Here is a 72089-nt window from a genome sequence, read left to right as displayed (position 1 = left end):
CCCAAAGATGTCTATGTCCTAATCCTTAGAACCTGTGAATATGTTAGTTTAACATGCAAAAAAGGATTTTGCAGAAATGATTATGTTAAAGATATTTAGATGGGGATATTATACAGGATTATCCAGACAGGCCAAATACAATTGCAGCATCCTTAAAAGACTCAGAGAAGATGTGGCAATAAAAGTAGAGAATTACAGTGTGCAGTATAATACTCCACTGGCCATTGTTGGCTTTGAAGGTGGAGAGGTATGGCCATGAGCCAAGGAATGGGCTTGACATCTAGAAGCTGGGAACGGCTAGAAAACACATTGACCCTAGAGCCTCCACAATGAAGAGAATTCTACCATAACTTTGACTTTGAGCAAATGAGACACATTCTATAACTGATAATATATGTGTTCTTTTAAGTCACTTAAGTTTATTGTAGTTTGTTTACAGCAGCAATAGAAAACTAATAAAATATTGAAAAAAGTATACTGTATAAACACTTTAATTTGATCTTTATATTTTGATACAGATTGCCCTGCCTCCTTTTTTACATGTAATTTAATTAGTCTGTAATAAAAATTTATTATATGAAACGAAGACCTTGATTTGTCCTCCATTAAATAATGAGACAAATAATATTTTTGAAAAAAGGATTTCTTAAAGTTAAGTTTCCCAGTAAAGTTTTTTGACTACATGTTTTTCCTTATTCAGTTGATCAAAGGCATATGATATTGGTCCATTTTGCTACTAAATTATGGTACAGAGGACTCATTACTTTTCACATCTAACTATTTCACATTCAAGTTAACATGAGCAAAGTTGCATAGCCTGCAGAAAAAGCCAGCTGGGAAATAGTAGGAAAGATAGGCTAAAGTATCCTTTGTAAGTCAACTTTTTAAATTTGATAACTGCCAATTACTTTTCTATCTCTCAATTTTAGAACAAAACACCCCTACCTCACTTAGGGTAAACCTACATTGCTGTGGCATGATAGTTTGCTTATTTCTCATATTTGTGAAGCATCTTGGTGTTATTTAAAACGATAGTTAATAAATGTCCTTATTGTAATCTCATTATTTGCTCAATTTAAATCTTACGGAAAAAATCCAATCACACAAAAAAGCTAAATTATGTGACACAATAGTATCAGATCTGAAATGTTTCCAAATCTGTAGCTAAGACTTGACACTGTCCCTGTAGCAAAAATGAACAATATGAGAAAGATTAGAGATACTTATTCTAAAGATTTATCAACTATTCAAAACTTGTAGAGATAGCTAATTAATTCAGGCAATTTAAATTATAGATATATTCTATTTTTTACAGAATAATTATTTTTGTTCTTTGTCTTTGTATTTTATATTTTCAAATACTTGTTTGTTTCTACTGATAATGAATTCCCAGGTATCCTTCAATTTTAGCACATGAATCAATACATACTTAGCAATATGCATCCTGTTTAAGTCATATATTGAATTTTATTATGGATTGAAGGACAGACTTTACCTGTCTGCCATGTAAAGAGCTTGGAAGTCTTCACTCAGTCCAATAAGTAAAAAGATGAACAAACTGAAGACTCAATGACTCTCCTTAGATTCATAAGAGAAATGAGGTCACAGAGCAGCCCACTATTTCCAAAGATTGGAAATATTGGCAGATACAGAACACCACAACCTACTAGAACAGAAAACTATGAACAGAAATCTCCTCATGGACCAGGGCAGGAAAACCTGAACTGTAATTGACAAACTGCTAGAGAAGCAAGGTGGACAAGCCTGAAAGACAAAAATTCCAGAGAACCCAGTCATGAGGTGGGGCCCTCACATTTTTAGGCGTTTTACCTCTAGAAACTCTATCAGCCTCTGACAGCGATATCAAAAGAAACGATCTCATTGTGCTTCCAGCAGGTGGAGGGGGAAAGAAGCCATTTTGCAATAATCTGAAGCATTCTTTTTTCTTCCTTTCCTTTCCTTTCCTTTCCTTTCCTTTCCTTTCCTTTCCTTTCCTTTCCTTTCCTTTCCTTTCCTTTCCTTTCCTTTCCTTTCCTTCCCTTCCCTTCCCTTCCCTTCCCTTCCCTTCCCTTCCCTTCCCTTCCCTTCCCTTCCCTTCCCTTCCCTTCCCTTCCCTTCCCTTCCCTTCCCTTTCCCTTTCCCTTTCCCTTTCCCTTTCCCTTCCCTTCCCTTCCCTTCCCTTCCCTTCCCTTCCCTTCCCTTCCCTTCCTTTCCTTTCCTTTCCTTTCCTTTCCTTTCCTTTCCTTTCCTTTCCTTTCCTTTCCTTTTCTTTCCTTTCCTTTCCTTTCCCTTCCTTTTCTGCATATTATGGGGGTACACATGTTTAGGTTACGTGTGTTGCCTCCCCCTCCTCCCCCCTCCCACTCCCCCAGTCAGAGTTTCAAGTGTGTGCATCCCCTAGATGGTGCAGATTGCACTCATTATGTTTGTATGCACCCGTCCCCTCCTCCCCACTCCCATCTGCCCGATTCCCGATAAATGTTATTCCTATATGTCCACTTAGGTGTTGATCAGTGCCAATTTGCTGGTGAGTACATGTGATGTTTATTTTTCCATTCTTGGGATACTTCACTTAATGGATGGGTTCCAGCTCTATCCAGGAAAATACAAAAGGTGCTAGATCACCATTGTTTCTTATAGCTGAATAACACTCCATGGTATACATATACCACATTTAATTAATCCACTCATGTATTGATGGACACTTGGGTTATTTCAACAGATTTACAATTGTGAATTGTGCTGCTATAAACACGTATATACTTCACTGCATGCCTCTCTTTGGGGAGCAGCCATTTGCTCAGCCCAAGCCTTCCGTCACAGTAACAGCTGTTTCACGACCACTTACAAAGATCCAATACCTAGGCACAAACACCCTGTGCTGATTGCCCCATCATTTGTAGACTGCAGATACAGACACCATTTAAAAAAGAGTAATGGTTGTCTCCGGCAAAATTGTTGTTTCTTTGAGCTGTGACAATGAGACAAAGAGGGACAGTTTCTTTCTAATTGAGTATGGACTCTTTGGAAGAAAAAAACAAAATAAAACTTTCTTAATGTAATTACTTTTTTTTTTTTTTTTTTTGAGACAGAGTCTCACTTTGTTGTCCAGGCTAGAGTGAGTGCCGTGGCGTCAGCCTAGCTCACAGCAACCTCAAACTCCTGGGCTTGAGTGATCCTCCTGCCTCAGCCTCCCGAGTAGCTGGGACTACAGGCATGCGCCACCATGCCCGGCTAATTTTTTATATATATATCAGTTGGCCAATTAATTTCTTTCTATTTATAGTAGAGACGGGGTCTCGCTCTTGCTCAGGCTGGTTTTGAACTCCTGACCTTGAGCAATCCGCCCGCCTCGGCCTCCCAAGAGCTAGGATTACAGGCGTGAGCCACAGCGCCCGGCCTGTAATTACTTTTTGATTTACAAGTAAGTTTCTTGCAATTATTTCTCATACACATGCTGCTCTACTTACTGAATTTCAGTTCTTTGTGATTATTTTATTTCTTAATAAAAGAACATATGAATAATTCCTGACTTCATCTTCTTCAAACTTATTTTCTTTACAAATGATTAAGATTAACTTTCAAAAGCAACTGTGCTTCCTGGCTGAAAAGTTTTTCTTTGATGGCAGTCAGTTATTTGTCTTGAATGGGGCATTTATTCGGGTTGTTTTAAAATCGGAACTGTGGCCCCTTACACCAGATACCTCAGCTCAAAAAGGCGAGCTAATAGCTCTGAGACGGGCACTGGAATTGGCCCAGGGCAGGAGAGTAAACATACACAGTGACAGTAAGTATGCCTCCAAGATTCTCTGTGCGCATAGTTAAATTTGGAAGGAGAGAGAGCTGTTCTCAGCCAGAAACTCCCCAAGTAACATGGAGAGGAAGTTCAGAAACTTTTATAGGCAGTGTATTTACCAACAGGAATCTCAGTCATACAATGTAGTGGACACCAACAAGAGGGGCGTGTAGCACAATGAAACAACAAAGCCAACCAGGAAGCCAAAAGTGTGGCAAGAGAGAAGGAGTTTGCGTCTCCATGGTGCTGCTGGTTTTGCCCACTCCGTTGGAAGCACAAGATCTACTGGAAGAGGGAGAACTTCGCCAAGGACAAGGGATGGTGGGAGCAAGAGGGAAGGCCCTTCATCCCCTCCGATGTACGCTGGAAAGTGGTCTCCAGCTTCCATCATGTCCTCCATGCTGGGGGTAGGTCTTTAAAAATCTTGTTAGAAAATAATGGTAATTATCCAAGGATTAGACAAGTTGGTCAAACAAGTAACTGTGTCATGCTACCTGTGTATTCAAAACAAACACAAAAAACCTTCCAATATTGCAATAGTTAGAGTTAAAATAAAGAAAGATGAACTAGTAACTGAGGGCGAGAAATGCCCACTGAGGCAAGAGGAAAGTCAGATAAATGTGGACCCACAGAGTGAAGAGAAGAAGCGATTCATAAATAAGGAGGGGAAACTGTGATCAGTGATGCTAAGGGGCCAAATCAAATTAAGAATAAGGAGTAACTATTGGATAGAACAAGATGGAGACCACAGATAATCTGCATTTTCAATGGAACTGAGGAGACAGAACCTACATTGGAGTGGGTTGAAGAATGAATTTAACTGCTGTAGCCTGGACAGATGCAGGAATCCCAGACTCCCCTCCAAATATATCAAATTTATACTATTTATACTAAATAGTAATATATTATAGTATAGTATAAGTAGTATATACTAATAGTAATACTATATTATATATACTATATAATAAAATACTATATTATATATTATAATATATATTACTTTATATTATATATTATTATATATTATATATTACTTTATATTATAAAGTAATACTATATATACTACTACTATATACTAATATATATACTAATACTATATACTAATAGTAATAGTATAAATTTATACTATTTATACTAAATAAAATTATAAGAATAAAATCAATTAAGCAAGAATGGAATATTATTAAAAATAGACAGGTCATTTGTGAAAGGACAAAGTCTGATTTTAGGAGAGAAAAATTAGAATTTTTATAATACCTTGATAGTCAAGTTAAAGAGCAGTTTAGACACAGTTGAAGATAAAATTAGTAAATTTGAAGAGATGTATAAGAAAATCAAGCACAGTGTATTACAGAGAAATAAATGGATGAACATGACAAAACAAAATGTAAGACATATGCAAGAATAATCTGTTCATACATATAAAAATAGGAGTTAAGGAATTATAAATAGATATGAGAAAGGCAGTACTCGAAAATGACTGAGAATTCTATAGAATTGAAGAAGAGCTCAAATCCTTGTGCTGCAATGTGAGGGGTAAAAACAGGTATTTTAAAAGAAGAATGCTGGAAGAAAATGTCTTCAAGAGACTGCTAGAAACCAGCTAAGCAAAAGAAGTTAAACAACATACAGAAAAAGGGGTGAGATTATTGGGATCATAAATTCAGTATTCAAAGAATCTAAAGCAAAATACTGGGAGGTGAGAGATAGTAGAATACTGGGCTTTAGTAGAAAATGTACAGAACAGGATGCTGGTGAGAATCCAAGATAAGAAGGCTCACCTGATACCCTTGGGCTTTGGGAAGAAGCTCCTCACCCTCAGGGGTGTGAGACATGATAGGCTTTCAAAGGAAGTTGGGCAATTAGTAAAAGTTATATCTTAGTACAAACTTAATAAAATAAGGCATCTCTCCTTACCTTGCAATGAGAAGACATTTAGGAATGAAGTATCAAGATTATTTTTGCAGATGCACAAGGCAGATGACAGCCTCTGCAGAATGTTTTTTCAGGTGTATTTTGATGAAAATAAGAGCATCAAAGGGTATCAAGCAAAGTCTCTTCCATAAATTATCACGAGATGGTTTCTTGGGTGTAAGACAGTGAAATTTTATGGGATATCCCTTCAAGTGAATAGTACCTTGAAATCGATCTGTTCATCACCATGTCCTACTTTTAGCAGAAAAGTTCTCATTCACTTCAAATAAATTATATAACTTAAGAGCAAAGTAGTAGATGACCACATAGAAAGTTTAATTTTAAATATAGGCTATGATTATTAAAAATACCAATTTAGTTTTCTTCTCTTTTTTTAGCAGTGGCTTAGCTAGAAACCCATCTGAATATTATACCAAAGTAATTACTTTTTCAGACATTAAGCACCATGGGGAAGGGAGTTTAATAATCAGTTCATTGTTTACAAGCTGTATGACTCGGGTAGTAAAATGTCACTCAACTTCTGCCTTGTTGTTGTTTATGATGCAATTACCTTATTAAGATTTGTTTGGTTCATTTTAAAAATCAATAGTGTATGCTCATGAGAAAATTGCAATTAAAAAAAAAAGAGCTGGACTTCTTCCAACATAAGTCAAATGAAATCAATAATTTCACAATTTCAAAACCTTGATTTCATCAAATTATGATCTATTTTAATTGAACTTTTTCTCTAAAATGCTTAAATGTTAATTATCTTAAATTATAATAACTTTAAAATTGACTTTGGGCCGGGCGCGGTGGCTCACGCCTGTAATCCTAGCACTTTGGGAGGCCGAGGCGGGCGGATTGCTCAAGGTCAGGAGTTCGAAACCAGCCTGAGCGAGACCCCCGTCTCTACCAAAAATAGAAATAAATTAATTGACCAACTAAAAATATATATACAAAAAATTAGCCGGGCATGGTGGCGCATGCCTGTAGTCCCAGCTACTCGGGAGGCTGAGGCAGGAGGATCGCTGAGCCCCGGAGATTGAGGTTGCTGTGAGCCAGGCTGACGCCACGGCACTCACTCTAGCCTGGGCAACAAAGTGAGACTCTGTCTCAAAAAAAAAAAAAAATTGACTTTGAAATTGGAAATGAAAAATAATACAATTCATTTATACTCTCTGTATTTATGGTTTTCAGGAGAAACAGAATTAGTATGTAGAGATAGCCGTAGATAGATTGATATATAAAAATAGATTTAATATGAGGGATCGACTCATGTGATTAAGGGGGCTGGACAGTTTCACAATCCACCATCTGCAAGCCGGAGGCCCAGGAAAGCTGGTGATATTGTTCTAGTCCAAACCTGAAGGCCTGAGAACTAGGAAGCCAATGGTGTAAGCCCTAGTCTGAGTCTAAAGGCCTGAGAACCAACAGCACTGATATCCAAGGGCAGGAGAAGGTAGATTTCTCAGCTAAAGCACAGACGGTGAATTCACCCTTCCTCTGTCTTTTGGTACTATTTGGACCCTCAATGGAGAGGATTGGTGAAGGCAGATCATCCTTAGTCTACAGAGTCAAATGCTAATCTGTTCCTGAAACAGCCTCTCAGACACATCCATAAATAATGCTGTACCAGCTATCTGTGCATCCCTTAGATCAGCTGATAATAATTAATCATCATACTCTCTCATCCCTCTTTAGATGCATCAGTACCTGCTATTATGCAATGTTTTCCTTCCATTTTGCTTTTATGTTTGAACTTTGAATCCTTATGTAGGGGCACAATATCATTCATCATATTCAATGAATGAAAGTTAAAATGAAAGTACAAATTCTCATGATGTTTTCCCATGATTTTCCTAACCATGTATTTATCAGTAGGCTCCTGATTTGTATCCTTGTTAACAATTTCTTTCTACCATCATCATTAGCCTGGCCTCTTTTATACCTGAAATGATTGAAAATTATGACACTTGATAATTTTTCTTTTCCCATTTAGGGAATTGAGATTTAAGCTATCTCGATTCTCTGATAACATATAGTATACTATAGAAAGCATGCCGACATTATCTTGATACAGAAAATTACTTTAGAACATTCCATATTTTTGCTATTATACCTGTTATAGGGATTTGTAAATTTATACTAATCACTTCTTAGGTTGGACCATGGAAGCCTTGATGTATCATGCTCAGCTAGTAACAGGTTTTTAATACCATCTCTTCATGAGTGAAAAAGTGTTGCTTCCTGTTAATTGGTGATGATTAGCACCTGTTAGGCAGAATTGTCTAAGGGTCCCTCCTCACTGTCTCATAAAGTTTTTAATGGTGAAGTTTCAATGACTACTAACTGTAAAGTGATTAGCAGTTAATAAGGATCAGTAATCCTTACTTCTTTTGACTATAAAGCTTGCCTTGTGATCTCTACTTCAGGTATTCTTTTTCTTCTTCGGAGCTTGAATTGCATCTTGTTCTTCCTTTATGCCAACTTTTAAAGTCTAGTGTCTTAAGATTTTTAAATTATTGTATTATTTTTTCCTTGTAAGTTTCTAAATGTTGTTCTACTGATATATTTATGTTGGCATCATACTAAAGACTAGGTCAATATTAAAATAGGTGTTTTGGGAACACTTGTCTAAAGATACTTACAAAAGCATGAAGCATATTCATAATTGTATGTGATTACATTATCTACCTAATAACACTCATTAAAAGGTAAGTTATAAAGTCACACATGTCTTATTTATAAAATATCTCCTAAATCTGTTTCCCTTCTTTAGCCCATTTTTACTGTCTAATATCAAATCCTAATCATCAATTTATAAATGGTTTTTCAGTCTTTTCTCCAAACAAGGCATATATTTCTTTGCAGAATTAAGATGTTAAAGTATTAATCTTATCATTGATTCCAATGTTAAACAAACAAAAAATTATTAGGATATTCTAACATGTGCTCCAATCTGTCTGCAACTTCCCATTCTACCTTTATCTCTCAAAATTTTATACCTTATACTTAGCCACACCAAATGGTGAACTCATTTCTAGTCACATAAATAATTTTCATACTACAGTGACAGCATGTGGAGTTTCCAGTTCATGGAATGCCTTTACCTGAACTGCTACACCAGGCGTATTTGCTTCATTCTTAAAGCTCCTCATCAGCTGTCTCTCTTTTCAACGGATTGGTCACCTCCCCCATCCACATACACAATCTCCTCAGAAAAGCCTTCTGTTAATCACATATGATTATTTTTCAATTCCCTATTCCCTTACCCACCCTTATCTACCTTTACAGTAGTGATCACTACCTCAAATCATATAATTATTCATCTTTTAAAAATTGTTTTCCTCATGAAATTATAAGCTCTAAATAGTAGGGACTTTGTGTTTATTATTGATTTATTCTCAAATTTATTTCTCTTAAAATGATGTGTGGTAGAATACAGCATAAGCTTTGACCAATTGCACTCAATGTTAAGGCAAATATCTATGTACAGTTATATTTTTAGATTGATTACTGGAATACTATAGTATATTAGTAGTCATAATCCTTTGTTAGATTTTATGAACACTGATGTAGGAAAAAAATGTAAGTATCATAAGTGTTTTGTTCTAGTAGTAAATATTGAGTTTCTATTAATTTTAAAATCATAATTAGTAGCATATTACAAAATAATATATCATGTTATTTAAACATTACTATTTCCATTGATCATTTTTATTCTCTATTTGGTACTCATTGTTCATTTACTTCTCTCATAATAACATCAAATATTAAAAACAAATTATTTTCAATAAAATATATTATATTTCCTGCTTTGAAAGAAAAAATAATGAATATACTCTCAAATATGAATGACCACATTATAATCTGAATGAAACATATCTTAATATTGCTTTAGGGAAGCTAAAATTGCTATACTAGACTTTATTATACTTCATTTCTGAATATTATTTGAAAGGAATCTTATACGTAAGACCCAAAGGCAATCATAACAACAATAAAAATAAATAAATGGGACCTGATGAAACTAAAAAGCTTCTGCACAGCCAAAGAAACTGTCACGGAAGCAAACAGACAACCTACAGAATGGGAGAAAATTTTTGCATACTACACATCCGATAAAGGGCTGATAACCACAATATATTTAGAACTCAGGAAAATCAGCAAGAAAAAAATCAAACAACCCTATCAAGAACTGGGCTAAGGACACAAATGGAAACTTTTCTAAAGAAGACAGAAGAATGGCCAACAAACACATGGAAAAATGCTCAACATCTCTAATCATCAGGGAAATGCAAATCAAAACCACAATGAGATATCACTTATCTCCAGTGAGAATGGCCTTTATCAAAAAGTCCTCAAACAATAAATGTTGGCGTGGATGTGGAGAGAGAGGAACACTCCTACACTGCTGGTGGGACTGCAAACTAGTGCAGCCTCTGGGGAAAGCAATATGGAGACACCTCAAAGCGATACGAGTAGATCCACCATTTGATCCAGCAATCCCATTACTGGGCATCTACACAAAAGAACAAAAGACATTCTATTATAAAACTGAATTAATGCTTAGAATGTTGCCGTGTTGGAAATTTAATGAATACTTATGTCACATATACATTAAATACACTTTATACATACTTTAAATAAAGTACGTTTGTACATTTTGGAGTTTTTATCCAGAATTTTCTGCCCAGTATGTGAGGTCACAGGCTTTGGATAAAAACCTTGTAACCTGGGGAGAGTGTGGCCTGTAATGCACACGCACGCATTGATATAAGGAGATTAACTCATGTTCTCATATCTGAACAGTTTGTTCTTACCTCCTTCCAGGAGTCTCAGCACATAGGCAAGAAATCTTTTTGATTTCTTAATCGTGAATAAAACTTACATCAATTTCTTTCAAGCGTGCTGTGTGGTGGGCCAGCATTTCCTCCTTGTGAAGCATGTTAAGCAGGGGGCCTTATCTCACAGTTGATATACATTTTCAATTGCCTGACTTGCTTGCAGCTATTGACTGAGACATACACTCGATCAGATACAAAAAATTATAGTGAAGCAACACTGTAAAAACTAGCTTCATTGCCTTCTCCTGCAATTACTATGTTCATTCTTTGCAACTACTGAGATTTAACTGTATTTGAACTTGCTTTGTAGTAAATGTTTTCAATGAGATGAGGCAGCAAAATCCATTATATGTTTCTCCATAGACTCATAATAACTCCATTGCAGTTTTCAAGTCTTATGTTAAAAGATGTCTGTAACATCAGCAGCACATAGACTGCATGGATTTAACAGAAATAAAATATCAATCAAATAACAAAAATTAGTGCTGAATTATGTTTGGTTAACACATTATTTTATGCAACATTTCAGGTATGTCTAAGAAAAGAGGAAAGAAATTTTTCACAAGTAAAACAAAACACAAAAAAGTATAATTATTTTAGCAATTATATTTATTTAATCCAATGTCCATAATATGGTTTTGTGTGACACCACTGAAATAAACAAAGAATTTTGTCTATCACATTTGTAGATACATTTTAAAATCTGCTAGATCTACTCAATAAAATTCCATGCTTAAAATTATTTTTCCTAAGGTTTTCCATGTCATAAAGATTACTGTTCTCTATGTGATTATATATAACATAAATCAAAATTATAGACATTTAATTTTTTCCTAAGTAGTTTTTTCATTTCCTTTTTTTCTATAAAAGCTTTATTTGTTCTGCCTTTCTTATTATTACATGTTATATTATTTTAACAATCTTTAAATAGTGTTCAGCAATTTCTGGTCTTTATATTCTAACCTTGAAAGTAGAGAAAACCTTTCTGCTAAAATTTTCTGAATTTTTTTAATCTAATGCTTACATAGTTTTAAAGGCCAGGACTATTGTGACTATTATATGCATAAATATGAGTGTATAAACTTCAAAACTATGAGAACTCTGGTGTCAGTAAGATAAGTGGTTTTGTTGAATTTCATGAAGGATTTCTCTAAAATGTTCACATTAGTTCAACAACAATAGTAAAAATAAACTTTTACTCATTTTTCTATTAGTGAACATTGGCATTTCATTTTATCATAGCATGTTATCATTTATTTAATATTTACAAAAAATATCTGATATTTCACTTAAATATTCATCACTAACTCAGATCTCTCACCCTTAAGTTTTGTGTTACCACTTTACCATTTGTACTGAAATGATCAAACCTCACTGAAAATGTAATACAAATAAACCAGCCATTATAGTTTGGCAACCATGAAAGCAAAAATCATAGGCCTCATTTTCTAATATTTATATCACTCTTCCAAGAGACAACTACTTTAACTGTTTTTGAGTTTCATTGTTACGTAGTTTTCTCCAAACTCTAAATGAATACATTTCATTATTTTTTAGTTTGATGAAAAAGTAATTTATCTTATTTTCTCTACCATAGAATAAGAAAATTAACCTATTTTTTCCTCACTGGGCTTCTCCTACTTTCTTCCTGTATCTAATTAATAGTTTTATTAATATTTTTGGTTTTTATATTATTATATTTATAATTGTAGTAATACACACTAATCCTTATGTCTTACTCTTTTAAGTTTGATCAATATTTTTTGATTGTACAAAATTAGGACATTACTACATCCGTGTCTATTCGTTTATCTCTCCTATTGGCATAAATTACAGTGTCTAGTATAAGAGTAGCTAGCTAACTGATTTGAGGTCAGTTTGATCATGTTCTGGAAGTAATTCATGTATGTGCCACTAGAATCCACTCTCCAGTTATCAAAATATTTCATTAAGTATCTGTGTTAAATTCATTGTGGCTTAAAATATCTAGAGTAGATTCTGTTCTGTACACTGAATATAGGATAATATTGTTATTATATAAGCTCTATAAGTTTATCATGTAATTTCCAAAAAAGAAACAAGTATTATGTATATAAATTATATGCATAATAAAGTAGTGACATTTCAATCATCATTCATTTGCCTCTAAATGGAGAATGTTCCAAAAGTCACAACCAAAAATATTCTCCCTGTTTTCTGTCTCTCTCTAGCTCCCTCTATTGATCATTCTCTCTCTCTCTCTCTCTCTCTCTCTCTCTCTCTCTTTCTCCCTATTCTCTGCTCATACAAATTTTGTGATGTAGAAATATTCTCTTGAAAATTTTAATTAAATGATTGCCCCTCTATTCTCTCTTATTCTTTACCCTTGCTGATTGTGAATACAGAGAATTGTCTCAGGCTATATTCTTGTATCCTTGCTATTATGAGGGTTTGGTGTTTTTTTTTTCCTTTTCTAGTTAGTGTTACCATAATTCCAATTATATTTGAGGAAAGAAGGCACTGAAACGTGATACTAATTACACTGTTAGTTATTATTAACTACTATATTATTAACTACTGTAGTTATTATTTTTATATTCCCATAAATATAAAAACAAATGCATCTTACAAATACTAGCTCTCCTCTATGTTAACCATTTATTTTAACATTTAAATATTTATACAGCATCTACTATATGACTAAAAACATTCTATTCATTGCATGATGAAAAACTCAGATGAGTCTTCAAGTTCAGAATTTATGGCAAAAGACACACGACAAACAAATATTGAATACATATCATTAAAAAGAGTGTTTTTTTTAAGTGTCATTAGAAAGTAATTTACAATAAGAGGACTCAGGACACGTCTATTAAGAAAACAACTTTTAAACTAAAACTCAGAGTTTACCAGCTTTGTTTGTTATTCTAGTATTTTATTATTGCTTTTCTAAGATCAACTTACATCAAATTTGTAAGCTCATGATTTTACCTTGATGTAAAGCATTACTTTATTTTTTAATACTTTTTATCAAATTCCTGACACAATTCTTCTTCTAAGCATATTCTTTATTAATATTTGCAAAGCTATATTTGCAAAGAATATGTAAACAATTCTCTTACTGGATTGATGTTTATTTTTTCAATGTTCCAACATCCATTGATTTAGCATTTTTTTCTGATCAGGAATAGCAGTATCTAAAGCTGCATATTTGTTGAAGAGTAATGTGAATGATATTTCTCTATCGCATAGATTAAGAACTATTTGTATTATCCAACAACGTTTTGAACCTTCATTGACATCTGGGGACCTCAAGTTCATCCTTGATATTAACTATTTTTATTTAACTTGCATTTCTGAGCCTGCTATTGATGATTCATTTTCCTTATTCTCAAGAAAGTAAAGCAAGTTGCAGCTGGCCATATGCTGTTTGAGCGTTGCAGTTATATTCCACCGTCTGTGCAAACAGCTATAACAAAAATAACATAGACTAGGTGGTTCACAAATGAGAAAAAATTATTTCTTACAGTTCTGGAGGCTAGAAAGCCCAAGATCAAGGTGCCAGCAGATTTGGTTTCTGGTAAGGGCTGGCTTCCTGGTTCATGGATGGCCAGCTTGTTTTCTGTGACTTCACATAGAGGAAGGGTCAAGGCAGCTCTCTGGGGTCTCTTTTATAAGGGCACTAATACTATTCACAAGAGCTCTGTTCCCAGGCTGAATTATCTCTCAAAAGCCCCACCTGTAAATATCATCACCTTAGGGAGAAGGTTTCAACATACGGATTTTGGGAGAACTCACTCTACATCACATTCTATATACATTTTCCTTCTCTATTCATTTTGTCAGATTCCAGTTCATGGTCTCCTTCAGGAAGTTTGAGCTGCTTATGCAAGAAACAGGTATAAAAGGAAGCCCCACAATTTAGTAAATTGGTTAACATTAATAACTATTTTTCCTTATTTAGTCAACATTCGTCTGAAGATGTAAATTTTGTCACCACAGTTTTGGTACATGTCATATTCCACTTTAGCCTTTTATATTTTGCTCCATTGAGTGGGCTGAAACACTAATGCTATGTCGATGCAGTTTCTTTTACCTTTCTTGCTTTGCCATTCCCTGATGGGCGAAAGGTCTCCCAGTGTGTTTTCTGGTGCTTACACGGCCCTCCTACCTCTAGGTCCCAGGTCCAAACCACAGACTGTTGTTAAAAGTTTCACAGTCCATCAGACCACGATTGTGGATAATTATTATTTTGGTTCGAATTATATACCTCTAGCAAATAATATTCCTAGCATATGTTATTTGTCATTTTCTAGTTTCAGAAAATGGGTTGTGTTCAACCCCCCAGCTCATATTCTTTCTTTATGCCATTCCACTTTGAGTTATGCAGCATGTATTCACTACAAGGACAACATTAAACCATAAAAGACAGAATAAGAGAATATAGTATGCTTATGTCATTTGAAAATCAGCACTTCATTCATTGCTAATTGAACAATAGTGTGTGTCTATCGTATGTGTGTATGTGTACACAAAACTTTTAAGTTTGCCATTACTTGCTAGTGAAAAACTAACTCTAGAAAAGGGAAGAATAGAGGAGAATAACAATCTGTAACCCTTGGAGAATCAATTTGAAGAAATATTTGCTCCATATTAAATATAACCTCAAATTCAAAACAGCACTTAGTAGCCATTCAGTTAAGCTACTATTTTTACTTGTCCTTTTTTTTTTTTTTGTTATTTGTTCACTGGGTTTTTTTATTTATTTATTTATTTTTTTTATTTTGGCATATTATGGGGATACTTGTCCTTTTTCTTATCTTTGTGAAATAGTCCTGTAAACTGTCTGCAAACTCTCCAAGAATTAAAAATGCTCTAGCATTACAAGCATTTATTCAGCATCTCTCAATTATTTATGTTGTATTTAATATTTTACTGGCCCATTGAGGATAAAAAAAAGTAAACAAAGGATGGTTGATTAACACTTAATAAAGAGGGGTCTGTAAATAATGAATAGTATTGAGCTGATGAGGGAAAAAAGACAGGAAAAACAACATATTGAACAGTGGATCCTAGGATATAAGTGTTATGAGACAACTTGGGAGTTAGGGAGAAATTAAAAATAAGGTTATAAAGGGAAGCAACTGTGAGAACATGGAAGGGATTTTATTCCTGACAAAGTACTTTGGACTTCATCCAATATGCAATATAGTGATAAAAAAATTAAGCATCACATTTACACAAACAGTTCTTTATTTTAATATAGATCATGCTAGCAGATTTTCCAAATTTGAAGGGGTTGAAAAAAGGAAACAAAGACACCAGTTATTTCTGTGGAAAGTGACAAAGATTTGAAACGGGCAGAGGATGTGAAAAATCATCCATGTACCTCAATCCCATCTGCTCATCCAGCATGGAGGCTGGTCCATCAGATATGGTGAAAGGACAGGAACGTAAGGGAACTGAGATTGCAGGCAGGGACAGAATAGTTTTTCCTTCCGTAGTATTCCCCAATCACCATATATTGTGCACATAGAATGTATGTGAAACTCATCATTTCCAAGACAAACTATAGAATTTCAACTCAGGATACTGCTACTAATGTGGTTCCCTCTGCAGAGAATGTTTGTTTTGTATCACACATTTTTTAGCTATACCTTCATACACTTCAGTCTTACCTTTGGTCTTAAACACTTGCCTCTATGGAAGGCCCGTTGTGCAGCCCAACAGAATTAATTCCTGTTTCCTCCATTGTCCTGCAGTAATAAATTCATTTGACCCAATACATGAAACTGTGGAGGTAACCAACAACTGTTGCTTAAGAATTGTGTAATCAAATTTCTAAAAATGTGTTAATTACATATGATCAAAAATATGGATGGATAAGGAAACTTGGTTATGCCTTTTATCATTTTATCTTAGCCGTTCTAGGCTATGCTTGATAATTTACAAAAAATTATATATATAAAAGAAGACTCATGCTTCTGTTTTATAAGGGGAAAGAAATGTTGAGAAGCTTCATCATTTGACAAGATTGGCCTCAAGGAAGCATTTACTACATCTGCGGAAACAGCAACGTCACCAAAATAATGCTAAAAGTAACTAGGAGCACTCCAATTAGGCAAAAAAAGCACCTCAGCATTTTAACTATCCTCTTTATCATTTAATCTATTTTAATGAAGCTCAATAAGAAGCCTATATATATGCAAAGTGTTATTATGGCCTACTTTATATAAAGTAAGAAGTCTGGTGTGGCAAACATTTTTTTACTTGTTCATGAATATTTCTTCTATTGGTCTTCCTTTAATATCAATAATCTTGATTTTCAGCTGAGTATTGTTTTCCCAACCTATCTTGTAGGTAGATACAACCAAATGAAGAAATTCTGGCCAGTGTGATGTAAACAGATGTGAGCTCTGTAATCCAGCTATGCCTTTCAAATGTACACATTTTGAGTGTTCTTGATGTTTCCTTTCCCTGTTGACTGGGGAAGTGAGAAGTAGATAAACCACTGTGGATTCCCAGATTGAAATCCACATTCTGAGAATGACAGAGTCATTTTACAGGTCCTGGGATGTTTCCCTCTGCACTGCTACATGAAAGAGAAATATGAATCTATCTTGTTTAAACTACTATGTGTATAGATCTCAGTGTTACAAGAGCTTTTGTAGATCAACACTAACAGAACAGAGAAAACTGCTGTAAAGTAACATTCTCTTTGAATATGCAATCCTGTTAGAGAGTAAAGTCACATTATCGGAAATTTTCACCATCAGTCTAGCACTTAGGCTGCTAATAATAGTGTTTCTACATTGAGATTATATTTAAAATAATGTATTTTTAATGAGATCTCATTAAATAATTATTATGGACTATTTACTGTGCCATTCAAGTAATTTTAGGAAGTACTACACTTCTATTTTGGCAAGTTAAGTTAGCCTGGAGTCATCTTGTAAAAGTTGATTTTGAGGAGAAAATTGCTTTTGGTTAAAAAAATCAATGGCTATTATCTTCTGGGCCTAGTATTTGAGAGGCAGAATTATGTGAAAATATGTCACTGAGAAGGACCTGTCTCATTCATCCTTTTATATCATATCTTCTTGCTTCTTCTAAGTAGTAGGCCATTTTGTACATTTAGAGGAGGTAGTTAATACATGTTATTGAAAGAATAGTACTCACAGGAGATTGAGAACACGGAGTGGGTTAAGGGAGTTAGAAGTGGATAAAAGGTTAACAGAGGTTAACAGGCATGACTCATAGACTGGTAGACATATTGTCACTCCTAGCTGCACTCTATTTGAAGTTGTCAACACTGATTGAATTTGTCAGCATCTCCTGAAGGTAAATGATGGTCAAAATAGATGACATCAAATAAAAATCTTCAGAACTTGGGAGTCTTTTCATTGAACAAAATTAGCCTTCTTGTTAAAATTAATAAAACTTTACATCAAAAAGTGATTATAGTACATCAGTTCAAAAAGAATAGATAGAATTTAACAACCTACTACATTCCTAATATAATATAAATGGCTACTTATATTGTTGCCAGTTTAATGTCCAAAACCATAGCTTTATGGAAGCAATTTTACATATCTATTTACATTTAATAAACGTATATTGAGCTACATGCAAGCACTACAGCAGAAAGAAAGACGGGAGAGGATACCCCTGCTCTGCCGTGGATCACAATTTACTGAAAGAAATTAACAGGTGTACAAACAAGATAAACTGATAAGTGCTATTGTTTAATTGAAATTCCATCATTCCTCTTACATGTAAGCACCACATTCTCAGAGGAAAATATGAATTTACTTAGCATAGAAATTAAAAACTAACATCTATACTACATTTGTCTAAAATGGAACAAAGCTCCGAACAATGTGTCAGAGTAAATTATAGAGCAATAAATTTAACAATGAAATATGCAGTCTAGAACATGGGGGTCAGCCTAGGTAAAATTTAATTTTTTTAATGGATTAAATATTTAAAGTTAGAGGTAGGCAAAATAATTCTTTTAGAGCAAGTTTGAGAAAATTTTTAGAATACATCATTTCACAAGTAGGTTGATCATAAAATATCCCATTCTTTAACATGCTCAGATGCACCTTACCTTAAAATAACTCAGTGAGTTGTAGAACCTAATGCATTTTCTCCCCAATTATTTTTGAAGGGTTCCTGACAAATGTTTTCTTAGGAAAGAATGACAGACTGTCTTCTTTATTTTGTTTTTATGAGATTCTTATTTTTATCCTGTCATAAGAGGCAAATGGCAGAGCTATGATTTGGATAAGCTATGTAACAGAGGCTCAATTTGCACAATTTATGATATAGCTTTTTCTAATCCATCAAGGGATGCAGGTGATATGGTCTTTCAGTAAAAGGTGTATAGCATTGGTTATATATACCCATGGAGTCTATCTTGACAATCTTAAAAAGGTGCCAAAAATTATCGGAGCAGAAACTCTGTATGTTACCGAAAGCCTTATAAAATTGTCCCAAATATTGTTAAAATTTTCCCCCTAAATATCTTTCTCACATAATATTAAAAAATTAACTATAGATGAATATTAATTAGAAAACAAGCTAGATCAAATATGACAATTCTGTGTAAGTAGACAGATGATATTAGAACACCTTAACATTTGAAATGTAAAAGTCATTCTTTACTATTAATAAAAACATTATTATTCAAATAGTAATATCAAATATTATTTTTCAGTTTTGAAAACAGTTACTAAAAATTTGGAAAATAGGTTATATTTTCAATAGAAGTCTCACTGCCCTGGTCACAGACTATGTACTTTCCTGTGAATGTTTACATTAACATGTGTCTATCTAAATTATACAAGGCAAATATTAACTTGCCTAAATTGCACAATGGACATTTCACATTGTTCAATTCTTTTAAACTTCTTTCAGTAGTAATCTAAAACACAAAATGTTCTTTTTTGAAAAGTGTACTTATTTTCTAGTAAACTTCATTTTTCTGAACTCTGCTTTCTATTTAGTCTGATGAAAAACCTTGCTCAAAGGCCCCTTCACTGCCTGGGCTACTAAGCATTTCCACTTCTGACAAATCATTTCAATATTCTCCAAAGGCTGACTTGGATATCAGAAAATTTTTAAAAATCTGTGAGAGAGAAGCTCTTTCAACATAGAACTTAACTCTGATAGTCATTATACCACTTGTTCATCCACTATACCGACAAGCCAACCAACCAACCAACAATGGTCATCTCAGTTTAGATAGATTTTGAAATCTTGCCAGATTTCTTGGTTAAACTAAAATGCCTTCTCCTTGTAATTTCTAAGTACATATGTTCTTCCAGTATCTACCTAAAATAAATCTTTCCCAAGAAAGAATGTCATTGCATATCTCTTTGAAAATATGTGGCTAATTTTCAATCATTGCAACTAACTCTCTCCATCAATACCAAGGAAATATTATTAAAGGCAATGATCGTTAAATGATAACTATATTGATTTGATAGTCCTCAAGGGTGAGTAAATTCCATTAGGTCATTCTTCAGTCTTCAGTACAAGTACCCTGTTTCTCTGACTGAGCTTCATCCAACTGAATATTCCTTCTTGCAGTAGCTAGAGGGGAAGAGTCAGAAATTAATGATATCTGTGCTTATGTAATACTTTCTGGCTGAAGATTAACATGTAACTATAGGGATATTGATGCATTTGGCTATGATGATAAAGATTAAATTATCACAGATATATCATGTAAGCACACAAAATAGCATCATAAACCAAACTTTTAATAGTTTAAGTATTTACAACTAATTTTCTAATCGTTTTAAACTTTATAAAAATAGAAACCTGGTTGCAAGTAGCAAAAGCCTTCAAGGACTTGAGTCTAAGCCATTAGGTGTCCAGTTACTTTTACTGTCTACAATAAGGTTTTATTTTAATTCATAAAAATATAAATATTTTTATAAATCTAATGCAGAATTTCAAAATTAAATTTCTAAGTTTTAAGTTCTTTTCAAATAATCTCAGATTTATCACTGGCTTGTATAATGCTCACATACATTGAGGTTATGTACTGACTTCCTTCTCAGTAGTTGAGGCATTTGCTCTTCTGCTCTCTTCTTTCCATATCCTGCCCTCTCCACAGGGATAGATGAAAAGAGCACAGTCATTTTCACACTACTGTGACTATATGAATGTTATGCAGAGCTAAGTCAAATAATATATCGATTGCAAATTTTTTCAAAATATTTTTCCTGGATTTAATAATTATCCCTATTATATTAATGTAGCTTTCTGATTATTTTTTTTTCTGATCATAATTTTTTAGAATGTTCAAGCATCTTTGCAAATATTCACCAATTCTATCAATTCCTTTAAAAAAAAATTCTGTCTGTCTTCTTATTTCTTTTCCTCTTGCTCTTATTCTTTCTGCCTCTTCTTTTATGAAAACTACCCCCACAGCCCGCTTTCCTCTGACATCTGGAATGATTCACTGAAGAACTGAAACACAAGTCATCCGGGCCTGTCCTTCTTCTGTGTCCTATATCCTGTGTCTTCCTTCTTTTCCTTACGCTATCCACCTCATTGTCTTGGAGCCCATCTTCCACAAGGCTACAAAAAAGGGAAAATATATAAGATTTCTATATTTTTCTCCAATGACTCGTTTTTGAAAATGCCTTTATTTAGCCTCGCTCTTAAGCTTGAGTTTTCTCAGGCATAGAATTCTTAAGCCAAGAAGCATTTGTCCTTTAAATATTGACAACATTACCCTGTGGTTTTCTGATATTTAGAGTTGCTGAGAAGATGAATGCTGCTCACTCTTGATTGCCAAAAAGCTTTTAAGGTTTTTCCTCCCTTTCAAGGTGTTCCAGAATTTCACAGAAATTTGCCGTGTGTATGTGTCTGCTTGTGAGATTTAGTATGCAGTGTACATTTCATCTAAGGACTTATTTCTCTGGGAAACATTTTTTGTATTTTTCTTTTATTAGTGCTTCCTTTACGTTTCTGACTTATTTTTCATTCCTTCTTTTTTTTAATTTTTATGTTTCTATTGCCAGATGTTGTAGTTCCTAAATATATTCTTTTTTTCTTTCTTTTTCTTTTTGGCAACAGAGTCTCGCTTTGTCACCCAAGCTAGAGTGCCGTGGTGTCAGCCTAGCTCACAGCAACCTCAAACTCCTGGGCTCAAGCGATCCTCCTGCCTCAGCCTCCCAAGTAGCTGGGACTACAGGCACACCACCACATCTTGCTAATTTTTTTCTATTTCTAACAGACACTGGGTCTCCCTGCTATTGTGAAGGCTGATCTTGATCTACTGATCTCAGCTGATCCTCCCGCCTGGGCCTCCCAGAGTGCTAGGATTACGGGGGTGAGCCACCACGACCAGCCATTCCTAAATTTTCTTTCCTCTTCTAAAGTTCATCTGTTGGTATTTTATTATTATGTTCATAGTACATTAATTGACTTTATTTTCCAACTCTTCCATTCCTTTTATGTTTTGGCATTACTTTTCTTCAATATTTTAGAATTTTATAAGCTATATCTTGTTACTATAACCTATCTTTATAATATCATACTGTTTCTTGTTTCACAGATATATTTGCAGTGATTTAAATAATCATTTTGAGGCTTCCTATATTGTTTCTATTTCCAATTAAATCTCTTTTTGTTGAAGTCTGACATTGCCATTGTTTCATTGTTGAGATTATTATCTGTCTTCTTCATGTTAAAGGCTTTCCTATATCCTATGATTATTGATCTCCTTCCTATTTAAAATTTAGTCTCTAAGACAGAATTTAAAACTGAGTTCATTGGGTAGGTCTCGTACATAGAGCATAAGCTAATTTAAAGCAGGGACAAAAATAGACTTACCTAGACTAATTAGATAGGTGTCTTCCTTTTTGTTGAGAAACTTTCAATATAGTGAACTCTAACTTCTCCGTAGGGTCCGATTTCTTTATGTAAAATTTTTCTAACACAGCAGTCTGCAATCTGCGGGCCAGGACATAGGCCTGTGGCCTCTTAGGAACCCGCAGAGCATCACCCCCGAGCTCCACCCTTCCCTCTCCCCTGGAAAAACTGTCTTCCATGAAACTCAGGAACCGGGATGCGCAGCAGGAGGTGAGCAGCCCCCAGTGGGCAAAACTCCATCTGTATCTACAGCTGCCACAGCCACGGCCTCGCCCATCACTCACCGCCTGAGCTCCGCGTCCCCACCCCAGCCCCAGGTCCCCACCCTGGTCCGTGGAAAGATTGTCTTCCATGAAACCGGCCCCTGGTGCCAAAAACATTGGGGACTGCTGCCAACCTATTGGCTGGGGGTTTGTGGTATGGGGTGTGGGGAAGAGAAACCTGTGTCTCACTCCCAGCTTTCTAGTGCTACCATAAATACTTTCAATCAACCTTCCTTTTTTTTGCTGCGTGGTTATCTACCATCTCCATGGTGTCTGCTACTTTTGTCCCTTTTTTGTGATTTTTGTTCTAGTAAAATTGCTGTCTCCTTGTTATTCTTTTCTGTAGGGATTAGGTTTCAGTTTTTTCCTATTTGGTGAAGTTAGTTACCATCTCTCCAAGCTCTCCTTCTTTGTCAAAATTCTGTGGAAATATTCCATCTCCTATTTTCTACCCCTTGATTCTAGTGTGTTTTGTGGAATTAAATAATAAAGAATCTCTCCCTGGCCAGCTTCTCTTCAGGCTGCTTTGAGTCCTTTCCTAGACAAGGCCTCAGTGTTGGCCTATAAAGAGGTAAACAGACACTGACATAGTTTCTAATAGTTAGTTCAAGGCTGTGTCCGTAGCATGATGCTAGCCTCCACCTTAAAGTGCTTATCTGAGAAAGCTCAAGACTGCCAGAAGAATTTATTGTTTGTTCCCACCAATACCTGAAGACAAGTCCTCTGTCTCTCTGGGAGAATAGGAATCCAACTTCTGTAAGTGCCGGTTAGCAAACCTAGATGAGTGAATTATAAATAAGCCACTTAATAAATGTCATAATTAAAAATTCATACTACTTCATAGAGAGTTAAGGACAAAAAGGAATGATGTGATTTAGCAAACTTATATTCTTCAGAAATGGACAGGTTACTAGCGTATCATTTTATGCACATAAATTTGAAAGTCCAAATAAAAGCAATCACTAAAATATCTTCTGTTCTAGCCTTTAAAGTAGTTCCAAATATTTTAAGTATATTAGTGATAACAAATATACTATTTCAGACATAGAATTTTGGAAATAAGCATGAAGTTAAACATACAATAAAAGTTGTCAAGACTAAAATTTTAATTTATTTGTTGTAACTTTTATCCAGTTTATAATAAAAATGCAAATCTTAGTTTCATTTAGTGTAATATACTGCCTCAGAATACTGTGTTGAATATTCAGTAAGAAATATATGTGTCTTTTCCATATGAAATGACACTTAATGAGTGCTTATACACATACACACACATTTGCATTAGTCTTTTAGTGAATTAACTCAGTCTTAACTTTGATGCCAACATTGTAGATTTAAAAAGTCCATGGCTAATTACAACCAATATGTACAACTTTTTTTCATTGACAATTCATTTGGATTTGCAAATGTATATTTTAATAAAAATTATAATATAAAAATTATAAAATAGTTAATTTTTTAGAAATAATTTATGACAGATAATAAATCCATTTGAGATGGTAAAAATCTTCTAAACTTTCTCTTAGTGCATAACATCCTTATCATCTGCTAAGTAAGTATTTAAAATGTGATAAAAGTAAACACAAGACTACTGATCACTTATTTCTGCAAGGCAATATATTTTATATAGTATGTTATAGCCAGTCAGTTCATGGGTTTGACCTTGTTATTTGGTGTTAGCTCTGAAAGACCTGAATGCTCTCAATATCTACTTCTCATAACTAGAAAGCTGGAATTTAATTTCTTTCATGTTTTCACCTCCTCTCTGACCATTTGGGTTGTATCCATAGGTGACCTTGATTAGTTCCGTTCACTGTTTCAGGATTCCATGGCCTAAACTGGCTTCTACCTCTTAACTAACTCTTCCTTTGTTCCTTGCACCTTCTGTAATCCAGGTCACATACTCAATTTGTTTTATGAAACTACAAATCTAGCTCCCAATGAAAATCCCACAATTTTATATCAGTTTATTTTCAGATGTTGCCTTTTCAGGTTTTGACCTAGAAAGTTAGATGTCAAGCGCTCAATTATTTCTTCATATCCACTAAAATCTTTCTCGTATTGCTGAATTCTTCTCTGACACTTTTCTTTTGCTGATACACAACAGAGTCTTTTATAAGTTTATTTCAGATTATATAACATTTAAAATTATTAAGAATTTGACCCTTTAAAGTAAATTAATTTATATTGGTGATCTACAGAGACATTTCAGAGTAACATATCAATGGTCAAACAATCACAGATAGTTTATTTTTAACATTAAAACATAAATTAAAATGATCTTTGGGAAGTGATATTATTAACAATTTAATGTTTTCCTTTAGAATTTAAAAAATTCTCTAATAATTATTTATAAAATCAAAAATGCATTATTTATTAAAAAATAAAAGTCTCTTTGAAACAGTCTCACAAATCAAGAGTAAATAAAGCATTAGGTTCAAGGTTTTGTAAAGAGAAAGCAGAAGTTACTAACAAATTAAAAGTAATTTGGATACCATGGAACATCAAAGGCTTCTATTGTTAAAAGCCTTTTTAAAAAGACATTGCCTTAAGTATGGACACATTTAAATTAATTTTATGATAGAAGTAAGGTTTATCAGTTTATAAACATTTGCAAATATATTAATACCAATTCTATAATAATATAATTGAAGATATAAAACTTTATTATTGCCCTTTCATTTTGTAACATACTTCAAATTGTGCTTCCATAATAAAAACCCATGTAATAGTTGCTATTTATTTTGTTTTTAAGCGTCATTAGAAAAAGCACAAAGTTCTGTAGCTGCACCCTTAGCTTGAACTTGATCCATTCTAAGTTGAAATGAATTAACATTTATTCAATGAATGAATGGGTGATTACTTATTTCATTTAGCCTGAAGTTTCATGGCTCTTTTTGATAATTATGTGTATTACTGTTTCCTTGAAATAAACATCCTCTTTATCAATATTGTGTGATTGATACTGTTGTTTTATGCAATGCATCTGGAACAGAATTGCCAAAGGATCTGCTTAACAGATACTGGTTATTGTATTTTAAACATGAGTCTTTTAACTCATCATATACTCGTATCTATAGTACCTTAAAGCAAAACAAGGAATGTAAGATCACTAAGATTTTTATCATTGATTGAACAATCTGGAAATGATTTCTCCATTGAGATGGCCATGTCAAATGGAAGAACATCTTATTTAATATCTGTCTGAATGTCAGCATCAACATGGTATTGATCTAGGAAAAATAAGCTTTTATCATTTGCTGATAATTATGTACAATTAGATAGACTGACTTTTTTTTATCTGATAGGTCTTATCTGATAAGAATAACAGTGGAAAGGACTTTTACTCTCAAAGTATTCAGACACCTAAAGTTGAGGGTTGTATCTGATACTTCATGAGTTTAGAGAGCCAACTGCACAATCTTCATATTTGAGAGTTAGATGCTGAAGGCATGGAACATGTCTAAATGTCTTCATGTCTCTATAATTTCTCACTTGATCTAGGTAAGAGCTCAATGCTCAAATGAAACTTAATAAACAGCAAAAGAAAATATTTAAATATTGAAAATCAAAACAAAAGGGTTTTGTAGATGACCTTGGATTGGCTAAAAGATCATCCTGGCACCCAGAACTCAAAGAGAAACTGATTTATTCAGAATCAAAATATTGCATTTCTGGTACACAGAGTGACAATGACAGAGATATTGCCAGGTGGGATTGCAATTTATTCATGGTATAAAGAATAGATGTATAATCAATACCAAGCTGAGAGACTGTCACTTTGTCACCTCACTCACATCCACATATTATAGAGAATATGGCATCCATCACGGCAGGTTCTGACTACGGACAATTACATATGGTGGATGCATTTGGAAGATAAATTTTGTAGATGAGCCAAAGATAGATAAGAGACAATTATTTTTAAAATATAGGAAGTAACATTTATTTAAAAATAATAATGAAACAATATATTTAGAAATTATTCCTTTCCCCCAAATCCAGCTCCAATTAATGTCTCTTTACTCAATTTCCACAATTTTCAATAGAAGGAAAGTACATTAAGCTTTAGTGACAGGACTTGGAAGCCAAAGGACAACTGATGGTAGAGTCTTAAAATCGAAACTAAATAAGTATATTTCTCATTAAAATATGCTACAGATTTTGCTCAAGATCACTAGATATTTGCCCCTAATAGCATTGAGATTGGTTTTTTTTTTTTTTTTTTTTTTAAGTATCAACTCTTTCTAGTACTCCTTAATACACTAGAGGCAGTATTTGTACAAATCTGTATTCATGACAGGGAAATGCATTGGACTGCACAAATAGCAATCTTTGCTTTTGTTGAGATATATATGATTTTTTTATTGGCACAAGTTATAGATGGTCTCAAGAAAATTACAGGTGTATTATACTTATAGGAGATCTAAAATGAGTAGAAAACATCAGTTATGAGCATCAGTGCAGTAAATTAGTTTATACACTTTGCTAGTTTTAAACAAAGAACTTTTGTTCTTTGTATCTCTAGCAAAGATTAAAGAGTAAAATGTTGCATGTCTCATCCTTTTCTATATTATAGATAAGCTATAACTAATAGAAAAGTAAAAAAATATATTTTCTATTTTTAATTTATTATGATATTATTTTTAAGATTTCAACAATATAGATCATTTTGTGTGTGAATTTTTATTATTTAAAAAATTATTGATATTGTATTTATAAATTTTTCTGAATGATTTATTTTAGTGGGTTAAAATACATTTACAAAGTAACTTTTGCATAATTCCATATGCGGTAGTATCAATAGCTTATCTGTATAACACTGGGGGAGAATTCCCAGTTATTAATCAACAAGACACATTTTTTCAAAAGCTTATTTTATAACTGAATACACTTTCTCATAAGGCAATGAGCTTGCCAACATTTAAATGCAAATTGGTGTGTCATTATTAAACTCTATACTCAGGCACCACTAAATTACTTTTGACTCATAATTAAACACTTATGCTAGGCATTTGAACTCCCTGCACTTAATAGAACAACCAATTGCTACATATATTTGAACACTAAGGACTGGCTTCATAAATTGGATCCCACATCATGATACTTCCTGGCTTATCAGAGAATTCCCATAGAAAATTTAACCATTACTGTGTTAAGCTACTTAGCAAATATTCTGATCATGAAATGTATTCATGCCTCTCTAACCTTTGTTTTGTTTTAGAGATGGGATCTGACTATGCTGCCCAGGCTAGTCTTGAATTCCTGAGTTCAAGTGATCCTCCTGCCTCAGGAGGACTACAGGCATGTGCTACCATGCCCTATATTTAAAAACAAAATACTTAGTTATTGGTTATTATGACTAAATCCATGATGGTAAATTGTATTATACAAAAGAAAAATAAGTAGAAAAAACATCACAGCTCAGTTTATTCAACACATTGAGCCCTGGTTAAAAAATTGAGTCACATGGAAAAGTAACATGTCGTATATAAATATCTATGGTATATTTCAAGTAGACGGAACTATACATATATTTCAAGTCATCCAAATAGGACTCAAAATCAACCAAAATACTGATAGCTACTGGCTGAAAAAATGGTATCTGGTGGGTTTCATTTCAGAGACTATAATCTTGTTGAGGAGAAATTATCATTTCATAATAAGATAATATAGAGCTATGGAAACAATACTAAGTGTCAAACTATTTGTACAAATAAAGGCTATAGTAGAAAGGGACACTTTAAGATCCAAATGAAGATGGATCAACTGTCATCTCCCACCAAATCAGGACATTGTCTGCACATCTTTCCTCTCTTGTTTGAGTCATTGATCTCTACCCTTCTAATGGATTATGGCCATAAAATTATTTCAATATTTTTCTTCCTAAAAGAAACACTTCCCTGTAGATGCTTGTTAATTCTTTGCTTTGCTGCAAAATTTCTCAGCAGAGAAACTGTTTTTGCTGTGTCAAATCTGTCTCTATTCAACCCACTATACTCCGGTTTCCATCTCTCCCACATTCCTGAATCCATCTTGGTCGAGATTACCAACTACCAATACTTACCAAACGTTAAGACAAGTTCTCATTTTACTAACAACACAGCAGCATTAAACCAAGTTAATCAGTTTCTCTTTCATGAAACCTCTTTTCTTTCTGTCTTGGCTCTCTTGCTTTTCTTTTGTGTTCTGGCAGGAAATTATCCATCTATTAATATCTAGCTAGCTGGATGTTCATCTATCCATCACACTCATTTTTTAAAGAAATTTGCAAGTGTCTAAGTCTGTTTTCTCTTGCTCTAACAAAATATCTGAGACTAGGTAATTTATAATGAAAAAAAGTTTATTTAGCTCACAGTCCTGAAGGCTGGAAGGCCAAGTTTTAGTGGTCCCATCTGGTGAGGACCTCATGCTGGGTTATAACATGGCAGGAAAGTGGAAGGGTGAGCAGGTGCCAGCAAAAAACATGAGAAGTGGCCGCGCTTTGTAACAGCCCATTATTGCAGGAACTAGTCCATTCCCACAAGAACTAACCCACTCTTACCAGAAGGCGATTAATCCGTTTTAAGGACCTACTCGTCTCTTAAAGGCAACACCTCCCAAAACTGGCACACTGAGACCAACCCTCAACATGAGTTTTTGGGGGACAAACCGTATTTAAACCACTGTAACACGTGATTGGGAAAGCAGCAGTGAGGCGGCAGACACACTTGTTTATGTCCGTGTGGTCAGTGTGGAGAGAAGTGTGGAGTGAAGCTCCCACGAAATGCCATCTTTAAGCTTCTCTAACTCTCCGGTCAGGGGCATTTGCCTTCCAGTGGCTTCCCATTACACTCAGAGTAAATAGCTACCCTAACAGTTATCACTGCTTGTCATGCTCTACATGGTACCATCTCTGTCTTCATTTCTGATCTTACTCTATCACACTTTAACGCTTTTACTCCGTTCAAATTACATATTTGTATGGAATTCACAAAATTTCCACTTGATATTCCCTTTGCCTAGAATGATTTTCTCTTGGATCTTTACGTGGTTTCATCATTTCGTTCACTCTAGTCAGGGTGTTGCTCCAAATGTCACTTGTTCCAAATGAAGTCATTTCTCTAACATATCTGTTTAAACTAGCTGTACGTTTAATTCTTTATCTCAAATTCATTTCCAACACACACACACACACACACACACACACACACACATACACACACGTATGTATATCTATCTTCCCCCTTGATTTAGAGCAGGAATCAGCAAATTACAACACCCTAGTCAAACTACAACAAAACTTGTGAGCTAAGAATGCTTTTCAAATGTCTAAAAGATTGCAAAGGGTAGGAGAGAAAGAGAAGGAGAGGAATGAAAGGAACTAGGAATTTGACAGAGATCACATGTGGTCCCCAAACCTAAAATACTTACTATTTAGCCCTTTATAAAAAATTTCTCTATTATGAGTTTGTCTATGAGTTCCTTAAAGAAAGTAACCAGAACCAAACCTGTCACATGGGAAAACTTGGCAATTATATTTGCCAAATAATAAGAAATTCATTCAGTCCTAAAAGCATTAAAGAACTCTGAATTTCATGCAAGAAATAAGGTTTATACTCAACATTCAGAAATATATATATTAGTAATAGAAATAAAGTAAAATCCAAGATGCTGTGGCATTTCTGGGAAGAATAATGCCAAGTCACTAAGGTATAGAACACACAGCAAGCACTTAACAAAAACATTCAGAAGGAAGTCCTAGTCATTTTTTTGACAGCTAAGAAATACATTTTGTAATTGGCATTACATTTTAATAAATTATTTATGTAGTTTCCTTTGTCTCATGCCTTCATTTGAGTAGGGCTCTTTCCTTAGGCTTCCCTGTGCCTGTGGCGAGGTTAGGAGACAGCATTTTCTAGACAGAATGTTCTAGAAAGCATGCAAATACAAACTGTAACTTAAAATTTAAGTAAAAATGGGATTCTGCAGAAAGATAATAGTCTTAAAAATAGAAAGTATTGAGAAAAAAGTATATGTTGATTTCCTTTAAATGTTGTTTAAAATATTCAGGACTATTCCTGACAGAGAAAAACAGAGAGATTGTCTGACAGGATGATTTCCCTTTTTCTGTTGATGCCTAAACCATTTAGACTTGCTGATCTTCAGTACATATGAAATATTACATCAGTAATGTAAATAAAAGAAAGATCTGCCCTTTACACACTGACAGACTTATTGGTGAGACAGGGAAAGTGAAGGAAGAAGAGAGGGTGGGGGAGGCTTACAGGTACTTTTCCCTGGACTTTGAGCCCATAGGTCCATGAAGTGAGGGGGAGGAACATAATAGTCTAAATAGATATGATGGAGCCTAAGATAAATGAGCTTGTAGTATGTTTCTCCAGGCATAGTAATAGGGTATTTAATACTTCCAGTTTCTAGTCAGATGTTCACATTGCCTTTAAGTAAATGGGACAATGGTGTACCTACCACCAGTAGATATAGCTAAACAGGTGAGTTTGCTGCAGCTTCCTGGATCCCCACAGCCTGAATTAGCATAAAGGACATTAAGACAATAGCTGGTGCCTGGTGACAGGCGTGGAAGAGCAAGGAGCACCAGTAGACCCCTGGGTTAGTACATATAGGCCCTCAGGTATTTATAGCCTATCTTGGGTATTTGTAGCAAGAGTGTGGGGCCATTGGCTCTAAAATGGGCACCTATATTCAACCCTACACAAGCCAGGTGTGATCAGTTTCATAGGCCAGGGATCAGACCAATTTAGACATTTGACTAAGAGCAAAGATCAGTGAAGATCCTTGGGACACCGGTGAGTCCCCTTTCCCATGGACATCCCTTTCCCACATATCAAAATCAGGGAGAAGAGATCATATGTGCAAAAAATAAATAAATAAAATTAAGAAAAACCCACAAAACACAAAACCTGAGCAATACAATCCAAAAATTAATAATAAATAATGGTTTAAATAATACTATATCAAAATTTTAAAACAGAATTAACTAAAATTAGTTCCCTTGCCTCGCACCTACATCTCAAGTGAGAAGTTTTAAGAAGTACTGTTTTAGATCAGAAAACAAAACATAGCACAAATTGGTATAAAAGTATGATATAACAAAGAAAATTGTGGATTTGGGGGTTCATCTGGCTACTGAGTATTGTGTTTTTTTAATATTGATTCTAACACTCTGTAACTAGAAAAGGTAATGAGCTTCTTTGACTCTGAATTTTCTCTATTTCTTCAATCAAAATTATAGCATTTATTTTATAGAGTTTTTTGTTTGTGTGTTTGTTTTTTGAGATGATCTCAAGTAACTTCCCTTCCCATAAATTTCCTAGAGCATTTGTTATGCTATGGGAAGTGTACAAGGCAGCACTTTAGAAAGCTGTTATTAATGCCCCATCATTTGCAAACAAAGGACATCACTACATATTTCTCATAGCTGTAGCGGTAAAATCAGATAACAATTACAGAAATACCATGAAAATTGTTTCATGCTAAACCATTTCTAAAATTAATTTCTTAACATTGTACTGAGAAAGAAAATATACAATCATAATTCTACAATTCAGAAAAAAAACACACTCTAAATGTTAAACCTTTATATATATATATATATATACTTTCAGGCAAATGCATTTGAGCATGTATTTTTTCTGTATATATACTTTTAATCTTTTTGAGCAAATATTTAGAAGGTTCATAAAATAGGTGGATATTTACCATTATGAGACACTGAAAAACCAATTTCCAGGTGAGTTGTCCCGTTTTGCAGACTCCCCAGTGATGTTTGAAGATTCCAGTTGCATACCTCAACTCATCTGATGCCCCTCCACATCCTCCAAGATCAGTATTACCATCATATCCATTTACAATGACCAAGTCAGGCTGATGCAATTTCTTGGTCAAGCAGACCAATGCCGTTCTGGTTTTTTTTAGCTACTCTCTAAGTCTCTAACAGCCTCTGAGGTGATTCACATAGTCTCCTCACTTGAATGAGGAAAATTGTCTTTCCCTCTTATTTTTCCACCTTTTAGGGATCAGGCCACAAAACTTGTAGCCTCTTGTTCCCAAATTCTTAGATGTTTTAATAAAACAGCTTCTTAAAGTGTTCACTTCTTTGCTCCTCAGGCTTGTAGCACGTGTCCCTGGGTTTATGACAGAGGCCAAAGAATGATCCAAGCAGTACAAACTCTGACCCTCAGCCCCCCTAGTACGTGGAACTTTTGCTTCCGCTTCACTGAGCCAATTCTCAAGACACCCTGCCCCGTCCATCACTTCTCCTTCTTCTGTAAACATACTCAGAAATGACAAAACCAGCCTTTTAAGCTAACATGAAACTCAAACAACAAATACTCTCAGATTTAAAAAAAAAAATAGTTATTTGATATCGTGCAGACTTAAGAAATAAGTTTACATTGTTTTCTTGAAATTTTCAGTTTTCCAATTGTATTAATATTAAAGCTATGGTGACATGATGTAGAATGTCCAAGACTCAATATTGTGGTTCAGATACTCATTATAGAAATACAATATTATTATCAAAGTGACAGTTCTGATTCCCAAGGGACAGATATCACATCAGCTATGAAATGTAGCTCTTTTTCAGTCACTAAACATTACACTGAAGACAGTATTGATCTTTTATAGAAACAAAATAGCTGACATGTTTCTAAAAGGTAATATATATTATAAAGATTTTCTGATGACCTTGAAAATATAGCTTTGAAGTGATGGATTAGGGGTTATCAATTAATACTTAACATAATGATTTTATTCAAACTTTTAAAAACATACAAAAAGTAAGTTACATTCATGTAGCACCTACATTGCACCTAGCGCTGTTCTTAGTACTTTACATTTTTAAACTCAACTAATTTCAGAACAGCTGTATGAGATAGTCACCACAGTTTTTCCTGCTTTTACACACTTGCACACAAAAAAGACAAATGCAAAAGGTCTCAACTGTGATCACACAGTTTTTAAGGTTTGAACACACACTCTCTGGCTCTGGTGTAAAATGACTAAGAGCTAACCCCATAGGCATCTTTTCATTCTTGGAAATTTTAACAAAACTAGATTATCCTTGAACCCAAATTGGAAAAAAATATATCACTAATTTTGAGAATAAGAGTAATCATATCTTTGACTCTTTTCCCACAAACTATTTTTGAAATATGGACTTGATCATATGTATGTGGTTTATTTGCCAGTTCGAGTGTTTTTCACAGAATGGAGAAGGACACTTTTTTGGAGTTAATTTCCTTAACTAATTATGCTTTACCTTCATCCCAAAGGAGAATTTCCAGGACTGAGAAATAATAAATAATGCTTTCATTCATTTCTAGTCCTTCTGTGGCAAAAAGGCTAAATCATTCTTACTTTTTCAGTGTGAAGGTTAGTACATAGGTAAACCACTTCTGCAATTAATTGTGGCCCATAGGTAGTTGGTGAGCTAGAAAAGTTAGTGAAAATGGAGAACAATTAGAGAATTTTACTCTCTATATGCTATATAACAGTCACTGTTCTAGTACTTTATGTATAAGAAGTAGCCTTATCAGTTTCAGGCATTTGATGGAGCTGGGCATTGATCAGTATTTTAAAAAGGAGGATGATACCTCTGCTAATTTAACAAGTGGCTTAAGTGTAGGTTTGCTAATAGATGGCAGCCTGAATGGGGTCTAAGGTTACAGCCTCTCTGTCCCAGCTGCTTGGTTTCAAGTTTTGCGTCTGTTGCTCATTAGCTATGTGACTTAGGAAAATTCAGTTAATCTGTTTAGGTCTCAGTTTTATCATCCATAAAGTGGTGTTAGTAATAATGTCTATCTAAGTAAGCTATTGTGCAGATTAAATGAAATGGCCCATGTTGAAAGTGCTTCGTGTTGCACCTGGCCTGTGGAAGTCCTCAATAATGATTAGCTTTAGTTTCTTCATCAAGAATAGAACTATTCTTATTTATCTATTGTATAATCTGCTGTCTTTATCTGACCTATGTCAGGAACAAAGGATTATAGAAAAATTGTAGAAGTCATGGGTTTTAATCTGAAGTTTACCAATAACTGGATTTCTGACCTTCCTGATCCCACTCATTTCTCAGACTTTCAGTTTAATCACTGGCAAAATGGAGTCAGACTAAATGACTTAAAAGTATTTTCCAGTACTAAAACTTTATGATTTTTATTAAGTGCTGAAATCATCACACAATTTAATCACCCAAAATGTTAGACATTAAAAATCTTAAACATTATTCAAATAAAGCAGTGATTTTTTTCATAGAAAAAAAATTTCTTTTTTTTAAATTTAATTGTCCCATGATCTCCAGTTTAATTTTTGTTGAAAATAAGTAGATTTTGTTATCATTCAAAAATAATCTTAAATAGGTCTAACTATATAAGAAATTGTGGTTTATTACACCACAAAGAAATGGGTAGATTTATTACATAATTAGTGGAAAAATTCTGAGACAAATTAAAATCAGCATAATTCTGATTTCGTCCTTATATTACAGACACAAAATGACGTACAAAATGAACATTTACTGCTATTGCTGATATTCTCGATTTCTCTATTCACTTAAAGCTATAGTAAAATATTAATTGTGATAAAAACACAAGCAACAACCTTATAAACTCAAGTGAAAACTTCCAGTGAATGTCTAGCCCTTGTCTCTCATGAAATAATTCCTTAAGTTTCTACTGAAGTTATTCAATATTCACTGTTTATAGGAAGATGAAAATATTCATGAGATAAATAGAAATATATTATACATTGAAACGGACAGAAGATGTCAATATATCTGGATTTTTGAAGTGATTTTCAATACATCACCATATAAACTTCTCGGAAATTAAACACTGAAATGAGAATGCCAATTTCAAATCTTTTCATTATATATGTTTTCCAAAATAATGTATTGACTGAGCTGCTAACTTTCAGTTTAAACAGTAAAGTCTTCTGATAACTACAGTGACTATAGTATATCACCTAGATTATTGATCTTTTCTGAAGTATTGATTGAGTTTCTTAAATATTTGATGTTCCAACTTTTGAATACCTAAAATGTAAATAATAATATATAAATATTTTTGAGAGTAAATTAATGCATTAAAATGTGAGAAGTACATGAAAGTCACTGGTCCTGTGATATGCATAAATTATTTTGCAAATAATATTCCCCCTTAACTAAGAAAGAGCTCTTGAACAGATGTGCAAATGATTTTGATATTGATGGCCATCGGCTGTATTTATTGAAGCAATTATGTATTGTTTTTAACAAGAGGAAATCTACCTTCCCATGATTTTGATACAACCTGATCTTACATCTTTATAAGCACAACATACTTCTGAAGTTTATTAAATATAACTCCTGATACATTTCCTAGTAGGCATAACGAGGTACACAGAAATTGTACATTGGAGAATTTTCAAAAACAAATGCTGAAAGGGGAACTGCTTCCTATGGACCCTTTCAAACACTGAAGCATATTGGTATTGACTAAAATGTTAAAGAGCATCCTCCTTTTGATTAACATATAATCAAGACATTTACTAAAAGATAAGTCAAAATCAAACATTATAAGGCAATATATATTTTATAATATATGTAAATGCACATTTATAAGTAGCTTATGTATGTTAGGTGATGGTGGTGAGTCCACAGACACACAGCTGGGAACATTGGTTACTTCCTTGTCCAGAGTTTCTCAACTCTGGCCATATACTCTGGTATTACCAACCTGGGACGCTTTTAAAATGTTGATGATATGTTATCTTTTCTATATGTAAATTATGTTTCAAAAAATGTTAAAAAATACTGATTAGTATTGAAGACAACCTACAATTTCTGAATCAATTGTCTGAGGGTGGAGTCCAGGCTTTGATATTTTTTCTAAAGTTCCTCAGAGTATTCAACTGTGAGCCCAGAATGGGGAATAAACAAATCTCAATATTCCGAAGTGTGGTTGGAGGTTGGATGGAAATTGGAAAAGGATTTTGGCAGTAGGAAGAATAACTTTTTCTGAGCCAGATGATAAGAGACACAATCCCTTGACCTCAGACTGGGAACCATCTATCCACATGGTTCTTAGATAATGCATTGCATCCATTATTTAAGGTTGTTCACGTGTATTAACATTATTTTTGTGTATTCTCTGACTTAGATGGCACCTTACAATGAGGAATTTGCAATATATACATGAGACTTCAAAAGCTTTCAATATTGCAAAGTTATAGTGGTATAATTTTTACTTGGAGGCAGGCTAGCCAACTTTGTGGTCAACTTTGAAGTGTTCCTTTGTAAGATTATAGGGTGAAATAAACAAAGCAAGCAAGAACAACCAGAGGCTATTTATCAGTTGGCTATAGCAAGGGAGTCAGTGCCATCTTTCAGAGACTCAAAAACTTTATAGTGAAAAATACATACATACATACATACATACATACATAAATAAATAAATAGAAAGACTTCAGGTATGTTGTCATTGGAGGTTGTTGGCATGCAGAAGCTGGAAGCAGACTAATTAGAAGAGGAACACCTTATTTGATTGATTTGGAGAGCATACTTGGCTTTCTCTTGTTAGTTCTAAGTTGCAAGCAAGGGCCCAAAATAAAGAGGCTAACAGTCACTGTCCAAATTCTAACCAATGCAAGTCATTTGCTTCAGAGATTGTGATTTGGCTTCTCATGGTTGGACGGTGCAGAGCTGTGGGTCAGATTTCTATTGTCCTAAATGGTCTGGCCACTGTTTGTATAGTCAGTTTCAATAGGCTAAAATAAATCACCTCTATCCAGTGTCTTACTAGAATCTAGTAAGAATCCATTTTTGGAAGTTGTATGAATTCTTTATTCAAGAATGACTAACTGAACATGCTCAAATCATCTATATCATTGCTTAGAAATATGCAGTGCATTGGAAAAATATGATTTACTTAAAAACCACATGTATTATAGAACAATCTTATATAATATCTGCTCTTTTAAACTAACATATCCTATTATGAAAAGCCATGTAAAATTAGACTAAACCATACTGAATATATTGAAATTCTATGAATTCAATTTTATTGGAACTTTATATGTTTGATATTGATGAGAATGAGGGGGGTGACTACAAGATATATTTCAAAGCATTAGACTTTCTAATTATGCTATAACAAAGACATGTTTAAATTCAAGGGGTTGTCATGGGTGCCAGGCAAGTTTCCTGTTTCTATAAATAAAGTTTTATTGAAACACTGTCATGTCCATCCCTTGAATATTGTCTATAGTTGCTTTCTATATAATCACAGAATTGAGTTGTTGCAACAGCTATCATATGATCCTCAGAGTCTAAAATATTTACTATTGGGCCTTTTACACAATAAGCTTGATGACTCCTGCAGGGCATATCCAAATACATGATAATACAATAGCTAAGTTTATACCACTAAATTAAGTCTATCAAACCAACCCTCAGAGTTGGATAAAATTCATTAAGCTCTTGGGAGAAAATTCAGAAATTACAAAAAACAGTAAAGGTTTTTTATTTTTCCCATTGTCAAAATATAATTCTATCAGTTCTTCAGAGGAAGGATTCCTTTACAGCTTGTTTCCTCTTCTACCTACAGGATGCAACTGGATCAGGTAAATCTTTGTCATACATGATGATTTTAACACATCAGGGAGTTAGAACGTTCACTCTGCCTCACAGTTAACTCTGAGATTAATAAAAGTAATTTCATTTTCTTTAAGCCCACTAATAAAGGTTCAAACTGTTTCTGTTTTTATACTAATGGAAAAGTGGCTAAAGAAGAATGGAAATCATTCAGTTAAATATATCAATTTTCTAATAAAATACTTTTCTAAGTGTTTCTTTGGTAAAATATCTTAGAGACCTCATGTTTAAATTTGTCATGCAAACCATTTTTAAATAAGATGCTTAGTTATATAAAACCTTTCCTATTTTCTTTTAATTTAAAAACATTTACTAATAACTATTCTTTATAGACACATTTAAAAGACACTATTGAGGAGTTTCACACTCAGACACACTTGTACACACACATGTACTCACAAATTTGCATTTTTGGGGCACCACATAAGCAGTTTTACTAGGTAGTTAAATCTTTATTTTGTAAATTTCCAAACTCAAAATAAATAAATAAATCTGAAAATAAATCATATGGATATAAATCTCTCTATAATATATTACTAGGAAGAAAATAAAAATAATTTGTATTTTTACTACTTTAATAGTGAATGTATTAGTAACATTTTGAGGACCTACCAAAATGCCTGACTAGCTCTAACAGAAATGGTTTTAAATTGCTGTAATTTTGCTGTTCTTTTTGTCTGTTTATCCATTTTTCTATTTTCTTTATTGGAAATTATCAATTTATTGCCAAATGTGTTTGATTTTATACTAATTCTATTTGATACTTCTTTTTAATTTGACAGAATACAAACATTTTAAGTAACTATGCACCTAAAAAAAAGGGTAACTTCTGGTAGTTCAAAAAGAAATTGTGGTCACTGATCTCAAAGAATCCAATCTATTTGAGGTGAAGGGTATATATACAAACAATTACAACCCTATGATAAATGTTGTAATATGTGTAATAAAAACACAATGGAGGAAGAGTAATCCTTTCTGAGCAGATGAGAAAACAATCAATTATTTGGAATTTCATTCCAGTGATCATCGAAAAATTGCACCATGACTAAAGAATCAGTTTGCATAGTTCTTCAAGGGATTTTCATTTCTGTTCTTAAATGACCAGACTAGTGATTATTATTCCTGTTTAAAGAAGAAGTAGAAGGTAAGAGAGTTTAAATGATCATCCCGTTGTCACCTGATGCTCTTAAAAAGATGGGTTAGGATAAATAGGCATTTTTTATAGATAGGGTTCAAAGGCAGCAATCTGTTGAATTTAATTTGATATGTAAACTAAATGCTAAGGATTTTTCTAATATGTGTTTATGTCAGGTCAGCAGTTAAATTTTGGGTCAGCAGCCTGAAATGCTGGTTCTTGGTGTGCTCTAGGCCAAAGAATGACCAGTCACACTGAATGTAAGGTAAGCACAAAACAAGGTTTACTGAGGAGAGAAAGATAGGATTATAGAGCAAGATACACAGAATGATGAACCCGAGTCTTGTCATATCAAAAAGACTCTGGGGTGTTGTTTTATAGTGTCTGGATTGGGCCCTCCTTGTGGTTCAGACTTCTCCATGGAACCACTTTGATTGACAGTTGGGAGTTATATGCCCTGCCCTGAGTCTTACTGTGCATGTGGTTCTCCCATGAGCCTCTCTGAGAGCCATTTGTGGGTGATGGGGTGAACTGCAATGTAGATTTAAGCTAATGACATGAAAATTAGCCTTAGGTTGTCCTAGGTTACCTTCCAGATCCCATTGTACCTGTACTGCTTGGCCCAGGACTAGAGAATCCTCTGCATTCTTTTGCAGTTGGTGCAAAAGATTGGCATATTCATAGAGCATTCTCTCCGCCCCTAGATGTAGCAATTGCTTGGGGTGACTGGCTTTGTCCCCAGGAGGGGCTCAAGGTCCCAGCTGTTTACCTAACATTTAGGTGAGCAAAATTGAGGTTGAAACTAAAGAAGCTTAAAAATGGATACCATGTAAAATAATTAACCAAAACAACAATACTATTTTTTTCCTAACTTACCTAATCAACCTGTTGTCAAAACCATAAGGGGATTTTGGTGTTGGTCCAGTTGCTCTTCATGCAAAGATAGAATTATTGAGGCAACAAGCATTGCCATGGGAGAAAGCAATTTTTTAATATGACAGATGTCTTGTCAGAACAGGAGAAGCTGCCTCAAATCCATCTCTCCAACTAATGGAGATCATGAGCCCCTTGGGGCAGGGAGAGGGGGACAAGAATTCCTAGTATCAGAAATCTGCCCTGGGGCCTTCAGAAGCTCAACTCTTTTGTCTTGCAGAAAATCTATCACATCTGGGAAACAACTCAAAATGTCAAGTCATTCAGGGAAAGGATTATAAAAACATATAGGAGTCATTGAAATTTGTTCATGGAGCCTGTTACAAACCTCTCTCACTAGTGATTATTTTAAAGGTTTTTCAGCTTATATTCCATTTATCAAATATTTTACTTTATGTTATAAAATATAGTATTGATAGAATTTGTACTTATAGACAAATGTGTATATATAATTGTTTTTTTGAAAAATACACACCTGTACATTTCTACCTCTTGAAGCTATATGTCAGTTAATAAATTGAATTCTATAGCCAATTCCAAAGTTACCAAATTAGAAATAGAAAGAATGGAGGAAAAAAAATCAAGTAAAGTTAAATTTAGTATACCATTAAATCTCTTCAGTTTAATGTGATGATGTCATATTTAAAAGTAAAAATTCAATTCTTAAATTTTTCAGTTAATATCTCTTGATCACCTTATATATGATCACATAAAAACATTCTATATAAAACCATTTATAAAGACACAATTTCCACACTCCAAGATGTTACATTCTAAAATGCCTTAGCATTTCTAGAGGGAAAGTATTATAGAAATCCTAATAAATAAATAAAGTAGTTAAGAAAGGTAATAAATTTGATACAGATATAGCCAACTTTTTATTATCTTGGGGGAAGATAGAAAATAAAATCCATAGATAATCCTCAAATCTGATGTTTGCAGTTACATTCGATCTGCTCCCCTGCTCACACCTTCCGCAGAGAATGCAGACGCATTGGCTGCAGTCAGTAACCTTGTCTCTCCTTTCCTCTAAACCAGTGTGAGGGAGAGGAGAAATGGGGGAAGGCTGGCAGCAAAGGAAAGAGCAAAGATAACAAGGCCCCTTCATCACTCACAAAGACATATTCAGACCTGCAGCCCTGAACGGCTGCCTCTCACATGCCCGACACACATGGGTGGTTCTAGCCACCAGGCTCACTTTGTGGTTACAAATTTAAAACGGGATTTTTGGATGGCCTCTGTAGTGTTGCCACAATTTGTATTTGACTCTGTGTCACAGTTGGAAAAGCACCTACAGGTAACAGAACAAGTCAGACAGAATTCTGTTTGCATTCCAGCTTTGCAATTGACCTCTGTGATAATGGACATGGAGCTCAACTCCTTTGAACCTCAGTTTCCTCAATACTTAAAATGAGTTTCTAACACCTGTTACCGAAAGCTTAGCACTTGTTCCTGAGGCTGCATGGGAAGAGTGAGGATAAGTGGTTGAGAAGACAGAAAAAGAGATTTATTAATTTGCCAGCAAATGAGGCAAATGGAGACTCCTGTCTAAAACGCCATTGTCCTAATCCTAAGCAGAAATACAGAGCTTTTAAAGGGAAGCTTTCAGTTCTAGGCTATTGTTCAACTACAGTTGATGATTCTGATCATCCCATCTCCACGGGAGACAGTCCCCTCCACCAGGATCTCCACCCAAACAGTGCCCTTGACCTGTCTTCTATAGAACAGAGAACAAAGGACATTCCCCTCCCCCTCCTGACCACTTGCATGAGATAAGGATGCAGGTCTTAGTTCTCCAAAAGGAGCAGGGGAAGTTTGAAAGAGACAGAAAATATTTTTGCTGTTTTTCAGGCCATTCTCTCGGTTACAAACCTACTTTTATGGCCTGGTGGGCGTGGTAGGTCACACTGGTAATCCTAGCATTCTGGGAGGCCAAAGTGGGAGGATGGCTTGAGGTAAAGAGTTCGAGACCAGCCTCAGTAAGAGTGAGACCCTGTCTCTACTAAAAATAGAAGGAAATTAGCCAGGCAACTAAAAATATAAAAAAGTAGCCAGGTGTGGTGGTACACACCTGTAGTCCCAGCTACTCGGGAGGCTGAGGCAGGAAGATGGCTTGACCCCATGATTTTGAGGTTGCTGTGAGCTAGGCTGATGTCACTGCACTCTAGCTCAGGCAACAGAGCAAGAATTTGTCTCAAAAAAAGAAAAAGAGACTATGTAAATTTCCTAACATGGTACTTTAGATATAGTAGAGTTCTCCAAAAAGTATTAATTATTATTAGAATAATTAAGTTAAGATGAATTCAGTCTTCCTTTAACAATAATAGGTATTTGTTTAATTATAAAGAGTGGGGAAAAATATTGTCCACTTGTAAAATAAATGCACCGGTGACTTTATTCCAAAACTCTGTTAAATATGCATTTGTAAGGTTTTTATTGTCTATGCTTTCTCATTGGAAATACAATAGTTTGAAACACATCTGTCTGCTTCAATATAGAATCTACAAAAAAGTCTGTTGGATAGAAAAGAACTCAGGCTATGATTATGCTCCAAGTGTGAGAGTGAAGAACCATTTATATTCAGTTAAGTGATGCTTGCAGGACCTAAATCCTAGTTTTGTGAAGAACCAAGAATGCCAATGTCAGTTCATAAATTATGTGAAGTTCCTGTCTTGTAACTCACTCTTCTCTTATTGGTAAATATAAGACTCAAGGGTGAATGATCAATGGCTGAGATTGTCTTCTGTTACAGTTAGCATATGCGAAAGTGAGAAGAAGAAAGAGGGCAAGAGGAAGGAAGGTATTAGAGAGAAAGAAGCCAAAGGAAAAAAATGAAGGAGTAAGAGAAGTAGAAGAGAAGGAGGGCATCATTAACTGAGGGATGAAATGAGGATAGAGAGAAAGATGATAAACTAAAACTCTCCCCTTTTTTTTAGAGACAGGGTCTCACTCTGCCAGCCAGGCTAGAGTGCAGTAACTGATCACAGATCACCGCAGCCTGGAACTCCTGGGCTCAGGCAATCTTCCTGCCTCCCCCCCTGAGTTGCTGGTGTCAGGTTTCAGTCTGAAAATGTTGGTTCTTGCCCATCTCTGAAGAATGACCAGACATGTCAAAGTTAGGCAAGCATGAAAATGAGGTTTATTGAATAGAGAAAGATAGGATTATAGGGCAAGAGCAAGACATGGGTTTACAGAGCATGGCACATACACCACAGGTGATGATCAGACCCATTGATCAGACCCATTGCAGCAAAGTGAAGGCCAAAGGAAGAGCACAAAGAGAGAGCTTGGCTATGGTCTGTGTCTTATTTTATAGTGCCTAAATAGGGACCTCCCTCATGATTTAGAAGTCTCCATGGAACCAGTTTGATTGGATAGTTGGGAGTCACATGATCTGAGCCTTAACTACGCATGTGGGTTCTAGGTCACTTTGTAGACTTTATAGTACCCATGTGGCTTGGCCCATGGGTTAGAGAGTCCTCTGCATTCTTTTGCAGCTGACCACCAAGTTCTCATTGGCAGATTTATAGGGTATTACCTCCTCCCCCAGGTATGGAGAATCAGGGTTCAGCAGGACCAAGATGGGGGCAACAGCACCCACTTTTGTCCCTAGGATGCCTGGAATCCCTCACTACCTACCTAACACTAGGACTAACTACCTAACTACCTACACTACCTAACCACCTAACTACCTAACACTACCTACCTAACACTACCTACCAAGCCAGGCTTGCCACCCCGCCTGGCTAATGTTTACATTTTTTGGTAGAGACAGGGTCTGCCTATGTTGCCCAGGCCGGCCTCAAGGGATCCTCCCTTTCTGCCTCACAAAGTGCTGGGATTGCAAGCATGGACCACCTCACTAACTCTTTTAAATATCCTAAGTTTCTGTTTGCTTTACAATAGCAATTTTTTTGTTTGTTTATTTTGACTAGAAACCTGACTTTATGGTCCCTTTCAGCAAAAGAAATTCTAAAGCAGTGGCTGACAATACTGATTAATACACCATGGCCATTAGAAAAAATAAATTCTCTTTTGCCCTATCAAGTTTTTAGAAACGCTCCTTATGGAAAGGAAATAAGCTTTAGTGACCATTCAAAATTGGGCACAGTAGAAAGCAGTGTACATGCTAGAGATAAATTTTTATTTTCCAGTGATGCCCTGCTCTCAAAATACTACCAATACATATAGCAGGGCATGCATTCTGATTTGCCCCCCAAAGCATTCTAGTCACCTGATATGTAACAGTGGAAAAGTACACTTAAATCAAGGCCAGAGCACACATGTACGTTGTGAGTTATGAGGTACTGGACCGTTTGAGCACAAAATCAATCTCTTCAATAGCCCCACACCCCATGGGATTGGCACTGTGCCTGACATTCCTGTTTTGGAAATTCCTTTGAGTTACAACATGGTCTTTAGAAAAATCTTTGTTAAATCAAAGTATATTACTTGAGAGGCTTAACCACGCAGTGTCTTTTCAGTTTGAATTAGATAATTAGCTGTCAAAAAGCGCCCCGAGAGAGAGAAACATAGGTTAACTACATTTAATTGTGTGAGAGAACAAACGGAGATAAAAGGATTTCCACAGATCACAGTTAGGTTATCATCTGAAATAGGAGCATGCAGAAGGCCTTTGGATAGCTACTGAAGAGAAGCCTACAGAAGAAAAGACAGCATCGAGCATGCTAAAGTCAGGACAGAGGGAAAAAACAAAACCAGCAAAACAGCCTACTTTCTGATTTTGCCTGGACCGTCCCCGACCTGGATGAAAGCTATTCCTTTTTCCACCTTTGCTCTGATGGTAGGATATGAAAAGTGGCACACTGGAGAGAGAAATGAGTGGTCACACATCAACAACAACAACAACACAACTCCCGGAACAGCCTCTTGGCTAATTTTCTAAGAGTAATTAGATTGCAAATTCTTTTCAGGAAGAAAAACAAACAATGTAGTAGAGTTCTCAGTTTTCTTGATAATTTTTTTCTAATATGTCCTTGCAAATATAAAGAAAAAAGAATGGTTTATATTAATTTCTAAGATATTATAATTCCAATTTCTAATATTCTCTATTCCTCCTACTTATTACAGCTAAAAGCCCTGGACATCCTATATAAAAGGAACACAAAAGGACTCTGAGATGCAGAAATAAGAAGGCACATCAGCAAGGAATTCAACACCTGGAGCATGCATGTCATGGTAGTGAGTTGCCTAGGTTTTCTTTTTGTCCCGTGTAGTCCAGACTAGGTACTGGAGAAGCCAGACACCCAGAAATTCTAACAAATGTAGACAAAGAAAGACCCCCTGCCCCCAACCCCTTCTCTCTCTGGCCAAAAAGCCAGGTAAGAAGATATCTAGCAAGGCAGAAACTTTTAGACAATAACTATCCTACTCCAATCAAATAACACAAAAATCCAAAACAAACAAAAACAAGCAAATAAAAACAACAACAACAACAACAAACTTGTGGCTTATCTCAGCCCTGCCAGCAAAAGCTGAGTGGAGAGCCCAGACTTCCACCTTTGTCTGACTCTTTAGATGCCCTGGCACTCCTGCCAGGCTAGTGCCAGAGAAGTCAAGAGCCCAGACTTTCATCACTGTCAGGCAGTAGCAAGTGATGACCCCAAATCCTCCTCCGGAGGTGTCAGTGGAGGCTGCTTGGGGAACCCGGGCTTCCACATCTAACTAGCAGTAACAGAAATGGTGGCAAAGGAGACTTGTTGAACATGAGATTTCAATATGACCCTAAGTCTTGTACCACAATGCTCAAAATATCCAGGCTTCCATGGAAAATACTTGTTCTACTGAGAACCAGGGAGATCTCGAACAGAATGTAAAAAGACAATCAATAGGTGCCAACACCAAGATGACACTGATGTTACGATAATCTGAAGATGATTTTAAAGCAGCTGTCATAAAAATGCTTCAATGAGCAATTGTGAAATGCTCAAAACAAATGAAAAGAAATGAAAAAAAAAATGAAGAGAAAGAGAAGATATGAAGATGAACCAAATAGAAATTTTAGAACAAGAGTCTAATAACCAGGAAAAAATAGATGAGCTCTAAAGCAGTGTAAAAAAAGTCACTGCACTTAATGCTATCATTAATGCTATCACCTGTCCTTATTTTTGTGAGTCTATTTTTTACTATATGAGGATTAAAATTTTGTGAACAGAACATTTGTTCTCTCCCTCTTTCTCTGTCTTTCTTTCTCTTGCGTCTTTAAACTACTTCACCTGAAAGTGGTTTTCGCTGATTTCTTTACCAGGATACCCTCGGGGAAGGATGAAGTTTCTCCTTGATAGAGTGTTTATTTGTTAACATCATAAATCAGATTGTTGGATGATAAAACAAATTTCATAATACATTGTCTCTTCTCACATAAATTGCATTTTGCTATGAAATACAGTATATAATTTTCCAGCTAGAACTACTTTTATAAATTTACGAATTTTACTGACATTAAAAGGTGATAATAAAAATTGCCTTCCCAAGAATTCTTTAATTTGTTTAGTCAAAATTTATCTTTATAAATTTGTAAGTACTGCCTTTTGACCTTTGACCTCTGAATTTTTCAAACAAAGATAAATAAAAACTACTAGTTTATTGTTCAAAGAAAACTATTGCTGTACAAATCCAGCTTCTGTCACAAATATTTTCATGGCAACTTTGAAGAATACACATAGTCAGATTTTTTTAAACGTCTTAGTTTTCTTCATTTATTAGCCTTTGAAAATTACACAACTGATTAAGTAAAGTCATTTCTCATGGGTATATGCATAGATGTGAAAGCTTACCCATATTTGTGGAATAAAGGAAGACTTCTCGGAGGAAGCAAAATCATACACACATACACACATATTCTTTTTAAAGATAGTTTATTTTTATAGAAACTGACAAAAATCAGACCAGATCAGATGATAAGTATTTTTCTACATCTATATATTATCTCTCAAAAATGCTTAGTTAAACTCTAATCATAATACCTGGAGTATAGATATGAATGTTCCTCATAAGCTCCCTATCATATTTCATAAAGTGAATATACCATAATATTAGCAGCAATTTTCCTAGAGATGTATATTCCTTTTTAAATTTTTTTTTACTAATATAGACAATACCGCGATGGACATCTTTGTGTATGTACACAGGTGTCTTAGTCTGCAAAGGCTTCAATAACAAAATACCATGGACTGTGTTGCTTTTAAACAACAGGCATTTATTTTTCACAATTTTGGAGGCTGGAATTCCAAGATCAGGTTGTCTGTAGGTTTGGTTTTGCCCGAGGCTTCTCCTCTTGACTTATAGATGGCTATCTTCTTGCTGTGTCCCCACACGGCCTTGTCCACCTGTGGTCACATCCCCGGTGCCTCTCTTCTTATAATGATCCAGTAATACTGGATCACAGTCCCACCCTTATGACCTCATATAAACGTATTAAGGTTATTAAGTATGAATTGTCCAATTTCCTTAAGTATTAGGTTTGACAGTTGATATCTCTGACATTTCACTTTGACATTTCTTGTTTTATTTTTATTGTGAAAGTACATCTTCAGTCTTTCAAACACAAGTTTTGGCTTGTGATTATCTTTAACATTTTCTTTAGAGAAATTTTTGTGGAACCATGGATAAGTCAAAAATTCATGTAATTTTCAAATATGAGTTCCATTGTGGGACAAATGAAATGCAGACAGCTCAGAATGTTAGCGAGGAGTTTGGGAAGGACGTGGCTAATGAATGCACAGTACGTTGATGGTTTGAGAAGTTCCGTTCTGCTGAATTTAATCTTGAAAATGAGCCACGTGGGCAACCTGACACCAAGGTGGATAATGATGAGCTCAAAGCTGTAGTGGAAGTGAATCCATCTCGACCTACACATGAATTAGCAGCGAAGTTTGACATTACTGTTCCAACGATGTTGGACCATTTGAAAAAAATTGGCAAGATAAAGAAGCTGAATAGATGAGTTCTGCATGAATTTAATGAGCATCAGAAGACAAATCATCTCGAAGCTTGCCTTTCTCTGCTGTCATAACATAAACGTGAATCATTTCTATATCATATTATTACATTTAATGGAAAATAGATTATTTGTGAGAATTTCAAGCATTCAACACAATGGTTGGGTGAAAATGAAGTACTGAAACACTGTCCAAAACTTAGTATTCACCAAAAAAAGGTAATGGTGTTCTGTTTGGTGGTCCAGCGCTAGTATTATCCATTACAGCCTTATGAGACCCGGTCAATTCATTACTGCGAACATTTGGACAAAATAATGAGAATGCTTACAATTAAGAAGCTGAGATTGGTCAACAGAGACAGGCCAATCCTCTTGCAAGACAATGCTCAACTACACGTCACACAAACAAGGCTGCTCAAACTATAGCAGCTGGACTTGGAAACTCTCTGTCATCTGCCATATTCACCAAACTTTGCACCAATTGACTATCATGTCTTCCAGGGTCACTTCTTGCCAGGAAAAATATTCAATTCTTGACAAGCTGTGGAAAGTGCCTTTTGTGATTTCATTGCCATTGGCTCTCCAGGCTTCTCCACTGCTGGTATAAACAAGCTACAGTTGAGATGGCAAAACTGGGTCGATAGTTTAGATGCACACTTTGATTAATTGTACTGCTTCTTGTTTAAGACACAATAAACTACACTTTTTATTTTAAATCAGACATTTCATATTTAATGAACTAAATATTTATTTAAAGGCCCTATCTTCAAATATAGTCACATGCCAGGGGTTAGGGCTTCAGCATATGTGTTTTGAGGGGACACAATTCAGTCTACAGCAATAGGCATTTCTAGTTATTGCTTTCAGTCCTGTGGAATAGGTTCTGTAGAGTAACATTTCTGCTTTATATGTGATATATGTTTAATTTTAATAGGAAGATATTGCTTTTTGATAAGGTGCTAACATTTCTTTTTCCTGTCAGCAATTTTTCTTCATATCTCCACCAGGCATTGGTGCATAGTTTTTTTTTTTGTTGTTTTTTTTTATGTTATTTTCATTCAGATGGGATGGAACACCTCATTAACAATTGATGCATTGTCTTCACCGAGGGTAAATTTAAGTTTCTTTATATGTATTTACTGGATATTTGTATTTGATCCTTAGGGACTCTTTATTGTTATATCTTTAGTCCAATTTTGATAGAGCCATAAGCATTTGTATCTTTTTCTTGTCAGCTTACAATTACTCTTTGTTCATTAGAGATAATAATGATAAATTATCTATTATATAATTTTTCAGATTTATCATTTGTCTATTGACTTTGTTTAGGGTATATAGTGATACAAATATACATAAATATAAATTTCTAGAGTCAATAATATCTTTAATAGTTTTCTAAAGTAGGTTCCAGGTTTGTTTGTGAGGTATCCATGAGAAGTATTGAACAATTATTTCTATTTTCCCTTCTTGGTGTGCATTAGGACTTTACTTTCCACTCTTCTTTTTATTAAAGTTAGGCATTGGCGTGTAATTTATTTTGGCCAGTAAAAACTATGGGCAGAAAAGATAAGTCTCATTTCTAGAAGAAAGTTTTAGAACTAGTTACAGAAGCCAGTATCATGTATGATGGTTATTGTCACATCAGCTTTGGTGGCAGGGTGGGATAAAAGCCCCAGAAAACCAGTGATGAAAATATAACATGGTACCTTTATTTTTATAAGCAATTGAGGTTTTAGGATTGTTATAGCAGCCAAACCTAGCCCAGCTGAATTAATAAGAGTTAGCAACACCCCTCCAAACTCTAGTTTATATTAGGTTCTTATTTTTTTGAAAAAATTTATGTAATTTTCAGAAAATAAATCTTTATAAGGTATTTCAAATTTATTATTATAAATAAGGTAGAGATAAAGGTCAAAGTTCATTTTATTATATTTGTACAATCAGTTGTACCAGCAATAAGCAACAAATTATTTCCTATTAAAAACCGCCACCTTTATTATCTATGAAGTTCGCAAAAATACTGTTTTCTCATTCTGGATTCTATATTCAGTTAAATAGAATATGTTATTCTGGTCCTATACAATGCAAACTGATTTGTGGCTTTATCCTATGTTCTAACATATTGCTACAAATTTTAAGGTAGCATGATCTTCAATTGTTCTTCTTTTTCCATAATTTTGGCATTTATTAATTCATTTATTATTTATTTATTTCTGTTTTAAATATTTACCCTTTATATGAAATTTCAATAATTTTATACAAATCCATGAAAAATAAAAATACAATAAAAAATTCTTTTTGGATTTGAACTTTCAGCTATGATGTAGTTGGATTTTTCTTCCTGTTATATGTAACTAGAAAACTGTACCAAATATATAAAATAATTATAATTAAACAATAATAACTCAAAATCAGAGCCAGATGAAGTCCAAGATATTCTCAATCAATCCAAAAGAAAGTAGAGAAAAAAGGGAAACAAGTATCAAATAGCACCTGGAGAAAAGAGAAAACAGAAAGATGATATACTTAACTTCAACCATATTAACAAATTACACTAAAAACGTGTGGTCAAACCCCTCACTTAAAAGGCATGGATGGTTAGACCATATATATATTTTTAAGAAAGAACAAATTATGTGTTTTCTTTAGGAAACTCACTTTAAATAAAAGACACATAGAAATTAAAAGGAAAGAAAGAAAAAAATGATATTCATCGTATATTAATCAGAGTCCCATGAGGAAGAGGCAGAATAGAATAATTTGAACAGGTAAAGGTTAATATGAAGAATGATTAACTATATCAGGGAATGAGAGTAATGAGAGATTGGCTACTAAGAAGCACAGAGAACTCCATAGAACATTGGAATAGCAGATTTTAGGGGCAGCCACCCCTTACAGGGCTGAGAGAGTGCCCAGGAAGCGCCCTCCCTGCCAAAGGTTTGCTCCAGACCTTGCTGGAGGGAGCACAGCCATGACCCAGTCCACAGCAGAGAAGTCACTATGGCGATGCAGCTGCAGAACCTACTGGAAATCTGACCTGTGAACTCACTGGAAGTTCACCCTCTAGGGCAAGAGTTATGAATTTTTCCATAACGGGCCACATAGTAAATATTTTAGGCTCTGTGGAGCATACAGTCTCTGTCACAATTACTCAATTCTGCAGTTGCAGTAGGAAAGTTGCCAGTACAACTGACTACATAAATGGGGTTAGGTGCCAAAAAAATTTTATTTGCAAAAACACCTGGTGGACTGGATTTGGCATACAGGTCATAGAGTTTCAACACCTGCGCTAGTGTTGGGGAATTCTGTGTAAAAGATGGTTTCTCACCGGAGGCTGCAAACCAGCCCGGGAAGCCGCTGGCTGCTGGACACCGCAGGGCCAGGTGCGCGAGAACTGCACCTCAGCGCGTGTTGGGCGTCAGGAAGTTGTGCACGCTGTAGAAACCATGTATTTTTCCAGGTAGACTCTGCCCAATTAAAAAAAAAAATCCCATTAGAATAGAATATACATTATTTGGTTCTTTCATTGCTATAATGGGTCTCTCATGATCTATGCTTATCAACAAACTATTATTTATTTCTTCATACTAGTATTGCTTATTTCCTGATAAATTTCTTTTTAAATATATCAGTTTTATTGTCCCAACTCTAAACATTATCCTTTATTGCCATAATATGCACAGTAGGTCCTGGATGCAAATGATTGAATGATTGTTTTCCTCCCCCCGCCCCCCTTTTTTAGAGATTGTGTCTATCTATGATACCCAGGATGGCAACATAGACTCAAAAGATCCTTCCACCTCAGCCTCCCAAGTAGCTGGGACCACAGGCATGCGTCACCACACTCGGATTTGTTTTGCCACCTTCATTTAACTTCACTTTATAATTGTATCATATTTTTTTAAATTAGTGGAGCTTCAAATTGTAAGGTTGTAATCCTGCTCATATTTATTAAAATATAGAGTGGAATTTGAAAATGCATATCTTAAGTAAAGAAAATGTAATTCTATTCCCAATTTATTATGTTTTGAAATCAAGAATGTATATTACCTTTTAGAAAATGCCCTGTTTGTATCAATTCAGAGGATTAATTTTTCTCCTCACACTATATATAAAAATGTAAGGGAAGAAATTACCATTAAGTGATAGCTATAAAATGTTAATTGTTTGAACTATAATATTGGTCGATAATTATTTTTGTTTTAAAAATATAGTTTCATGTTTATATTGATATGCAGAAAATGTAGATATATGCTGATGTTGTAGTTTATTATCTACAAGTCAAGTAATTTTAGACTATTCTGAAAATTATGTGAATAGCAAATTACTACTGTAAGTAAACACATATTTCTTAATATCCAAAAGTCAGCTACATTTCTTTTGATTTTATTTTAAATATATTTTTGTTCATAAGATGTACTTCAGATATAAGTGAAAAGAAAATTAAAATGATTAATTAGTCTATCAGTGATGAACAAAAGTCACAATGTCTACATTCAGCATCTATCATGTTTTCTATTAGTTAGCTTTTCAGAGCTAGTTTCCTTAAGATTTATATTCTGCTTCTATGCAATCATAATCATCAAAGAGAGTGTAATGAGACATCATCAATTTAATTTAAATTTTCAAAAGTGCCAAGTTGATTGATCTTTTAAAGTGCCACAGGGATCTTGAAGGTAAACATCCTTTTCAGCATTATTAGTTTAAATTCTGTGGTACAGTGGTTCCTAAGAGAGTATTATGAACACTGAATCTTACATAAAATTTTATATGCCAGTGCACTAAATTATAGCATATGCTTGAAAGACTAAAATATAATTAGCACAGCCATGCAGGAAAACTAAGAAGTCAATATAATAATTTCACAAGAGGTCTTTAAACTGGTTTGGATTATATGATTTAAAAATAGCATGTATTCTTACAAACTAGTGAAAGTCCATGTTGTCATCATCCCAATTAGATAACATACAATTTAAAGGAGTTTGATAGTATGTTGGTAGTGCAGTCTATGGATTCAACTATGTGATAAATAGTCAAGCTTCTTCCTGATAATCAACATATTGATAAGTAATATTGGTACCAAAATTGAGCTTGTTTCTCTGTTTTTTGGGGACGATAACCTTCTTTTTTGCTATCAAACGCTCCATATGGGCAATGGTTTAGGACATTGACAACTATGTTCCGTAGAATTAATAGATGTCTCTATATAATATATACAATCTCACTACATATTTGGATCATTTTTTAGGTTGCTGGGGTAAAAAGAGAAACAGGTATTCATGCATTTTTCTAGAAATAAATAACATAAAAAATTAGTGTAAGAAAAATATTCTTTAAACCAAACCAAACTTTGAAACACAACTCTTGGATCAATAAAAGCACACAAAAGAAAAACAATGCCAGTCATTTTAACTGAACTGAATATATTGAATTAATATAAAAAATCATTAAGTAGACATGGAAGAATTAAAAAGACAGAAATGAAACACAGAAATATCACACCAATTTTGAAACACTGGGAAAGTAGTTACCAAAAGTTAGTGTTAAAATCACTGCTACTTTAAATATTTGGGAGAAGGATCCCTGGGTCTGGGACCTAGACCTTGCCAAGCGGACTCCAGCCAGCTGTCACTGTCATCTCTGAGAATGCTCACGAGGCTGGTTCTGTAATGGTTGGAAAATGGAAAACTGCAATAAACTACTGTTAAAAAAATATTACAAGGGTGATACTGACAGGAAGTGGAAGAGAAAACAAATCAAAACAAAAAGGAACCCAACAGGAAGGTTCCTTCTTCCCTCTCCTTTCCAGGCTTCCAGCCTCCCAGTACTCCCTTTGGTTACATCCTTAGATGAAGTCAGGTGGCAAAGGAGAAATGGGGGTTGCAGAGTCACAGTCCTCTTATCACAAAGCTGACAATATACTAGAGAAGAGCAGATTTCAAACTGGGACATTATTTAACACTTGGCATAACTGTGAAAAGATGCAATGCTCTTAAAGTTAAGCCAAAACTTTAAAACATCACTCTGTAAGGACATTTCTGTGAAAGGTTGCTATATTCTCTTTTCTAACTTAATGGGGGACTATGTCTAGAGATTCTAGTTGAGTGGGTAGTTGTTTTATTAGACCTTTTAAACTTTTTTATTTTTTAATTATTATGGGTACATAATAGTTGTATATCATTATAGGGTACATGTGATGTTTTGATACAGACATGCAACGTGTAATTAATCAAATAGGGGTAATTGGAGTATCCATTGCCTCAAACATATATCATCTCTTTGTGTGATAGACATTCCAATTCCACTTTTTGACTTATTTTAAAGTATACCCTAACTTAATGTGGACTATAGTCACTTTATCGTACTATAAAATATTGTTCATTCTATTCATCTGAATATATTTTTGCACCATTAACCATCCCTACCTTCTGCTACCTTTCCCAGGTCTTGTCTTGTTCATTGCTATATCCCAATGCCTGGCAGTATATGATACATATAGTAAAATTTCCACTTACATTTTTTAAGTGAGTGAATAAACCATGTCATAGTGTAAAGGTTAAGGGCATAGGTTTCACATTAAAAAAAATCTGAGTTTGAACAAGTTTCTCCATTTTCTATTGTTATGACATTAGACAAATTGCTTAATTTCTTTAAACCATAGATAGCTGCAAAAGAAGATTAAACACAATGACTCCATATAGTTTTTCATTTTTAATTTTAATTCTTTTTGAAAATTAAAATGGATAATATAAAGAAGGGATTGAACACAATGTTTGTTTATTGAACAATTATCAATTATTATTGCTGTTATTATTTTTGCCAGCTACTAAATATATAATAATGAATAAGGTTTGGCTTTCATTCTGATAATCTCTCCTAAATATTGAAGAATAAGCATATTATTAAATAGGATATGATAGGTGCTATAAATAGTTATAGGTACAATGTGTGTACCTATTTTTATTAGTTATAATGAGTAATATTTTGGAAAGCTTTAATTATTTTTTCCATTTATAATACTGAGTAACTTTAAAATATAACTCTGATTCTCTATTTAACAGGGAATAGACTGCATTTCTCTGGGGTTTTGAATGGATACATGATCATAAAGACAGTTTTATCATTTCTACCATACAGATTTCAGAATAAGTAAATGGGGACCATTTCCTCCCCATTCCCCAAAAAGTAAGTAAAATACTGTAAAATAAAATGTGTGGGAGGCCATTATTTTCAGCTGAGCTCCTGCATGGGGCCCCAACAAATCAAACCCACTGGAGTCACTCATGCTAAATGCCTGGCAATCAAACTGAAATTTTAAAGGGGCAGGAAAATCTCCAAACTGGCCAGTTTTTCCTGAAAACAGGAGATTCACAGATACCAGTTGGAAAGGGCCCAGTCAACCTAAATGGCTTGATAAAGAAGTTCCCTTTGCTCTGATGCTTAAAAGAAAGGTAATCTGAAGTCACCTGATGTGAACCAATGCACTTTTTTATTATTATTCTGTTTTCTTGTTCCCACCTTACACAAGCTGTTCTGCTTTGTTCAATGGAGCACTTGTCCCTCTCTAGATGTGATACTGCCTGATTCATCACTCGCTAATAAAAGCCAATTAGATCTTTAAAATTAATTTTTTTGGTAATTTTGTCTTTTGACAATACTATCAAATATAAAGTTTTGGGTATTCAATGTACTTGAGAGATTTTAATTTTACATTAGATTCCTCATTCTCTAAATCTTGGTGTCACTCTTCAAATTTGATATATGGATAAAATGGGGCTTAGAAATGTTTAAGATAAGATTAAGTTTAAGAAAAAATATTCCATTTAAATATATCCTTAGATTTGAGAGAATAGAATGGATTATGATCAGAAGAAATAATTTTTTGCCAAATGGACCAGAGCAGAGACAAGTGCAATCCAAACTTGGCCTCCATAGAGAAAAATGTGTGAACTGCGTGAAAAAAACAAAAGGGCAACTGAAATCTTGGGCATTTGGAAATTCATTTTCAGTATAAAGTTTTCTTAAATCAAGATAACCAAGTTAAAATATCTAATTTACATTTATGTTCTAATTTATATTTATGTTCACCATTTTCTAAATAACCTATTTATAATCCAAATAATACAGGTAAGAATTTTTTTAATAGAAAAGAGAAATTTATAATTTTGTTTTAAAGATTTCTTGTACATAGTGACTATTTTCCAATTTATTTAACTGGAGAACTTAAGGCATTTCTGAACACTTATGTCTCAGAAAGTTTGGACTCATGAAAGACATGGCTAGACTTGCATAATGGCACTTGGAAATAAATTTATAAATGTTTATTAATGACCACATGTTTTTGCCAGAGATCATATTGGATTTTTTACAGTTTTAGTCTGAAATGAGGATAGTAAATTTCCAAACTTAGATGGGAAGAGTATTCCTGGTAGAGAGTAGAGTATATGTATATTTTATGAGATAGAATACAGTTTTAAAGAAAAAGTGGATTTGTATGACAATTGGAGTAATTGCAGATGAAGCTGAAATAGCAATTGAGGCCAAATTATAAAAGGACAGTCTGCCAAAATAAACAATCTTGCATACCTCAATATTACTCTCCATAATTTTGTAATGAAGCATAACAGCTAAGGTGTGAATTGTATTTGGCTCATGAACAATGACAAACATTCATAAATTCGAGATCGCCATTACACTTCTATTGATGAAAAGTATTAGTAATTCGAAACCGTTAAAGAAAAAAACATTCAATAACTTGTTAAAGTACAATAAGAGATACTCGATTCAGGACCATTGTGATTGGCATAGGAATGGCTGCAAAGGGATTTTGCAGTGGGGGAGAGAGATTGCTTGCCCTCAACTCCAATACAGCGTGGAGAAGTGGGAATATATAGCTAAGGAGCAGGGTTGGAACATTACTAAGAATAAACATCAGGAGTAAGGGGGATTCTGCCTAAAGGAACCTAACAGGATTCTTGTTGAAGACAGGCCAGGGCAAATCAGTTACCACTTGGAGGATGGTAAAAGATGAGGAACCTGATCAGATACCAAGAGTAAGGAATTCTCACTAAACTGACTTAGCAGGTTCTTTGCTGAAACTGGATTTTACAAGGAAGTACACAGATGGGCATAGGAGGAGGCTTAGATTTATAGGAAAATTTCAAAGACAGTATGCAGTTGCCATGAACTCCACATTCAGTTTCCCTTGCTATCAACATCGTATATTATATTGTACAGTTGTTAAATTAATAAACCAATATAGATATATTCTTATTAACTAAAGTTCATGCTTGATTCATATTTTCTTACTTTTACCTAATGTCCTTTTTCTGTTCCCATCTATGACACTACATTGCATTTAGTTTTCATGTCTCTTGGCTGTGGCAGTTCCTCAGAATTTTCTTGGTTGTGACAACCGGGACATTTTTGAGGAGTAGTGGTTAAGTATTGTGTGGAATATCTCTTAATGGAAATTTGTCTATTGTTTTTCGCATTATTACACTGACATTATGAGTTTTGGGGAGGAAGAGCACAGAGGAGGAGTGCCATTGTCATCACACACATCACGCAGAGGGGACATAGCATCAACATGACTCATCGCTGTTGATGTTGACACCGATCCTGGGTGAGGTAGCATTTGTCAGGTTTCTCCACTATAAAGTTACCCTTTCTTCCCCCTTTTCATACTGGACTCTCCCTCCTGGATCATGGTATCTGCATGCATTACACTGGATACAGGGTACCTACGTGCATTTTTTGGAATTTTTCTGCATGAGAGATTTATCTCTTTTTCCCTATTTATTTATTCAATTAATTACTTATATTAGTATGGGCTCAGAGATACTTATTTTACACTGTGGGTTGCAACCCAGTACTACCTTATTTAGTTAATTCCTCAATTGCTTCCAGCTTTGGCCATTGGGAGCACTTATAGTTGGCTCTACGTCACTTGACGTGTTCCATCATTGAGGTGTTTGTGTGTGTCTGTTTTTAAAAACTTTCTTACTTTCTTATACTGCCTACACGATGCTCCAGTCTCATTTTGTATATCCCTGAGCCTTAGAATCAGCTAAGGAGTCTTGTTGCTTTTATTAAATAATGGTATTATAAACCAAGATCTGGGCACTGGTTGTGCTTGTTATTATTGGGGTGACATTGGTTTTAGGTCTATGAAAGATTCATTGTTAGCGCTGTATATAAAAATGTATTTTCCCAAATTTCTATCCATAGACAATGACATAATTACCTTTGTCTTAGTTCAGGCTGCCATAATAATACAATGAATGGCTTAAACAGTAAATATTTATTGCTTACAATATTATATCCTGCAAAGTCCAAGATTAAGGTACTAGCAGATGTGGTGTCTGGTGAAAGCCTGTTCCCTGGTTTGCAGATGGCTGTTTTCTTGTATTTTCACGTGGCAGAGAACAGAGAGAGAAGGTAAACTTTCTCACGCCTTTTTACAGGGGCACTAATCTCATTTATCAAGACTCCACCCTCATGGTTTAATTACCTCCCAAAGGCCCGACCTCTTAATACTGTCACCCTGGGGATTAGGATTTCAACATATGAACTGGGGAGGAGGACACACACATCCAGTCTGTAGCACTTAGTCTCAGAAAAAGCATATATGATGCTCAGGTTTTTCTTATTAGTCTGTAGAAACTGCTTATGTTTGAAGTTAATGTCAACAATGCCAATTGAATTAAGTGCTTCAATAAGATAATATCCTAAGATAACGTGAGTGCAGAATGGAGAATGCTGCTTGCTCACAATAGAACCCCAGAGTCTTCAAACCGAAGATAATTAATTTATGTAAAATGAAGCTGATTAGACAGTAGGTGATCACACTGCTTTTCATGGGGTGAAGAACTACCTTCATGCTGGCCTGCCTTGTTTGGCATGCTGAACTGATTGTGTTTTTGTGTTTAAACTAATGGCTAAAGATTGTAAACTCCTTAAAAAAAGACAGCTGTCTCAAATCTGCATTTTCTTTACAGTTTATTTTCTCTAATAATAAATAAATTATCAAACTTAAGATAGTTTTACTTAGATTGGGAGAGTGTATAGCAGGAAATAGTCAACAATGCAAAAATAAAATGAAGTTGCTCTTTTATGATATGGACATTGGAGTTCTTTACTTCCAAATGTTCTGTATAGAAGGGTGTCTAAACACTTCAGTCTCTAAAAAAAGTTGTCAGCTTTTCTGAATCATCTCTCTTTTACAAACATCTCTTTTTAATCTATTTAATAAGTATGTTCTGAGAATTCATCAAATATCTATTTATATTTAGAAAGCCAAATTGTTCATTTTTAGGATTGTTGATTATGAGGCAAAATGCTTTAGATTTGAGGTACTAATCTTTGTAGGTGCTAACAAAACACTTTAATATATGTTCATGAAAAATATATATTTTAAAATTTTCCTATGAGAAGTTAGTTAATTAGAAGTTCAGATTGGGCTAGGTGTTAAATATCTTGGAGATATTATAGTCATTTTGAAAGAGAAAGCCTTAATCCACTGAGGCATGCAAGGATTTATGAAGAATATTGCTTACCGTGCATGTGGTGGCAAAGGACGCCTACTGCTTGTCTAACTAGACTCTCTGCCTTTTAGAGTAGCCTTATCTCCTTAATCAAGTACTCTACACAGGATTCTGAATTGGATAATAAACTTTAAAATTGCAAATCCCTCCTCACTTTCTGGAGATCTTCTGGTCAAGGTTTTTGTAATATATCTGAACCATAAAAATGAATCTCTTTTTTCAATTTTCTATGCTCTCTGCTTTTGCAAATCTTGTTGGTATAGTCACAGACTTTATATAGCGGAACTGTTAAAAATATCAGTTGACCTGATATAAGTGATTGAACTGCATGTCTAAGAGAATATCCAGTGGCACTTGCTTACAGTTGCTAAAATATTCTATGGTTACTGATTTATTCTTGTGTGTTCAGTAGTTCAGAATTTGGTCTAACTTGCACAAAGGTTGGGTTTTCAAGTCATAAAAATTGCTCATTTTTTCATTTTAACTACAGATTTTTTTGGTGAGGTAAAATGGGACACTAAGTGCTCAATAAATGTTAGTCATTATCATTATATTATTTAATATTCACAACCACCCAAATTAGTGACACTGAACTACTCATCATTTAATAGATTAGAATTGAGGCTCAGAAAAACTGAGATAACTTTTCCAAAGTGAGTAAATACATGGACTTATCCAGACGCACAGATATTGCTGACTTCCTAGTCCCCTAAAATGCACAGGTACACATGCACAATTTCTTAATCAAATTAAAGACTAATATTCTAATTATAAAGATGGTTTTTGTTTTGTTTTGTTTTTTTGTTTAAGTGAATGGGCTTTTCACAGACAACACCATTTGTTTGGCTTGTTAATACCAGCCAACCATATCTCTAAAGCGGAGACAGGGGTGGCTGGCAGAGAAAAAACTGGGCTAGAAAGGGAAATAGATTTCACCTTCTCACTAGCTAAGACAGGATGTGGCTTAAACTTCTGGAAATAGAGCAAGGGGCACAGAACCATTCTGCAGCCTGTATGCTCTTGAAAATCTGGTCTGTCTCATGAAGGCAGAGTAGAAGAGGCAGCTGGAATGGCATGGCATGGCTGCTCCTAGAAAGAGCCACCAAGGGGAGCTTTCTTGAGTTTGGTTAGTCAATGTGGTAGATATTTCAAGGCTGAGCTGTTCATGGAAAAATAATCCATTGACACATAATATGTAGTCCAAAGGTGTCACATTTTTTTTACTTCAAACATAGCATTTATTCCTAAAGTCAAAATCAGGTATCTTTCACTTGATTTTAATAAAAGACCTACTTGGATTCAACTAAATTTGAGTATACTTTTTAAAAAAATTTCAGAATATTATGGGGGTATAAACACTTTGGTTACTATCATGGCCAGAGGAAGAAAAACTCCTTCTAGTATGTAGGATATAAGGAGGACTCAGAATGCAAAATGCAAAAGGTGATTCTCCTAGGGAGTTCTACCAATAGACTTACACAAACACAAACATAATTTGAAACAATTTTTGTTAAGACGTGCGAGCATTGATAAAATTAAGTCAATAACTTCATTTTCACAGTGTTTGCATAGCATCACTGAGGGTGAACTTGTCTTCACATGTTATTAATGAAGGACCAGACAGCACTTGTTCCTATTCTCCATTGTCCTTTCACCTGCTTTCAAAGAGCAGGTCTTACTGGATAGAGGGACTTCTTTTTTGGTACTTCTGCTAGGTCTGCAAGCCGTACCTCATCCAAGTGAGTGTTTTGATGTCACCCAACAGAATAGGCAAGCTTAGTGTAATGATTACAGGACATCCCCACTAATCTGTTAGATAAAATTTATCTGTCTCACTTTGCCTTTTAGAATTAATTTATATTTAAATAAGAGACTTTGCAAGTTTTTTAGTGTGATGAAAGTAGTCCAATGAAGGCTCTAGGATCTTATTTAAGGCCAGTTGAAGATTTCAAATTATACATTTCATGTCCACTAAATAAATCATGTATTGAAAAAAATGAACAGTTATTTTATATTGGTACCTGAGCATATCTTAGAAATTCTTGTCCTCCCCATTTTGATATTTCCTTTAACTCTGGCAATTTTTTTTTTTTTTTTTTTTTTTTTTTTTTTTTTGAGACAGAGTCTCGCTTTGTTGTCCAGGCTAGAGTGAGTGCCGTGGCATCAGGCTAGCTCACAGCAACCTCAAACTCCTGGGCTCAAGCGATCCTTCTGCCTCAGGCTCCCGAGTAGCTGGGACTACAGGCATGCGCCACCATGCCCGGCTAATTTTTTATATACATATCAGTTGGCCAATTAATTTCTTTCTATTTATAGTAGAGACGGGGTCTCGCTCTTGCTCAGGCTGGTTTTGAACTCCTGACCTTGAGCAATCCGCCCGCCTCGGCCTCCCAGAGAGCTAGGATTACAGGCGTGAGCCACCATGCCCGGCCTAACTCTGGCAATTTAGAGAAGAAAAAATTGCAAAATTTTGGATACATCCGTGCAAGGGAAAACATGGTAAATTAAAATTTATAAATATCACAGCATTAATAATTTTAAATCATCAGAAGTTTAAAAATAAATTTAATATGCAATATAAAATAGTCTAATGTTAATCCAAAAATGAGGTGATTTAACTAAACAATATAAAAAGTAACTCTACAGGAAAACCCAGTGTTCTATCTTATGATGAAATAAAATGCATATTACATTTGGATCTAAAGTGTTCAATATAAAAAGTAGCTTTGTTTGTTTGAAGTTTTATAATCTAGTTGGATGAGGAAATATGACTCATTCAAGGTCAATTTGTCGTAGCAACTCTGATAACAAAAACTGAAATGACAGCTGTTGACACAGAATATAGTTAAGGAGCAAAGACTGAGGAAACTTCTTTAAATAAAATACTAAACTATCCTTGAACTAAATAAGTAGCACTATTGGCAACTGTTAACCTTGCAAAATATAAGATTATGTCAGAATTTATTTTTCAATCGACTTCAATTTTTCAAAAGAGCTTTACACATGCAGGGGTTTGTCAGAGTCTACACATTGCAACTTAGATATGCAAAAAAAAAAAAAAAAAAAAAGCTGTCTGCCTTCTAGAATAGATTTCATTTGGCACTAGAGCCCCCTTTCTCACCAATGGAATTGGAAGTTGGAGAGGCATGTAAACATGTCCCCTGAAGGTGATTCATCTCTTTGTGTCAAAACAGTCAGCAGTCTCTCTCTCTCTCTCTCTCTCTCTCTTTCTCTCAATTTAGTCTCAGTTTTGTAACTACTCTGTCCATTAGAATTTCTTCCTAACACATTCTCCTCCTTCCTTAAGTAGCAACTTTTTCCAAAGGAAACGTTATGTATAATCCTAGTGCTTAGCTTTCTGGCACCTTCTTTCTGGCTCCTGCAGACTCTTAATGCCCATTCTTTAATGGTAGGTGCTTATTCTGTTTGCATCCTCTGCCCAAGTAACTCACAGTCTGTTCTCTAAGCACTCAAGTACAGCCGGTCCTCCCTGTTGCCACCAGAGAAGATCAGCAATCGTCTTCTGCCCACCAGCAATTTTATATGCTTTTCTCCCACAGAAAATCAACCATGTGTCCCTTGGAGATGTTCATTTTTTGCTTCTGCTGCATACTTCTTGACCCTTATCAATGTATACCTCTGAAAGGCAAAGTGACTCTTAATCATAGACTGAATTATATCTGCCCCTCGGGACTGATGGAAAAGTCTACATTTTCATACCAGCCATTGGAGCGGGAGCAGGGGAGCTCCTGTCCCAGGTCATATCATTGCCCAGTCACATGATCTGCCATTTATAATTTGCTGTAGCCACACTACTCCATTTTCGCAAGAGGTTTTTTTTTGTTTGTTTGTTTTTCATAAGGTTATAAGAGGAACAAGTAACCACGTTAACCATACTTTGTCTCCAGCTCTGGAAAACTTCAGATCTCCCTCATATCCTCCAGAACCCAATCCAGATTTTCAACATGTCTGAGTAAAAACAAAAAACAATACAAAAAAAAAAAAAAGATGCATGAGGAGGGGCACTAAGAAATTCACTGATCAGTTATCCTTCCACTTTCCATCTTTCATTCTTTCTCATCCCCTTGATAACAGAGAGATAAATGACAGACAGATAAACAGATAGGTAGATGAAGCTTGACATGGAGATTTAGAGAGAAGTATCTATCTATCTACCTACCTATCTATGTATTGTTGCCTTTTTGTCTTTCTGTGACAGCCTACTTCGCTTAGCACCACAGAGACGCCCCACCCTTCCCTTCACGTCTGGGAAGCGCTGCTTCACAGCATAAAGTTCTCGTCACCAGGTAATTTTCGAGTTAAAGGGATGTTTCAGCAGGCAGAAATGAGCCCCAAAGATACCCATGACCTGATCCTTGGAACCTGTGACCCTGTTACCTTACACAGCAAAGGGGACTTTGCAGGTGTGACTGAGTTTATAGACCTTAAGATAAAGAGATTGTTTTCTGGATTCTGGGTTATCCAATCTAAAGACCCAAGTCCTTAAAAGTGAAAAATCCTTTCAGGCTCTGTGTGTGTGTGTGTGTGTGTGTGTGAGAGAGAGAGAGAGAGAGAGAGAGAGAGAGAGAGAGAAAGAGAGAGACAGAGAGAGACAGAGAGAGAGAGAGGGAGAGACAGACACAGAGAGAGAGAGAGAGACAGAGAGAGATAGAAGATAATGGAAAAAGAAGGTCAAAGAGAAACAATGCGATAGTTGTAAAGAGAGCACAGGAGATGAGGAATGTGGGCAACCTCTAGAAGCTGGAAATGGTAATGAAACAAATTCTGTCTCTAGAACCTCCACAACACAGCATGTGCTTTTGACTACTAAGCCCCACAGGCTGCCTAAACAAACTTATATCAAAATGGTGGTCCAAATCTAAGATTTTCTTAATGTGGGTAGCAGGACCCAGTATTATCTCACCCCTTCCAGTCTCTCCAGCATCATTCCACACCACTTACCCTTGAGCTTTCTTCATTCAAGTCGCAATGCGTGACTTTCAGCCCGCAAAAGCCACTTTGGGCCTCTTCACATGCTATTCCTTCTGCCTAAAATACCTTCTTATGACAAAATCTGACTCATTCTTTAGGTCTCAACTTAAAAGTTCTATCTTCATGGAGGTCATTCTGGACCACTCAATGAGATTTAAGTCTTTGCCTCACTTCTTTCTTTTATAAAATCCTATGCATTTCTTTCCACATTTGTATGATTGTTTAGTACCTAACTCCTCCTCTAGGCTGCATTTCAATGAGGGCAGGGAACATGTCTATTTTGCTCAGGGCATAGCACAGGGCTTGGCACAGAGTAGTTTATAAATGGTAGCACAATGCAAGCATTCAATTAATATGGGGACCTCCAGTGCTAATGTAGAGGATGGCGATGAGTATTTAGATATGCTTTTTTATTAATATTTTTATTTGGATGAAACTACACTTAAGATTCTAAGACTCTATCCATGATATATAGTGCAAAGTTCAAATTTAAGGATAAAATTGATAGTTAAGGTAATTTAGGGTAGCTATTTCAGACGAGATCGGGCGAGTTCAGGGTGGTGTGGCCGTAGACTAGGGTAGCTATTTCAATTAAAACTCAGTTTGCATTTGTAAATCACTTTTTTCATATAGTAAATTAGAACTTAGCATATGAAGTTTGTTATTATATAGATGATATTAACAAGAGTTATGGATTATATTTTGAAAAAATATTATTTTAACCAGGCTGTATTGAATTGCTATTGTTTTAACTTTAGTTCCTTAGTTCTTAAACATACTCGATGTTAGAAACAGCTCTCTCTTTATCACTTAACCTCCTTTTGCAAATATATATCCCGTATCTTCAAACTTGTTAACTATTTTATGTGTAAATTTTGGAAATTAATTTATGTGTGAATTAGTATGTGATTTATCATCACTTTTTGTTTAAACATTGCAATAGGAAATGGAGAAGGACAGTAGTAAATAAAAATCTCAAAATAAGAGTAGCTAAGAAATTGAGAAAAATAAACTTAAGTTATACATATTTAGTTAAAATTAAAAGTAATTTGACAAATTGTGTGATTAATAAACAACCCAGTCATCTTGCTTTCATGGGTCATGCTATCCAGTATGAACATGTACGAAACAAGAGTAATTTACTAGTTGTCAGCAACTATTCATAATGTTTTACATCTGCCATTTTGAATACTTAGAAAAACTCTAGGAGATTGTTCTTCTTACTTTACAAGGGAGGAAAATTAGGTATAGAAGTCATGAAAGCAGTTGAACTCCCAAACTTACTTTTAACTACAGATCTGTTTTTTTTCCAATACAAAATGACCTCTTAGCATGATTAGTGTTCAGTGTTTCCAATCTAAATTGATATATATCACTGTCAGTCTACTTGTTATTTCAGTAAATTACTCATCAAAATTTCTTCTCAGTTATTTAAATGTGATTCAACAGACAACAAATACATCAAAATGTTACATGTTCTCATCCTTTGGGATTACTTAAGAATAGCTGAATATGTGATAGCCACTATCCATTGTATGTATGATTTTTCTAAATTATATTTTGCCTAACATCCTATAACCATTTCTTTATTATCTTAGGAATGGTTCCATTTGCAAATTGCACAGTATTACTACTCTGTTCTAATTCTTCCTAGGGAGTTTTTGTTCTGGTGTAGCATGGTGGTGGGAAAGGGCCTGGAATCTAGTTCATCATGTAACTGACTTGATACTAAGAATGTGTCCAAGCTGAGAGCATTTTAATATATATGAAGCCATTATATTCGATATGTCCCAGCATTATGCTGACTTCTGGCCCTATGTTTTAGTAATCAACTTAATCATTAATTTTCTAAATGGATTTATCGATATTCAGATATCTGTCACATAATCATTCCACTTTTTTGCACTAAGTATTTATAAGAAACTCATCTAAATGAAAATACATATCAATGTGGTAATTATAGACTTAAGTTTCTAAAAGCTATCAGAAATCTAGATTTCTGTTACAAAATAATGGACTGCATTATTCAGGATTTCATTTTATTTCATATATATATATAAACTTGTAAAATGATACTATCAGTATATTTGTAATATCAACATATTACTTTTTTATTAACATTAGTATTTTCTAGAGCATTTTGCCGTATTTCTGAGGTGGTTTCTTCTCTAAAAGATAAAGCAAAGACACACATTTTCAAAAATGCTACAGCAAATTATAGTATTTGCCTTCTTATTTCATGGCAAACTTTATTTGGTCAACTAATTTTAATCTTTGAAGAGATTACTTTTAAACTTTTAAACATAGTACTTTATAAACTATATTTCTATGATTTTCAACAATAGATTTTAGAAATATTTCTAAAGAGAAAGTCATAAAGATACTTGATTTTATATATTTTAAAATAAAAAGCAGTTTTACTGAAAGGTTTTGAAATTATTTTAATGAAAGTATAAATGAAAACAATCGTAGAAACTTAAGAATAATATGCTTCTGAGAAGATAGTTTATAGAGAATTTGAATCAATATACTTTGCAAATTTTTAAGATGCTGTTCGTGATAGTCTAAAAATTCAGAAGTAGATGCTAGATGTGGATAAAAGATACAAGTGGCGAAAGAGAGGAGCTCTTCACTGTTCCCTGCACTTTGTCTGGAGGAGTACAAAGAAAAGAAAGCCTTTCTATGATAGGTTTTGTTTTGTTCACATGGTAAGTTTTACTTCACATGAAAAATCATACTTGATTTTACAATAAGCTAAAGTATCCAACTTAAAAAGTGCTGAGAAAAAGTTAACAAAAATAATCTTCTACAGAAGGAAGGAGGGAAGGAAGGAAAGGAGGAGGGGAAGAAGGAAGGAAAGAAGAAAGGAAGATTTAAAATACTTCTAATCTACAAAATAAAATCTTTGGCTTAACCTCCAAAACTTCTGTCTATAGACATCTGTATATATCTTCTACTTCTATTTTCAGTATATGTTTTTGCTAAACTAAGTATTGTGTTCTCGTTCATTAACTTATATTTTCTTGAGGGTCCCCAATGTTGTCCATCTACCAGTCTTCCTCTCTTGTTAATGAGAAACCTAGTCTTATAGTTTCTCAGGGTGAAAACCTGGGAGACATCCTGACTTTTCTTTTTTAACACAGATCTTATCTACCAGAAAATCCTATCAGATCTACCTACAAATTATATTTAGATTTCAACTTTTTTTCGTTTTTGTGTTTGCTTTTTTATATCATCACTGGCACCACCCTGGACCAATCCACCATTCTTTCTCCCACACTGTTGCAATTGACTCCCAATAAGCATCCTCTTTTGACTCTTGAGAGTCTATTCATCATAGAGCAGTCAGTGTGATCTGTTTAAAACATAAATCAGATCATGTTCAACTGTGCCAAATCCCTCTACTGTGTTTCCACATCAATGGCAGTAAACACCAAAATCCTTAGAATGGCCTACACTCCTTTGTACTTCTTATCCCTGCTGCCTTCTCTGATCTCCCAGATATCATCATGATTTTTTCATCACCCTTTTTAGACCTCTGCTCAAGTGTCATCTAATTAGAGTGGTCTTCCCTGACCACTCTCGATCAAATAACCATTCACTCTTCCCTACTCTCCCGCATTTCTCAATTCCCCCTGCACCTCTTATATCTAGCTGATACATAATATTAAAAATAATGGCAAGTGTTTCAATGACATTATGTTCGATACATTTTTCTAAGCACTTTATATTCACTCATTTAATTCTCATAACAACACTAAGGGATAGTTTTATTATATCCATTTTACTCATGAGAAACTTCAGGCATGCTAATGTCAAGAACTAGCCCAAGACTGCAGAGATACAAAGTGGCAGAGCTAAGATTTAAGCCCCTGCAATTTGTCCTAAACATCTGTGCTCTTGTCTGGTATGTGATGGACCTTCTCATATTAAAAATATTCATGTTCATTTTTAATTGTTTGTTTTCTCCTTCAAGAATGGAAATTTCATGAAGGCAGTGCTACTTTACTGACTACCATATTACAGTTCTTAGAACATTCCTTTCTCACAAAAGACTCTCAATAAATGCTTATTCATGAACCATTCCATGCCATCATTCACACTTTGATATCCTTAACAAAATTTAGAATTGGCTCTATGCTCTCTATTTCCCAAATTAATGGTGACATCAAATCTAAAATAAAGAAAATTTTTGATTCTGGCCATATAGTTTTCTTATATTTTATTTAAGTAGAGTATTAAGAGAAATTCCTCAGGGCACTTCCAATTGAAATATTTGTAATTATTTTTTTCACTATATTAAAATATTTTTTAATTACCATAAGATATATGAGGGAAATCATTATTTTATAAGTATCCTTATTTTTAATTGAAATTGTATATAGCTTTGGAGGAGACAAAGCAATTTGGCCAAATACAAACCTCCAGCAACCATCCCTTCCTATGAACACCGAATGCAACAACTATCCACGCAAGCAAGCAGCTTCAGAAGAAGCAAAAATCAGGTAAGCAATCATACTACCTGGTTTTAACATTATATCAAGGAAAGAGGCACTGAAATAGGTAGAAAAGACAATTTTGAATTGCCTATGCCAACCTCCCCAACCCCAGCAGGGTCTTGGCAGTACGCTGAGTGGAAAGAGAATCCGTGTGTACCGGGGAAGGAGAGGGAAGTGATTATGAGACTTTGCACTGAAACTCAGGGTCAACCTGACACAGGGAAACATAGCGCAGGGCAGAATTCTGCCAGTGCCTACAGAGGGAACATTCAGATCAGCCCAAAGAGAGAGAAATTCTCCACTCCAAAACCAGAGTTCCAGCTAGCCCCACCAACAGCTTTCAAAAAGAAGCCTGAGGCCTGGAGTATATTCATAATGGAGTTGGCCCCCAAAGGCTGCAATTCTTTGGAAATTCCTGTGGTTGTGCTGGCTCATAGACTGTGAACTTGGGGTGCACATGAGCCAGGAAGACACCAGTGATGGTGGACAAGCCATTGCTTGTGCCACCTCCCATCCAACTACTAGCTCAGGGAGTCTTCTTCCACTTGGGGAAATGAAAGGGAATTGTTCAGAGGACTTTGCTTTGCAACTTGGGGACCAGTTCAGCTACAGTAAAATAAAGTGCCAAGCAGACTCCTGAAGACTCTGAGTCTAAGCCTTAGTTCCTGGAAGACATTTTTGGACCTTTTCTGAACTAGAAGAAAACATGCTGCCCTGAAGGTAAGGATCCAGTCTTGGCAGGGACCACCAGCTAATTAAAGAGCCCTGGGGCTTTGAATAAACATCAGAGATAGCCAGGCAACAGTCACCAGGGGCTTTGGGTGAGACTGGGCTGGCTTCAGGTGTGTCCTGGAGTTGGTTGCTACAAGGGAGTAACCATGACACTCTAACTCAACCCCAGCAGCCTGACACAGAGAGTGAAGGAAGAGAGTGAGAGACTTTGCCTAGAAATCCAGGGAATTCTTCTGTATCTCACCCAAATCCACCAAGGTGATACCACCAGGAATCTGCAAGAGTCACAGCATTACTGGGCTTGGGACAACCCCAGTGCTCATATGGCAGCAGGGATCAAAGACTTAGATTACAACACTCAATTCCCTTTGAATATCTGGAAAACCTTCTCAAGGATGGGTACAAACAAATTCAGATTGCAAAGATTAAATACAATGTTCATACATGGATGAACATCCACAAGCATCAGGAACATCTAGGAAAACAGGACATTACCAAACAGGCTAAATAAGGTACCAGTGACCAATCTTGGAATGATGGAAATAGGTGATGTTTTAGACAAAGAATTCAAAATAGCTGTCCTGAAGAAGCACAATGAAATTGAAGACAACACAGAGAAGGAATTCAGAAGCCTATCAGATAAATTTAACAAAGAGATTGAAATAATACATATAAATCAAACAGAAATTCTAGAGCTGAAGAATTCTATTGACAAACTGAGAAATGCATCAGAATCTCTCAGCAGTAGAATTGGCCAAGCAGAAGAAAGAATTAGTGAGCTTGAAGACAGGCTATTTGAAAATACACAGAAGAGAAAAAAGAAAAAAGAATTTAAAAAACCTACAAGATTTAGAAAATAGCCTCAAAATGGCAATTCTAAGAGTTATTGGCCTTAAAGATGAAGTAGAGAGAGACAGAAATATTAGGGTAGAAAATTTATTCAAAGAAATGGTAACAGAGAATTTTCTAAACCTAGAGAAAGATATCAATATTCAGGTACAAGAACATCATAGAACACCAAGCAGACTTAACCCAAAGAAGACTACCTCACGGCATTTAATAATAAAGCTCTCAGAGGTCATTGATAAATAAAAGTCCTAAGGGAAGCAAGAAAAAGAAAAAAAATAACATAGGAAGAGCTCCAGTACATCTGGCAGCAGATTTTCAGTGGAAACCTTACAGGCCAGAAGAGAGTGGCACAATATTGGGATGCCCAGACATATAAAGCAAATATCATCAAAGCTAAAGAGAGAGATAGACCCCAGTACAATAATAGTTGGAGACCTCACCACCTCACTATCAGCATTGGACAAATCATCCAGACAGAAAATCAACAAAGAAACATTGGACTTAATCTGTGCTATAGACCAAATGAATATAATATATACTTAGAGAACATTTCATCTGACAGCTGCAGAATCCAAATTCTTCTCCTTAGCTCATGGATCATTCTCAAGAATAGGCCATTAGTTAGGCCAAAAAACAAGAAGTCTTAAAAAATTTAATCCTACCAAGTATTTTCTCTGACAACAATGGTGAAAAACTAGAAATCAATAACAAGAGAAACAATGGAAAATATACAAAGATAAGTAAATTAAACAATATGCTCCTGAATGGCCAGTGGATAAATGAAGAGATTAAGAAGAAAATTTAACAATTTCTTCAAACAAATGAAAATGAAAACACAACATACCAAAACCTACAGAATACAACAAAAGCAGTAATAAGAGGAAGATTTATAGCAATAAGTGCCTACATCAAAAAAGTAGAAAAGCTTCAAATAAACAACTAATGATATATCTCAAAGAACTAGAAAAACAAGACCATAGCAAACCCAAAATTAGTAGAAGGAAAGAAATAACAAAGATCAGAGCAGAAGTAAATGAAATTGACAATAAAACAATACAAAATATCAATGAAAAAAAGTTGGCATTTTGAAAAGATAAACA

Source organism: Microcebus murinus, chromosome 23, assembly GCF_040939455.1.
Source record: "Microcebus murinus isolate Inina chromosome 23, M.murinus_Inina_mat1.0, whole genome shotgun sequence".
NCBI classification, from domain to species: Eukaryota; Metazoa; Chordata; class Mammalia; order Primates; family Cheirogaleidae; genus Microcebus; species Microcebus murinus.
The sequence above is the reverse complement of the archived record's forward strand: the minus strand, read 5'-3'. Positions refer to the sequence as shown.